Source organism: Cinclus cinclus, chromosome 2, assembly GCF_963662255.1.
Source record: "Cinclus cinclus chromosome 2, bCinCin1.1, whole genome shotgun sequence".
In the NCBI taxonomy this organism is placed as follows: Eukaryota; Metazoa; Chordata; class Aves; order Passeriformes; family Cinclidae; genus Cinclus; species Cinclus cinclus.
In genome coordinates this window covers 42,828,803-42,900,575 of record NC_085047.1, presented here as the reverse complement: position 1 = coordinate 42,900,575, position 71,773 = coordinate 42,828,803, and the positions used below count along the sequence as shown (strand labels likewise).

The window sequence follows — 71,773 nt, the reverse complement described above, 5'->3', positions numbered from 1 at the left end:
ACATCAACTAATATATGGCCAAAACATACTTGCACATTAAATAATAGAAGTGAGAAAGCAAAGAATAACCATGGCATGTGTCCAGCTGAGCACTGTGCAGTGTGTCTGTCAGCAGTTTCATGCTGTGATTCTATCACTGCGCTGCTATACCCAGGGGATCTCTCTGCTTGGGCTTCTCCCATTCCCCAACACATTTCCTTCTCCCTGAACTATTTTCTTGGGAATCAACCTGAGCATCACTTCCTGGTCCTGCATTGCAAAAGCACATGTTCCCATTAGCATTTATTATTAGAATTTATGTTTTGACTCTCAAAAGTGCTGGCCACAAGAGAGATGGTGACACTCTAACAACTTCTCTGTTTACTTTGTCATTCTGAAAGCATAAGATGATGACATTATCCCAACCATCCATAATGTGACATAGATATTTTTCCAGAATTGTCTGAACAATAAAACACCATTGCATGCAATTCAAAAGCAAGAACCTTTTTGCCCTGCTAGTTAAGGTAATGCCATTATTATTGTCCAAAATAAATATTTGAAATAACTATGACTAAGAATTTTGCTTAGACAGAAAGTATAGTAAAAGATGGAGATGTTAAGATTTTTAAGGAAAACAAGTCTCTGACTTTTTTTAAAAATCTACTTCCTGAAGCCATACTCAGTCAAAATTTATCCTGAGTGAACCTTCACTGCTCTGAGAAATTAGACCATTAGGTCTAATTACTGTTTTAGAATGCTCTTTTAGAACACTCCATTTTATGGCCACTACAGAACAGATGCAGGATTTCAAAGCATGTGGCCAAAAGCCTTTTTTTTTTTAACCCATAGCATTAACATAACACTTTGAACCTATTAGCATTAGCATAACATTACAACCTTGTAACCTTTCCTTTATGATACGTGTAGACTTTGAGCAGGGCTCTATATCTTTGTTACCTTGATTTTAGCTTGCAGTGCAGCATTATCTTCAGATTAATAAATGCATATTAAAAGAAATGTAGAGAGCACATTTTGTGTCATTCTCTTTAAACAATACCTAAAGGTAGATTACAGTAACTCTTCAGGATGTGCTGTGCACCTGTGGCTTCCTTACGTTGGTAGACAATTTTCCCCACACAAAGGGAAATTCCAGTGCCAACACCTTTGAATGCACTTAGTGCTATTTTTATGAGGCTATAAACAAAGCAGAACTTCCTAGACCGGATAATAAAATATTTGTACATAAATATGGATATTGGTTAACTTTCCTTATATGTGATGATACAGATGCATCAAGAAGATGTGACAAAGTGTCAAAAGGAACTCTGAGGAACTCAAGGGATGTGACACTTCTAAACTCCTTATAACTGCAAAGTGAGGACACCAATATCAAAAGAACAGTTTCTAAAGGTGTTTGATTTCTCTGTGTTGGTGGTTTGTTTTTGTTGTTTGGTTTTGTTTGGTTTTGTTTGGTTGGGATTTTTCTTTTGTATATCAGATGTGAAAGAGAAGATTTTCTTAGAGAAGGAATGAGATGGTTTTCTTAGAGAAGGAATGAGAATCTTCCTGCTATGTTGATGCGTTGAGTTTTAGCTTTCATATATTCCAGATTCTGTACTGCATTACTACATAACTCTGAACTTCATATCAAGTGTTAGCAAGTTCTCTTCACAGTTTAGTTAGGCAAAAATTTATTTTTCCAGCCCAATAACCAAAGACACCATTGCAGCTTCGGGCCCAAAAATGTATAAACAGCAGCAAACTGAGGAGAGCAATCTGGGACGATGGGACTTCATAACCTGAAGCTGTAATTGAGCAGTTAACCCCAATATGTAAATAGACCAAAACTTATAAAAGTGTGAAAACTCATGACCAGTCATTCATCTTGGGTGTAGCCATGGCCAGGCTATTGTACTGCCCAAGGTGTGTCCTTTGAATGCCTTTTAATAGATCCCTACTTTAACCCTTTAATTCTGTCCAGCCTCTGTTCCAAGTAGCCTCCCCAGGCATCAATGTCACTTTCCCATGCATGCACTGCTGAAGGACAACTTGTTTTGGTCTTAGCACATACAGGGGATTTGGAAGTAAGTAAAGTTAACAGGGAAGAAAAATACAAGGATTATTATCCTCTAGGTTCAAATTACACTTGTTTCTGGTTGAACTGAGTACAAGAACTGCCAGCTACAATTCAACATGCATTTTTCTTTCCATTTGATGGATGTCCTGTTGTGCTAGCACATGTATAAGGACGTGAAGGAGAGGAAACAGGAGACTATACTCACTGAGATGAAGAGGAACTTGGGACAAGAGACTATGTCCTACAAGCTCAGTCATCTACTTCCTACCAGTAAAACCTTCCAAATGATTCCCATGAGTTCTGGATCCTGTCCAGAACCATGAATTGGCAAACCAGGAAGTGTAAAAATCCAAAGCCACTTTCCACAGTTAACAAACCTGTCACTCAGCAGGTAGGCCACACTGACCTTCAGTCAAAACTGAGAGTTTTCCACCGTGGATCTTCTACTGTAATGCGTGCCAGAGGGTTTAAGAGCAATCAGTTCAAAGGAATCAGTGGTTTAAGATAATATGAATTTGACCATTTCCTTGGTCACGTCCACAATATAGAAATTTTTCAGCGCAGAGGAAATTCTACTCTCTTCCCTCAAAACACATAATAGTATAATAGCATTTATTCTAATATACATATGGCTGAATAATTTGCCAAGGCCTGGAGATAATAATCATAGGTAAATGGAATATGTGAATGTCCCTTAAGAATATTAGTCTTTATTTAAGAAAAAAGAAATAGAAAGCAACCACTTGCTTAGTGAGAGCTTACATGTCCTCTGGAAAATTAGCTAAAGAGGGCCTTTCATTGCATAACATTCTGAAACAAATCTAAGTATTTTGGTACATATGTATGAGATAGAACAAAAATCCAGTATGCAGAATAATGAATAATTTATATACAGTTATTTTTGCTCCAGCAAGAAAAAAAAATCCTGCTGTTATGACTACTTGCACAGTGACCTTACCGAAAACCTTTAGATTAGGTTCACATTCCTCCTCACAGTATATTGTTCTTCTGTTTCTTCTACCCCCCCTTTAGTAAGAATATTTACTATATATTGTTGGGAAGGAATAGTTCAACAAACTGTTTACAACCAGTGTGCCACCTCTACAAGTTAGATCCAAAACAGTAAATCCCTATTCTGCATTTGGTCAAATTGCCTTAGGCTTACAAAAAGTTGTGTGATCTCTGGCCTATTCTTTTTTTGTTTTTTCAAATCGGTAGTTTTCTGGGGGGGGGGGGGGTTCATCCTTGTTTCAAAGTTTTTCACACCTCCGGGATCTCACTCTTCAGGTCATCTGTGAACCAACACACTCAGTGAGCCCCCAGCACTTCTTGGCTCTCTCTAACACTGCAGGAATGCTCCCAGTAATATGTGAATGAAGGCTACAAATGATTTGAAGATTCCCTTGGATGATTTGCTAGTAAGTAATACCATGGAAATAGTTACAGACTGCTTATTTGAATCAGCTTTTTCCATGAGGTTTTGATGCAGTTCTCTCAAGCAAAACTAGATATAGACATTTTCATTGTTCTAATGAAATCCACAAGTAACTTCAAAGAAATGTAGTAAGTTTTCTCTGGGATTAGCAGAAAATTCCGGCTTTGAAAGAGGAGTTGGTTGGCAAATGCAATGTTGAGAGAAAATAAAATATGTAAGTGTAGTATTTTTTTTAACAAATACACTTTGCTTTACAGAATACACCAACTGGCTCCATCAGTCAGCTGCCAGTAGCTCTCATAAATTACTTCCATTGTGCTTGGAACAAAACCATGGTTGGTGTATGATGGCTGTAGAATCTTGTTGGTTTGTCTTCCAGAAAATCAATGCTGATCATGGTCCAGGTCATGGTCCAGCACAGATTATTTCCTTAACCTCAACAATGTTCATAGCCTTACATAATTTATTTGAACTATGAGCAAGTAAAAATCAACTAAGGTTTGGTCAGGGTTTTTTCTAGATTTAATTTACCTTTTTTCCTGACTCTCAGGAACATACATACAATTACAAATAGGAAAAAATCCTGCCTGGATGCTAGTGTCCAGAGGCATCAAACACAGCTGTTGATATGAATACAGAGCACTCCTTTACATGCATACAACATCAAGCACGAGTGTACTTTGCACAAGTTCTTTCAGGATACTACCACCTCTTGTACTGCAAGAAAATGAAGCGTGCAAAGTACATTTGGTCAAGCAAGAAAGTATCTGAAAAATAACTCATCTTCTTTTGCACCCCAGGTCTGAAATTCAGATGCTGTAGTTCTGGCTATCTTGCTTCTGTTAGCCTTAAATCCAACTGGCCCTTAGGAATGAAGCTCCAGTTCTCCAGATAGAAGGGTAGACAAATGAGTGGTGCCTTTTAACCCATTTTTCTTAAAAGTAGTCTCATCAAGCAATCTGCTACAACCTCACCTATCTTGGTGTTAAGAGCATTTGCCTTACCTGCTAAGCTGAATCTATTCACAGCAGACACTTCCTTCCCCTTTGCCAGTATGACCCGTGTAGCTGTGGGGTGGTTGTGACATCTTTCTTCAACCCTTTCTTCTCTAGATCTAACATGTCCATTGTCTCGAAAATTTCCACAGAAGTTATGTATAAAATAACATTCCTGTGACTCAGCTCTCTGCCCCCTACAGCTGGTTCCCACCTTTCTAGATATATGGTGCACAAAACTGTGAAACTCTCCTCAGAGATGTACCAGCACCTCCTGGGGTAGAACAATGATTTTATTTGTTTCACTTCCGGGATAATGTTTGCTTTTTTTCAAAAGACCAAAACACTCTTTTTATTCCCATTCAACTCGTGATCAACTATTAACCTGTTACTCATTATGCCTGGTGATGTGAAATATTTAATCACAATCACAGCACATTCCTTTAATTCTTTTTCAAACTGCACTGTTTGACTGTATCTTGGAGATCAAAGGATAGGTTTCCAACTTAAAATGTGCATCACTGTCTGATTTAAAGTGCAACAGCAGATTCTTCAAGTCTTCACTGTTTCTATCTAAAATATTTGTACTTCACATGAAATGATTCATTTAAAAATTCGTTATTCATTTAAAAATTCTCTACTTGATTCTGATTCAGAACTTGACAACTTATTATTGTCTTATTTACAGTGATTTCATACCAGCTATCTACTATTGTAGGATTCTCTTCTTTCAGTCCCACAGGGATAAATATAATCATTAAAAGCTAATGCAACTTCTGTTGGTTTTTCCATGCTATGTGGAAAAACCAGCTGTTGGGAAGATGCTGGGATCTGCGAAGCAGTTGATTAAAGTCCTAGTTCACACCAGACCACTTCTAAGTACATCAATGCAGCTCTCACCTATCGAGTCCAGCTGAGCTGTATGAATTGCTTGTCCATTCTCACCCACTCTGCAGCATAGTGAGCATGCTATAACCCTGCTCTGTTTATAAGGTAAACATAATTTGAGAAGAAATAGTTATAAATATTCAGACTATTGTATTAGAAAAAAACCCAAACAAACACCTAAGAATCCTAGAAAAAAGCACCTGTTTTGCCCCTGCCTTGCCACCAGGCCACAGCTGTGCTCCCTGTCAAACTAGAGCAGATGTGTGGTCTTGAGCTCTCTCAGATTCTGATTCTACAAATCCACAGACCTTTTCTAATTACCAAGTTATCACCTCATTCATACATTTGAGAGCACGTTTGATTGTCTGAAACATGCATCTGATATCTAGTTACTAACCTTAGCCTAGAAGTTCTCCCATGCATGACAGTGAAATGAAAGCTTTATTTTATTCCCTTTGATAACATTCAAATATGTCAATGGCAGAATTGTACACTTGCCCAGCACATATGAAATAAGTAAACCACTCCTCCCCTCACAAAGAAATTGCACTGCAAATGTCATTGTCTTATGGTGGCTAGAAAACTGCTGTAAAGATACACTGTCATGTTCAAGCGGGTTCCCTTCCCAGTTCAGTGAGGAAGTGTGGATAGCTTCCTGATCTCTGCAATGATGCTTTACATCCCATGATAGCTCAACAAGTGAAGCCTTCACACATTTCAATTGGTAAGTCAGTAAAGTTGCATGAGGTTGCATCCCTAAAGTGGAAGCTGGCAGAACCTGGTTTCAAGAAGATTCATCACTACATAAATTTTCCTTTTAACAATTAACAAAATTTTTCTCATTAGGTATAAGCATGTACAGGTATTTTCTCTCCACAATTTCTGCTATGTATCTCCAACCATAAAATCTCACTGTTCAAGTAGCATAATATCCCCTTAGCTGCTCAGTGCATTCATTTGCTGCTTCTCACCACATGAAAAGTGTTTTGCCATCCTGAGGTATATTCATGTCACACTTTCTTCCATTCATAGCATTAAAATCCACCCATTTCATTTGCCCTTATGTATAGAGTCCTTAATGGCAGAACATTATTCTGTATTTTTTTATTATTCTTGGTTTGCAAGTTAGGGTTTTGTGAGTATAAAATTATGTGGTGTGAACAGCCTGCTAGCATATATGCACTCTATAAAAAATAAGTAAACAACCGTATCTTCTAATTCCACATGTTTTTCCTCAGTTCAAGCTCCTATTACAGGACAAATTTGCAAAGAAATAGGGCACATAAAAATTTATAAAAATATTATGTAGAAACAAAAGAATCATGGGGAATGTCTGATTGCAATAGAGCTAAATTCTGTAGAGGAAAGAAAGACATTATAAGCTATACATCAGGTGCAACAGCAACTGCATAACAGCAGTTGATCAAACATTAAACCAAATTTGAACCCTAAAGACTTCTGGTACAAACATGTGAAGTTTGTTTTCAAGCAACATGCAACAATGCCCACAGCTTTGGCTTGGTGGGCATCTCTAGAGTTGTTTTATGATCTGCTGCAGTTTTTGACTGGGCACATATGACTTAGAGGTTTTTGAAGCCTGGGGGCAGGTGTGGCCAAACATGCCAGAACTCTCCAGAAGCCCACTCCTGCTCTTGAAATCAATGTAACAGCCCTCATTGTTTTAGGTCCAATGTTCTGAGTGAAATTAGAAGAGTAAGAATTTTTTAATTCTTCACAAGGAACAATGATAATAAGGCAAGGAATTAAGTCCATTAATTCTACAAATACTGATGTCAACAAGCACAGGATGCAATAGATCTTTAAAGATCTGTCACTTTTGTCTATATCAAATGGGAGAAAAGTCACCCTTGCTCACCAAAAACATTCACATTTTTGAAGTTATTACATATTTCTTCTCAGGATTTGGGAAGCTGTCGTAATCCACAGCACAACAGGTACAACAGTCTGTAGAGTCTGGTGTCCTGCTCTGACTTGGACAGGGAGCACATCCATAGGGCAACACTGCTGGTTTCACAGTACACAAGAGATGAACTTCAACTAACTGTAAACTATAGGAAAACATCTGTATTTCAACTGTGTGCAATACGCTGGGTTTGCTTTTTTCCTCCTCCTTGTCATGGTACTGCCATGGATCTGTTATTAGTGTGATGGAGTCAAACTCTTTCCACCCTCTGCAGAGCAGTGACTAACAACCTCCAGAGCAAGGCAGACTTACAGCAGGCTGGGACAAATTAATTCTGCCTGCAAAGGTGCTGCTCATTTGTAGGAAAAAAAAAAAAGAAAATAACATAAAAAACAAATAAACAAACACACTGCCCAAAAACATGGGCAAGTAGGCAAATTTCCTCCTTTCATCAAAATTTAAACTTGCATTGTGTAAAAATGCAAACTTGATTACAGTAAACTTCTGGGACATAGAATGAGGAGTGGACTGAATCTTCTTTAAATCTCCTCGTGCAATCTTGTGCAATCTCCTGTTGTTACACATTAATGTAATGGATAATTATGGATTAACATATACAAAAGCCTATTGTTCCTGACCTATGATCAGCCATAGTCATCTGGCAGTGAAAATTGCGTCTGGAGAAAATGTAAGGATGTCAGTTAGATTTTAAAGGGCCAGGATGCTGGGTGTGACTCCAGAAGTGCTCCACACCAGACCAGGTGCATGTTTCCAGCCTTGTTGCACTTGAGTTCACACCAGGATCAGCTGGGCATGAGTCAACCATGTCCCTTTCAGATGGTGCTGAGCATTCCACTGAGGATGCTCAACCTCCTGGACCAGACCTGAACTGGTCTGGGACATTCCCCTCCCACACGGGCACCCAGGCCTCAGCATTCACTGTTTCACCTTCTGCAGCCCCTTAACTCCTTAGTACAGACAGAGACTTTGGTCTACTCAGATGGGGTTTGGTTAAGCAACTACTCAGGCTAGTGAGCAGCTGCATGAAAAAGTTTTCTTAAGTCAGCAAAGCTTCTTTGTGACTCACTCCTCACCATCAGTGCTAACAGCCCTTATTTGGCTGTGCACTTTTCAACGGTTGGATTGCTTTTCAATGGTACCAAAGTCAAAACCCACCATGTTGGAAAACTCAGCGTAACTTTTTCTGTGGGACAAAGAGGCTGCAACTCTGCTCAAGGAAGGAATTTTTTGGTGAAAGAGACCCTCAGTGGTATAACCAGATTTACCAACAAAGTGATGTTGTGTTTTTAATCAGTTACTGGAAACCAGACAGGAAAATAGAAAAGAACCCATCTCACACCTGGAGTACCTGCCTGAGCATCAAGCAGCTTCCAGACATGAATCAGTGCTGGGAATCAGAAACCATTTGAAGAGCGACAAAAACATGATGAAACCTGACAACTTCCAGGGAAATGGTGCAAACATTTTTTTAACCTGTATTCACATACATCTGGTTGCGGTCTTTTGCAATCCTCATGGCTGAATCTCAGCTGTAATAAATTAGATAAATCAAGCTTCTGCACTGATCTTATATCCACTACATTCAAATTCAATCTCACACCTTCTATACTAGAGCATAACACCATGGAGGTAAACCCGTAATTCCTCTGGAACTGCTTTGCTGCATGTCAATTAAAAATGAAATCTTGTATCCTCTCTTTGGTATTTCAGGGTCATTGAATTTTTGTATAGAAGATTTTTCAAATCAGGCTAAATGCAAAATTTTGGTTGATGTAATTTATAATCCCAGCAATCTTTTTCCAAAGATTTATACAAATCCAGGAGGCTCAGAACAGGCCAAGTCCTGCAGTGTCTATCATGTCTTTCAAACCCTGTTCCTCATAATCACTGAAGCCCAAACTCACCATGCCATCCCAGCATGTACAGACCCTTGCAGATCATCAGGATGAGTCAGGAGGAGCTTCAGACATTGACTGCTCCTCAGTTTGGATTACAGTCAGTGTGGACAGACCGAGTCCAGCATGCCTCCCATGCTGTCACAGCTTCTCTGCCTGTCCTTGCAGCACCACTGCATGCTCAGTCTGTTTTAGGTAGGACTCTGCAGCTCATTCACAGAGTTAGGGTTCTGCTGCAGGATTATAGGCAGTCTGAGGTTGCCTTAGTGCAAATGCTAAGTTAAGGGGCTCCTAGATGAAGTAATACGGTTTTGCCAAGACAAGATGCATGCAGTGTTCTAGTTTACATTTGTTCCAGTCATTTAAAGACAGTGTTGAGACAGACATACAAATGGATGTGGACAGCCAACTACAAAAAGTGAATTCACAAATGAAAACTGACTATGGGAGGTTATGTAACTTTTACCCAGCAAGATTATTAATCCCACTGCAGTGAAATGCTGCTGACTGTCCTCTGGCCCTCTTCCCTTCCCCCTGTCCTGTGCATTGCTTCTGGAAGACAGAAAGACTGCATACAACTAAAAGTTGTGACTTCTATTCAAATGGAGTAAATTCAATTTCTACGTAGACATTTTTAAGAGATCCACATGTCTCTTAGCTGGAGGAAAAAGACTCCTTATCATTGACCAAAGGGCAAGACAATCAAAGAATTGAGGAAGCCTGAAGGTCACACAGATAGGTGACATTTACAGGAAACCCTTGTTGTTTGTTGCTCAAGATTATTATTGTAAAAACTTACCTCTATATCTGCAACTTTTCCCACCAGATGTCCCAATTAAAATGTTGTAAATACAAAGTAATTAGAGAAACAAAGCAAAGCAATTCTAGACACTGTGAGAAGATTGTAAATCCACAAGTCGAGATGTGTTATGTTTGATTGCTTAATTATTTGTGACATAGACGTGCTAGTTGTCATCACACTGTTTGTGCTGAATCTGAACATCTAATCCCGTCCTCGGGCCTTTCCTTCCCTAAAGCAGTGGGATCTCGCTGAGAAATAGCTCAATGCAGCTTGATCCAGCCAAACAGGAGAGAAGAACTGGCTTGTCTTTCTCCTGACATGAGCTGATGCAACGCCAAGGGGCCCTGGCATGACCCTGGTGCCCAGGCAGGAATAACTGGAGGGTTTTATCATCATACAGCCTGCAAAAATGACACATAGCTATGTATCACAGGTGCCATGGTGCTCCTTTGAAGAGAGCCCCCCCATGAGTAAAATCTATGGAAATGGACTGCAGAAGCCAGAAAGGTTCTGAATCAGATTGCGCCTTGTGGGACTTAACTTCAGAAATTGCAATGCAAAAAATATTTTACTCTGCAAAGATATTTGCCGTGTTTTAATTTATTTTCAGTTAGTCAAATTAAATAACCAGATAACAGAACAGAACCGATCATGTGTCCTGTAGATCCTAAGAAAACAGGTCTGTCCAGTTTGGTTGGACTTTAAATACAATATTGCATAATTCACAAGCGACCCAAACAAAACATTTCTCTGGATTTTTTGACAATATTTTTTTGCTTGGTATTCGCCATAGTGGATAGAAAGCAGTCAACATCTAATCACCCATACAGCCACTTACTCACTCCCCATGCACAGTAGGGGATGTTAGGAAGTGCAGACAGTTTAATAAATGAAAGGATGGGGGAAACAAAAGGGTGGAGGTAGAGGGAAGTGTTGCACAGGCTCACCACCTGATGCAAGCAGATCGATGTCCAACCAGTCTCCAGGCAGTAACCACCTTGGAAGACAACCCTCACTCCACCTCCTTCTGCTAGCCCAGTTTTATTGCTAAATATGAATTTATATCATATGGAATATTCCTTTGGAGAATTCAGGTGAATTGTCCTGGATGTGTCCCTTCCCAGACATTTTTCCACCCAGCTTCTTCCATACAGAGCTAAGTGTGAGCAGAGGAAGTCTTCACATTGTGGAAACACTCTTCACCAATACCCAGAGCAAGGGGATAGAGCACCATACATACTGGTACGAATAAATTTAGTCTTTCCCAGATAGATCCATAACACTCACAAAGATATTTGAGCTTGTAGGAACTCTGTTGTCTGCATTCAGATTGGGCAGAATTCAGCTGAGCTTTCTGCCCTAGTCAAATGACCAAGACAGTGATCATTCACTACTGAATCATTCATTTCTACTTCACTTTTTCATCCTAGTCATGCTCAAGGGAGTCTCTGCTATTACTTTTTACTGAAGTATTTTTCTCTAGAACTCAAAAGGTCTGGAGTCTATCAATGAGTTCCACATAGGACATAGATTCCTAAAGCGTTTTTACTAACAGTGGAGTTACTCTCCTCAAAAATGTCACAGCATAAACTTTTCCATGGCAATGTTGTAAGTCTTCTTAATGGAATTTACATCATGGAATGAATACTTTTATCTTCACCATGTGGTTACAGCAACTTCAATTATTAAATGTCTCTAAAGTATCGCCTCTGATCTCCTTGATCTTTGTCTACACAGGTCAAACTCTCCAACACAGATACAGATTCTCTGCTGAATACAAGTCACATGACTACAATTTCTGTGCAGGAAATTATTTTTCCTAACCCATAATGATTTTTATTATTCAAGATCAAGATAAAGCAATAAAGTCTGAAAAATTCACACAGTTAAATCTAAATAAACAGAATCTGCTCATTTTTTATATTGATCTTGGTAGAATTTTATTAATTCATGCTGATTTTAAGCCCAAAGAAAAGAAAATTCTGTTGTTTTTTTTTAATTTCCCTTCAAGTCTAAAATTCTTCAAAATATTCTCACTTTTTGAGGGGGAAAGTAAAATGTCAGAGTTGGCACGCTTACAGCAGAAAAAATACAATAAATAAAATTAAATACAGCATAGAGCTTGTCCTTTTTCATCAGGATTTTGATTTTAAATTCTGCTTTTTAGTTTTGCTCACGTCTCAGTTAAAGATATATGTAAGTTGCTCAACAGTCCATCAGCTCTGAAGCCCTAAAGAGTCCTCTTGTGTCTATGAGGAAATAACCAGTCCCACACACTGGAGTCATGGAGTTCAAAGTGTTTTAAACATATCCTAATTTTCTGCAACCCAGACCTTGGTCCAGATCCAACTTTACTACCACAGTCAGACATAAAGGCAGGCATAAAGGTGTTTTTCCCATTTTTCCCAGTTGAGGGAAAAAAGGTGAACATACCCCTAGAAATAAAATGTTACGATTTTTTTTAAATCAAGCCTTAACCTTTGGACATGGATTGATTTTCTGCAAGGTACAAAAACATACAGAAATGATCACATGTTGGTAACTAGGCTGTTTTCAGTAGTAGGTGACAGCATCATTCCTTTAGCAACTGTTTCAGACTTTGCTACTCGTACTGTACTTTGTACTGTAGTCCTTTCCTGCATAATCCAGCTGTGTGAGGTATAGATCACCTTTCTCCAAAATGAAATTCTTTCTGATCACATCAGTCAGAATTACATTGGATACAAGCTAATAACCCACAAACACTTCCATACACGTTCAGCTATAGCCATAAGAGCTCTCCTAGCATGAGAAGTACCAACCTTCTTTTCCTATTTATGCACATTTCCTTTCAGATTAGAGGCAATATGGTCACAAAACTGCGCATCCTGAAAAAAACTTCATAAACCAGCCTGTGGACTTATGTTTCCAGGTCTCAAAAACTATCCAGTGGAATTTAATGGAGTGAAGCTGGGACCAGCATTGGTATCAGGGGGTCAGGGAGGCTACAGCTGCCCTGCTCTGTCAGTGCTTCATGCAACTCCCTCAGATTGCACTGGTACAGCAGAAGGTCTAAAATAGCTCCATATTTGATAGGGAAAGCTCTCTTTTCCCTGAGAGCTTTCACCTACTCTTGCAAGCTGTATTCTGTTTCTAGTTCTCAAATGTAAAGAGATTCTTCTGAAAGGCCATCCCATTTGGTAGAAAAGGGGTAAAGGCACCTGACATCCTCCTAGCTCAAGAGGGTGCTTTTAAAGAGCTGTCTCCTGGTCTCTGTAAAAACTGCAGAAACCTCTGAAAGTTTCCTGAACTGAGCAGTGTTGTTCATGCTCCCTATGCAATGGCAGTGGTTTCAGTGAGACAGTGCTCGCACCCATCTCCTCTCTGCCTCTACATCAACTGATACAGGCAGGCAGCCAAAGGGCTCTTGCAAAATGCCTTTGTGTATAAGGAACATGGGAAAAAAGCAGTGTGAAGTGATTACACAGTAAATGTACCGATAAAGTTACAGAAAGTGAACTTCCCGATGACCCTGTGGTTTCACTACTGGAATAATATGAAAAGAGCGAGACAAAGCTGGCTGCTACCTGTGATGTGGCATCAACAGGGAAGTTACAGGAATGATTTGTTTAACATGCTTTCATTTACTTCTTAGAGCAGTGATGACATTACACTAACACCACCAAAATGTGAGTCACGTGTAATTGCTGCTTGGAGCTATCAGGATCTATATAAGGGGTTTTAGCTCTGGTCTTGGGAGGCAGAAAGTCAAATCCTCTCTGCTGCAGCAAGGCTCCCCATCAAGATGGGTACCATGCACTACCTCCTGCTCTGTGCTGTCATCTTCCTACCTGAGACTCCTGCTTTTCCAGTACAACAGAGACCTGAGCCATGGACCAGCACAGAACTTGAGAAAGTAAAGGTATGTTACACGGAGGGAAACAGAGCTGCATTATGAATAATATGATTTTTGATTCAGTTTCTACATTCCTTTCCTACCTGTTTATATTATCCTTGTTTTACATTACAACAACAGTTTTTGCAGACATGATATACAACAGTTAAAACTTGCTATCTAGCATAAACCTCATAAGACTAACTTAAAACAGAGACCGATTTCCAACCGTTAAATAAAGAGGAGCATGTAATTTTAAAAATAAGTCAAAAAAATTATGTGCACTGTGTTAGAATGCTGTAGATTTGAATGCTGGTAAATTGTGGTAACTTTAAAGGATTTTTTACTTACAATGTTTCATTTGTGTTACAATTATTTTTATATACACTGACCTATATTACTGAGAGAGCAGAATTTGGTAAATTGAAATGGAAAGATACAACTAAAACTAGATATGGATGATGCAGGATGATGAAACAATTCAACTAAATGTAAAATGCAATTTCCAAAACATCACAGATATATGTATTAATTTTATTTTCTCTCTCTTCTTCCAGGGCTATCTTGATAAATTCTTCCCAGTTTTTACAAAATCACAAAACCTAACCATAGAAGAAAGGATTAAAGAAATGCAGAAGTTTTTCAACCTGACTGTAACTGGAAAATTAGATGCAGAAACAGAAAAAATAATGAAACAGCCCAGATGTGGTTTGCCTGATGTAGCAAATTACGAAATATCTTCTGGAACTCCAAAATGGGAAAAGACACGTTTAACTTACAAGTAAGTGATGTTTCAGGTTTTATGGGGAAAGAGATTGCTTTGTATTTAACTAGGTGGTTTCCTTCACAGCCTAAATGATATTAACCTGCTTTTCTTTGCTGACAGGATTCTCAGTTATACAACTGATCTACCCAAAAGGAAAGTGGATGATGCAATTAAAAGGGCCTTGATGGTATGGAGCGATGTGACTCCACTGCAATTCCAAAGAGTCTACCTGAGGCAGGCAGACATTGAGATCAGATTTGCACGTCTTGGTGAGAATACCTGTCATTTTTAAAATACAGTGGTCCATATTTTACTCAAAGCATGCATTTTTATAGCTATAGCTTTAAGAAAGAAGAAAGTGTTTGGAATTAAATCAGAATCTTTATAAATTTTATCTTCTTTATATCATGCCACCAAATCTTTATGTTATGATTCAATTTTATTCCTATAAAACCGTTATAAAAATCCTTTCAGAGTCACAGCTGTGAAATGAAGGGAGAATTCAGATCCAGAATGAGAGACTTCAATTTTGGATGTTCAAGGCTCTTTTAGCCTTGATAAAAAGTGCAAATTACTGAGAAGAGCTCTGTAGAGCAAATCAGCAGATTCTGAAGATCCAGCCTCCACAGGCTGGCTTCAAGCAGGTTAAGGCATGTTTATTTAGACCTAAATCTAGTCTGGTTCCCAGAATAAACACCCTTTGGCAGCTGGGGAGCTTTATATTTGGCCACAGAAAGTGTCTTCCAATTGATTTTCTTCCAGAAGGAATAGTATGTTGTACCCCAAGATTGCACCAAGGTGCAGCCAAAGTGTGGGTAAGTGGGGATGAGCAGAAGTCACATCTGTGATCTGGAATAGTCTATGGATGTAGCCCTATCTTCAACTTGTGCCTGGCACGTAAACTGACTCAGCTTAGACAAACTAAATGTCTACTTTAAGGTTAGTTGACTTGTTATCCAGATCCATTGACAATATCTACCAGAGCTCCATTGACTGTAAGTGAAGATCTGACACCTGGCTTGCAAGCAGATGGCTGCATATGAACCCCAAAATGTCCAAAGCCTGTGTGTTACTGATGGGAAGAACATTATGGCGCCATAAAGAGGTGACCTAATGTCCCAGTCAAAGTGAGAAATTATCCTGCAAAATGGAATGGATTTTAAACTCATGTCACACACTAAGATTAGGTCTCTTCTGCCTGTGTTAGTCGTGTCCTAAGGGCCATCCACATGGTCTGGGGGAAAGAACACAGGATGGCATCTGATTTCCCAACTACTGCTCAATAAAGTGAGAGAGTCACTACAAGGGAGAGGGAAATTTTCAAAGTTGGTACAACTCTGATCCATCTCTTGCACTCGAGGTAGGAAACAATAATATTCCACCTGCACTATGATAGAAGTAGATAATAGACCATACCTGGGAATAAATGAACTTATCTCTTCAGAAACATAGTTATCTATCCCAAATCACCATCTCACACTAAGATCAGTACAAGTGAAAATATCTTCAACTAATATTGCCCAGCACTTTTCAATATCAAAAACATTCAGATGTTAACAACAATGTTGTCAAGCATTGAGTATTTATTCTGAAATAGTCCCCGAGTGTTGCCTCATAACTGCACTTCTGACAAAAGCTCAGGAAAGAAATATTCAGTTCTTTCTGAAACATTCAGCAGACTGAACTATCAAATACAATATTTGAACTTAAGTCATGAATTTAAGAGTGTTTCCCTAAGTCTCACTTCTCATTTCCACAACTTTGCTGCCATTGTAAGATAATTTTAAGGATTGGCAACCAGCAAAACTAGCATAAACCAACAGCATGCTTCAATTTGCTAAATTTAAACATGACAACTGATCTCATTTGATGACACTGATTTTATTTTAAATTTTATTTTTAGAGCATGGTGATGGATATCCTTTTGATGGAAAAGGTGGCACGCTAGCCCATGCGTTTTCACCAGGAGAAGGGCGTGGTGGAGATGCTCATTTTGATGAGGATGAAAAATGGTCAGAGATCAATCAAGGTACAGCTTACATGTGTATATGAAAGGGGAAGGCAAATATTGTGTATATTGGAAGAACACAGCCACAGGAAGTGCTTTCAATTACTCTTAATTCTTCAGTACTACTTCAGTACTAACATTTCTATTCTTTCCAACTACCTTTTTAAGTGCTTGTGCTTCATTACCCTGAACAGGTAAATAATACCTATTCTATCCGTATTTTAAAGCACTTTTTGAAGGATGACAAGGACTATGAGACCCTGTTTTCTATATAAATGGTGAAAAGGTAAATTGACTTTCTTCTAGGAATGAGGCTGACCAAAAGCGGAGTCTGAAAGAGGCCTGGGGTCTCTAGATGCATATGCAAGGAATTAGTAGTCTTTTCATAAAATATTCCAGTTATATTAAGAAAGTTTAACAATAATGGATCAAAAGCCTGAGGTTTCATTCCAAGATGAATTGAAATATACAAATTCTCCTGCTATTTCAATTAATTGTATTTCAAAAGAAATCCCATACCTTCAACATACATTTATGTGCTTCTGTGTTGCAGATATCAATTTGTTCCTTGTTGCTGCTCATGAATTTGGCCATTCTTTGGGACTTGCTCATTCAGATGTCCGTGGAGCTCTGATGTACCCTATCTACTCATATCAGAACCCAGAAACCTTCAGACTTCCAACAGACGACAGGCTAGCAATTCAGAAGTTATATGGTAAAGTCATATTGAAATTTAATTTTCTAGACAAAACCTACTAGGATACAGGTTTCTCTCTCCCTGATTGCCCTGATTGCAAGGGCCTCACGATATTACTAAAAAGAAAGAAAGTGAACAAACTTGGCAAAAACACAATCCTGTATACTCTGTCCACTCACTACATTTCCTCTGTAGCCTGTTCCCACTGCAACCAAGAGGTGACCAAGCAGCAGTGCATGGCCTGGTGCTCTGCCCTCCCACACTCCTGCATTCTGCCAAGCAAATCCTGTGGCTCTTGCTCTGCAGATGAGCTGTTTCAGTGAGTGGTGCTACTGGCAGGAAAGGAGAGGTACTGTGCCACTCACCAAGTTCAGTAAAGGCTGAAACTCCTCAGCAACAGGGGAACATAACTAGAATTGACCCCACTGGACAAAATTTGTCAGGTTTGCTTTTCTTAAGGCACTGCCTCACTCAGGCCATGCTAGAAGAACACTAGGAATAAAATACAATTGTCTGCATTGTCAGTTTTCAGTAGGGTGTCTATGTCTTGTTCTTCTTTTTCACAGGGAAGAAGTCATCAAACTCTTGAAGAAAGTGCTTAATGAAGATCAAAGAATTCACATCTCATTGTTTTGGTATTCCAAAAAAGTTTTATTCCTCTGGTTAATTAAGATTGTAAACTCCTAAGCTGCACTTTCTCTCCCTGAAGTTTTACGTTGATTTATTTGCACTTTACACAATTTCACCTAACAATAATAATAATAAGAGTAGTAATAGTAATAATAATAATAATAATAATAATAATAAAAAATAAAAGTACGCATTGTTTTCTAAGGTTTTCTTTTTTTTCTTCTGGTATTTCACTGAGGGATTGAGTTTCTCCTGCATGCATGAAAGACAGACAGACAAGTATCTTTGTGAATAGGTTTATAGGCACCTAAAGAGATCGTGTGCATTTACTGATGTAAGAACAAACCTGGTTCCTGGCTTGCTTTCAATTTCCCATGTGTGTCCTGACACTTCACAGCATGGACTCCTCAGAATTAGTGTGCTTCCCATATGGCTTACACATAGAGGAGGTCTTTACAGTGCTTCCTTCAGTATGGGTTGTGACATTTTCCCAAAGGGAAAAGCTTTTCATCATCATGTCCTCCATGGCTTTCCAGAGAAGCAGGTTTGAGAAGTTGTGGACTGGGATTCCCATTGTGCTCTGTGATATTCAAACTCTCTTGGGTATTCTTAAATTTTAAAAACAAAACAAACTAAGACAAAACAAACCCCACAGAGATTCTCTCAAATATATTCAAAATCTTCAAAATTAGCAAGGTAGAAGGTGTATTTATTAATAGTTTCCAACAGATGGCTCCCTGCGCACAGAGATGTGGAGCACAAACACCAGCTCAGAGTCATGGCCAGCATCTTTACAGTCTCCTAAACCAGTACAAGGAACGACCTTGACCCAGCCCCTAGAGGTGACATAGCAAAGCAGGGAACGTGTTGCTTACACAACGCAACTCGGAGAACACACAACTCTGAGACCAAATAAATCAATATTGTGACCAGTGACTATTAACCTAATACAGTGGATACTTACAACAAATTTGGTTTAACGTGGTCAGGTCTGTTGTTATCTCAACCCTTCCTGCCTCGTGGTGGGTGCCAAAAAGGACTGACGCTGTTTAACCTGACAGGTAACCAAACACGACACTCACTTTGCCCCCCTCAGTGGGATGGGAGAGAGAAATGCAGGAAAAAAGGTAAAATACATGGGTGAAGACAAAGACAGTTCAGTAAGACAGAAAAGGAAGGAGAAATAACAATAAATAACAAGCACACCAAGAAGAAAGTAGAACAAAGTAGAAGCAAAGGCGGAAGGGGAGGGGACAGGGAAGGGGAAGGGGAATATACAAAACAAATTATGCACAATGCAACTGCTCACCACCCACAGACCAATGCCCAGGCAGTGGCCAAGCAGAAAACTCTGGCCAGCTTTCCCTCTAGATTATATACTGAATCTGACATCCTGTGGTATGGAATATTCCTCTGGCCAGTTTGGGTCCCAGCTGTGTCCCCTTCCAACTTCTTATACCCCCCAGCCTTCTCACTGGTGGGGGAGTGTGAGAAGCTGGAAATTGCATTTACTTAATGTAAAGGCTGCTGAGCAACAACTAATGCATCAGTGCAATATCAACGTTTGAAATGCTTGAAATGTTTGAAAATGCTCCCATCAGTTACCAGGCTTTTCTTCAACACAAAGCTGAAAGATGACGTAGCTGCTGCTAAGTGGATTCTATTCTGACGGCACAGGTGTCTTGACGTATGAGAAAAAACTTGAAGCCCCAGAATGGAAGGTCAGACCTAATTTGTATTAAAGACTATGAAGAAAGGCTGTATGGTCTATGCGGATGCTCAATCTACTTGGGTTGACCTGGGGGGGGTCCTGGAAAGATGCAATGTTGACAGAAAGAATCCCCTGTTCCCTTAGCCAAAGTCCCCACAGGGAACAAAGCACAAAACAGAGACACTCCATGCTCTTTATCAATCTTGAGTCACTTGCTAATGCTTCATAAAGAGAAAACAGCCATAGAAGACAGGCGTTATCAGAGGAAGGACCATGTAGAAAAAAAACACTCCTAAGGCCACACAGAACAGTTCATGTACAGACCTGGAGGAGTCACTGTGACAAATGAAGCCGGGAGAACAAATACTTGACTTAAAGTAGCAGATTTGTTTTCTAGTGTACAATTAATATCCTTATGAACTAAGACAAATGGGATAAAATCCAGATACGTATTCCCAGGAATACCGTGCTGACAATGGGACACATCTGGGAGACAGGTTCCTGTGGCCACATGAGGTGACTGGCCTGCAGTAGGGCCAGCAGAGGAGGCAGTGAGACACCCTTGTGTCTTGAAGGATACATCTCGAGAGAGGCATCAGCGCCAAGCTAGCATCTCCACAGCAAGCGAAATAAAATAGAAGCCAGGAATTTTGTCCTCAGAGACGGCAAAAGTACCACTGATGAGGCTGCCAGCAGCATTTTACTTCTTGTTGAGCTCCTGTTGCTTCCATTGCCACACGGGACCTCCCGCCTGGGGAAGCCTGCTGCCATGGGCGCACCTAGCCCTGCTCAGCAGGTGTGAACCGTGCAGTATTTGCCTCCATCTAGCGGCACAGCTCGGCAAACTGCGCTGGCTTTGCACCCTGTTGTAAAGCGCGTCCAGTCTGCGAGCGCACAGCTGGGCGGGCACTGCCATACGTCCCGTCCTTGGGGGAAATCAGGGACAACAGCAAATTTAGCCAACAGACTGCTGCCTCTTCCTTCCACACTTTACCCCACTGAGTTCTGTGTCAGTTTTTACAGGCTCTCTCTAATACACATCTGAAGACATCCAGGTACCATATGTTACTCAAATAGCATCTTGTCCCTCTTTCTCCATACCAAAGAAGAAATGGGTAACCACAGCATATTTTGGGTTGTTGGGGACTTGAATTTTGACTTGCTTTTGCTGCTGTTCTTTTAAATAAAAGTGTATTTAAATGCATCTTTGCTGTTCCAGATAACACAAGCAGCAAATGAATTCTCAAACATGTTAACATCTCTGGTGGGTCCTTTGACCATTCACATGTAAAGGATAAGCTCTACTCCTGTACTGTCTAGAAAAGCTATTATGGGAACTCACCCAGTCATGTAGGTACGCTGAGCCCACTCCACCAACACAGGGTGATATTCTGGGAGGCCAAAATCAATACCTGCTATACCTGGTATTAATAAGGGAATTAAGATCTCAGAAAAAATAAAATTAATGATACCAGCAGCCTTAGCAGTCCATATTAAAGCTGTCACACATAAGACGTTCGCAGATATGTGATGGGAAGACCTGATGAGCTGCAAAAGTGTAAGTATGCCCTGTCCCAATAACGTCCTCTTAACTTTTTCTTCACAGTGTTAACTGCAAATGTAATCCCAAATCTTTAGTCTTCAAATTTAAGGCATTTGAAGATGCCTTTTTCTTTTTTGTTTCTGTAAAATTATATCTTCAACAAAACCTGCCTCAAACAGGATGTTCATAATGGCACGATTGTGGTGTTTTCGGTTTTAGCAGTGCCACTATGAAGCAGCTCTATTGACATCATTGGAATTATTTTTTGTTTATCTATTGGAGTAAAAATGTTGGCAAAGGACTAGAGAAAATCTTATCTGTTTTGGCTGTTTTTACAGCAGGAACCACCACAAGCCAGAGAGCTACGGATAATCACTCTTTGTTGGAGAAGGTTGAAGAAAATTATTAAGGGGAGAAAATCATTACTGTTTTCTGTCAGCCCTAAAAATAAAGTTTACGGACAAAAAAAGCAAGAATCATAGAGAGAATCAGCAGGCTGCTCAGATATATAGAAAAATATGGAAGTCTATCCACATAAAGAAGACAGAAAACATTAATGGTCTTCTGCTTGTCCACATGAAAAGGTCTGAGAGAGCTGCTGCACTGTGTGAAGTGAGAGAGTCAGTATTTCTTGCATCCCAAAAAGCAACACACTCCCAATTAAATGTTGTGGAAGATGTGAAAGGAAGAAGAATGTGCTTTTCTACACAGCAAGCAATTAAGTTGTGGAATTCATTAACACAGGGTGTTCAGTGACTGTGGTGACCCAAATTCATGAATGGAATTTGGAAGATTTGGATATATTTATATAGCCTAACAGCTACTAAGCATGAAGGCATGGTGGCAAATGGTGGCTCACTGTTCTGCTGAATACCAAAGGAATGATCCATCTAAATTTACCCAGTTGTGTTAACACTGCAAGACTTACTATAGGGAAAAGGAAGCACCTTGTCTACAAAGGCTGGTTAAGGATTGCATCTAACATTTTAGTGACTATTTCACATTAGAAGATCACGTGGATCTGCTTATCTACCAAGATTTCAAGTTCTTTCCAGAATTATTGTCCCACCACCAAGGCACACCATCCTGTTCTAAAGGCCATAATGAAGCTGAAAGGGATCTGTGGTACTACTGTGGACTTCCTCTAGATGAGTTCTTGCCTCAAAGCAGGCATATATAGGAGCAAAGTAAGGTGGAGCCAAAAAATCAGTTTGCATTCAACACAAATTGACACAGTTCAGGCATGAGTTACAGAATACAATATGAGTAAGCACACTCACAGGAATATGAAGAGCATGGGAATGCCATTCCATTAACTGCTGTTTGTACAAAAATCCTGAAGGCAAAATTGAATCTCTACTGTTAACTATCTTTTATATTCAATTACAGGACAGCGTCATGGTTGTGCTTCTGATTGCATAATACTTTTGACAATTATTTCACTCCAAGTTCAACCAGTACTCTGAAATGAATAGCTCCCCAATATAAAAACAATTTATCCATTGCAAAAATGAGATTTGTGAAAGATCAAAAAACAATGTTCTTGTTATTAGTGATTGGACACACGATCAGGAACAGCCTGAATCAGTATTTTCTCATCTTTCCTTGAAGGGAATCACTCTCGTTATAAACATAGCATTTATGCCTAGCAGAACCTTTATTTCTCATGATGGTTACAGCAACCCACAGCAGTTAAGGATGAAAGGGAAAAATGTTGCAAAATCACTAAGAGACTTCCTAGTGTTACTTTAATACTCCCAATGCTGCTCTATTATTGAATATTTGGGGGAATGTGAACTATGAACTAACATTGTTTTGAAGTAGAAAAGTAAATAATAATGGTGCTGTTGTTGGTAATTTGGCTTAGCAGAGACATTCTTGCCTCAAAATTCTTTTAATATTTTCTAGAGGTTCCAAATATGGATGGAAAGAGCAGTAGAAGAGGTGGGAAAGAATCATAATGAGCTAAAAAATTGTTTTAACTTTTTCTCTCTGGTTATTTTCTTTATTCCTACTTCATTGCCAGAAATAGGAATGAGGATTGATCCTTTGCATAAAAAGATTTAAGCTTTCACCTCCTGGGAGTGAAAAGTTAGGTAAAAATTTTAGCAGATGTCAAAATGCTGGCACTACTCTAATATTGGCACATTATTCTTTGAAGTGTGCCCTAACTTTGCAAATAAAACTAAACCACTAGGAGTTCTCCTTGAGGTAATTTTCCAAACCTCTAGGTGATCATCCAGTCCTGATGCAAAAAGAGACTATTTTAATTTATCAATGAGTAGAATACTTTATGATAATAAGAAATATGATCAAGGAAGAAATCACTTCTCTTACTCGTGCTTGCTATGGCTATGAAGCAGAATGTTTATATCATATCACTATCAGGCTACTTCCATAGTTCCAACAGCTCAGAGTTCCTACACATTGCAAATCATCATCAAGAGGATGGATAATTAATGGTCAGTACTGTCCACTGAGCTATTTGCTCCCATAATATGATGTCTACAGCACAGAAACGTGGATGTGGGATGCTCTGTTCACACTCCCTGTATGTAAAGTGAGGAATGAGACCCTCTATTTGGAATTGTCTGCCAGCTATACAGGTCTAAAATGCTTGCCAGGTCAGCTCAATCCTTTTCCCATGTTCTCTTTAGAAAAGCCGATCCAAATTCCACCCCCCAGAACACTACCAGTCTTCATATTCTGGTTTAACACTAGGTTTCAACAAAAAGGTGCTTAGGAATCCAGCATACCTATCACTTAAAGCACTAATCCTAACCTTTGCACAATGTCATCCTGAAATTTTTATTACCCTGCTATCTCTTAGCTCTAATTTCTGTTGTAAATCTTGCAGTTGTTAGCTGTGCTTTCGCCATATTTATATGGTACCTAAAATGATTTGCCCTCACTTCTGTTTATTTGGCCTCCTTGTTAATACACAAGAGGAAGCAGTAAAAAATAATATTCACCCCATTCCCACAAATTAATTACATGCTAAAATTAGTACCTTGGCACTAGTTTATTTGACTATCTAAAGAATCACCTAGGAAGAACTTCAGTGTAAGTACCCTGGAAGTGTCTGATCAGACAAAACACATTGTTTTTAAATGATCCTGTATCTAGAGCATTTTTGGCAACCTGACATTCTTCCAGGCACCTGTAGCTTCTGCACTTCACATTAAAAATATTGCCACTATATCTATTTGAATAAAATATATTGCAGTGCAATCTACTCACCCATTCTGAGAATACTACAGTTTTTTCACATCTTCAATCCCATTTATCACTCGTGAGGTCAAAGTTTTCTTTTACCAGCAAATGGTGCAAAGAACCTGCATAAAAGTAAACAGAAGTTTTATAAATCAAGCCTTAAGTGCCTAAATGCATTTTTTATTTCAAGCAGTGATTTAAAGAGTTAAAGAAGAAACATCTGGCAATTCGTGCTATCAGAGAGGTACAAACTGTGAAAGTTACATTATTCCCTGTTGGCACTTCATTTCTAGGCTATGTCTATAAATCCCAGGGAAAAGTATCATTTTGTAATTACTTCAATTTTAATTTCAGGTATCGGACGTTATAAACTGTGCCTTCACAAGCTGATGTGCACCATTCACAGCCGCAGATGCTTCAAAGTCTACCTTCTTCAGCATGGGCCACAATCCCTTCCATAATCACTGCCACAGACACTTCAGGATATGCTCTGCTGGGAACTTGGCTATGGCCACTGGTATTCCAGTGCATCCTGCTATTGTATGGATTCATCCACAGGTCACAGTCCCTTCAATTTGAGTTCCCACTGGAGTTCCAACCTGTCCAGCACAGGAATCCAGACAGCAGTGATGCCCAGGCCATCTGCTATCCCAGACACGTTTCCCTTGCTGCTATCAAACTGTTCTCAGGCACAGCAATCAGATGATAAGCAGCACAACACCACAGTAAGCAGCAAAAGTAAAAAGCAGCCATCAATGAGCACTGGGCTCTAATATACAGTTAGACAAGCAAGCACAGTGGCCTATCAATCAATAGTTAAATAGCAAGAACACTTATGAATTCAGTCTCACACATTCCAACTAAATGTGTTGTTATCTCAAACCCTGAGCCCCCCATTAGGTGCCAAAAAGGACAGTTGTCATTTAACCTCGGAGGATTCCCAGGAATTTGTGTCAGCAAACGACTTAAATGAAAAAAAAAAGTGAGATTAAGAGATGATGGATATATAGGCAATCACAGTGAGAAGTTCAGATGTTTGGAAAAGCTGTCTCAAAGTACTAAGAGTTACTGATGGAAAGCAGTTTCTTGTCATACTGGTTTTTGCCTTCTTGAGTCCTGCAGCACTTTTTTTCAGTTCAGGACCAAAGTCAGACATTTCATCCTCACTGGCTCAAGAGAATGTGCTTTCCAGCTATTTTGTGTCATGGTTACAGGGTTGGCCCACGTGTGACAATATCATGGTGCTCACAATGAGCAGTGTATCGAAACCCCAAATGAGTTTGCAGCTCACAAACTGTTAATTCCCTTAAAGGTGACCCAATTGGTCAAACAAAATGATGGCCCGACCAAACTAATTCCAGTATAAATATTTCATTTCAGTATTAAGGTAGATTTGAGCAAACCCAGAAGTAAATACTCTGGAATCTAAAACATTTACAAAATGAAGACTCACATTCCAGCATATTGCAGCAGTGACCTAGTTCACATGCACTTTCAGAGCAACAACAGACAGATTTGCAGTCTTTGCTTAAAAGACATCAGCCATAATTACTATCTGGAAAAAGGATCAGTTAAAGTGGATGAAAGCATTATAAGACCATCAGTAGTGAGACCATAGAATTCTATGACAAACATAATTTACAGATTTTTCAGCTGCTAAATCACAAACAGTATTTCTTGCTTTCAGAAAGAGTTTTGTCTATGTTTTATACATCAGGGCTGATTCTTTTTCTTGACTGTTTTTCCTCAACAGAAATAAGAACAAACAAGAACATATATGAAACCCACAAGGAATTCCATCTAATTTCAGGATACTCAATATTAAAATTAAAAAATTAGGGAAAAAAAAGGAATAAAACTTAGCAGCTCTGTAGTTGAAGTAGACTGCTCAATGCTGCCTTCCTTTCAATGCACTGCCACAGAGTGCCAGGTTCTTAATTAATACAGTCTAAAGTTTAGAATTCTTTGCAGCTGGTCTAGAAAGTTTGGATATTTAAAAATAAAAAACAATTACATCTTTTACTAATCACCAAACACTTTTAAAGGAAGCAAATGGACTGCAAAACAAGCTTATTAGATAAGACTGTGAACAATGTATTGGTCATACAAAAAAATTATATAAGGATTATTTTCAAATAGAAAAAGGGAAATCTGAACATTAGAGACAGGGATGGTAGTCAAGATCAGATAGAACAAGCCAGGCTTGGCAGAGAAAAACCTTATCTTGGGATTTTTTGAGTGCTTTAATTGCGGAGTTTTAATGTAGCTGTTTTTTTAAAAAGAAATGTTGTCATTTTCTGGGCCTTCCACCAGCCCTGGCTCCCCCAGTGCTGAGGTGGCTGTGTTGCAGTGGGCAGAATGTTGTTGGTGGTTGTGGCAAGGGCCACTAGCCATGTCTTTAGGTCACTGGGGGGAGGCAGGAGGCAGAGCTCAGCCTGTGGCAGATGAGCTCCATGCAGACCTCAGTACAGGGAATTTAATTTCAAGTCCACAGCTGGGATGTTTTCTTCTCTGTCTCTGTAAATTTTCACCTAAGGCTGTTAAAGGAAAACATTTCACTGACTTACATTCTTTCTCCTAGAAAGCACCACTGGGCATGGAATTCCCTATAGATTCATTAATATGAAGATGCATATGGCTGCTATTCTGGATTTATTAATTGCAATATAACCATATAGTACATGAAATCCAGGACAGACTATTACACAGTTAAATAGTTTCCTCCCAATATTTCATTATATAGATTTTAACCCTCTTCCAATCATCAGAAACTCATAAATATAAGTCATTGACAACAAGACAATACTGGTATCTTATAAAAATATATTAGTAACTTCCCAAAGTCACGGCATGTAAGACAATTTTTTATGATTCAGGTATTTCTGCAGTAGATTATGTCATGAGAGCTAGCACAGCACTCTTTTAATTCCTGCTTAACTTAATCTTATTTGTTATCTTTCTATGATTATTTTAATTTTTATTTGATTAAAAAGAATAACAGAAATATTTGAATAAAAGAGATTGCTAATTAGATAATACAATACAACTAATGCACAGGAAGAGAATACTGTCTAGAGAAGACTCACAGACTTACATTGGGAATGTAACCATCTGTTGTTTTCTTTCCTTGCCCTTTGCTATGATTTTTGAGGCACACCTCTCCCAGAAATGTTATTGCATAGAAAAGAGGTGCATAAAAGTCATGCTCCTTAAAGCCAAGTGTGACAGCCTCATGTCACTCAAAGTGTTGAGAAAGAGATAAAACATAGAAGGACTGTTGCAAAAAGATCTGTCCGATAAATATCAGCCATGTTTCCAATCCACACTCTGAAAGAGCTTTTTACCTTTTTAGTTACAAGGGCATGCCAACCTGTGAGATGACACAGCTCCTAGTAAGCTTAACAATTGCACCAGACCTATCAGACCGGGTTCAAGATTTTTGTCATTAGGGTCAGTGCAAATAGAAGCCAGAAGCAATAGCAGGAAGACTTCATCATATTCAACTAAGCGCATCCATACCAAAGCAGAGAGTTTACCTGGCCACCCTGTCCATGCAATTCACCTATTTGCATTATTCAGCTCCTCTGGACTCTGACAAGGTCCACAAAAGCTGCTTGTCCCACTTATTTTTAAATAACATCATTATTTAATAATTTAATATTACTTTGCTATTAGTTATTATAAAAATAATAATTGATAAGTTTTCTTATTATATCTACTGTTTTCTCAGCCTGTGTGTTTGCTCAAGAAATGCAAAGTAGAAATCCTTCCCAATATCAGCACAATATTCAGCTGGGGAAAAAAGGACAAGTATTATTTTCCAGAATATAATAGAAACAGAAATATAAAAGAAAGTAAAAAAAATAAAAGAAGTACCATTTTTATTGTCTTCTGCAGACTCTTTTAGTCCCCATTTGAAACCATTTTCTGTCTAATTTTTTATTTTCCTTTTTTCTCAGTAAATGGCCTTGATGTCATTTATTTTCTAATAGGTTTGCAATGAGGTCAGATTAGTCTCTCTGGAACATTTTTTTTTCACAAAAATTAACACAGCAATATGTTCGCAACAGGCATGGATGAATGAGTAATGGAAACAAGGAGAGCACTAGGATCTTCCTCCTTCCCAAACACAAGAGAAGAAGAAACCAGAAATTTTAAAAGTCAGTGAGCACAAACCAGCTCCAGTACAAATACTCCTTTCAACAGCAGTAGTCGTGCAAGACCTGCAAAGGCCAGAATTAGGGCTAAGGCTCTCCTGAGCTGATGAAATTGTAATAATGCAAAGGCAAACCAACATATAGGTAAGAAAGTCAGGATAGTTTTAGCAATGGATATTGTAAGGTGCTGATGTGAAATGTGGGCACTGATTCTTAAAAAAAGATATATATGCTTAATCCTGGTTATGTCAATATAATTTAGAACTTAATTTCTTACTTTAAAAAAGAAAAACTCCATGAAGAAACCCAGACTTGCTAATGGTCCGGATTAAAGAGATTGACATTTTTGTCAAGTTGTGTTTTTATCTCTCCTTCTACAAAGCTCTTTTGTGTTGCCGAGAAGCAAGGATTAAGGCTGCCCTTGCTAGTATTTCAGCAAAACATATTGCATGTTCTTGTCTTTTCCTGATTGAAATAGTTCGCTGTAAACTAGCAGTGTTGCTTTAACTCTGAAGTCTAAGAACATTGAAATTACATGGGATGTGAAGCAAGGTGTCATCTATTATGTTTGGAATAAGGCATTTTGGGGTGGAGAATAAAAACTAATTTAAGAGTGGGTACTGTACAGAGCAGACATCAAGCTAAGTACAGGCTGGGAGTGACTGCTCTGGTTGTAACCTGAATTAATATTCCTTGAGAGAGTAAAACAGCTCATCAAGTATGTCAGCTAGGAGAGATGACAGATTATAGAAGTGAACTTCCATGGCACAACAGTGGGCTACTAGCTGATGAGATGCACAGAAAACTACAGTGCTCTTAAAACTTGTACTGATCAAATACTGACACCACAGTTTTGAACACTGACTGGAATTGGTACTTTGGGTTCCAATGTTTGCCTTTGTAGGTTTTTCCTGAGTACCAGATTTCACATGTGAATAAAAATAGTTCTCCTTCTTCAAACTGGGTGTTTCTGGTTTTTCATTGATCATCCTTGTGAGTCAACCCTATGCTGGACCTGTTTTGTTTCACCTTTACCATCTCTCCAAAGCCATTTTAACATCTCATGGATAAAATGGACCTGAGATATTTATGTTTAGGATGTTTAGGATTTTGATAATTCTGTTGTGAGGCTTTAATTTGTAATCCTTGTATGAATGTCCTAACAGTTACACATCTACCTCAACAACATAAGAACAACTCTTACCAATCAAGAACATTCCTCTAAGAGGTCAGATGTACCTCTGAAAGAACTGCCTACAGGCAGTTCCTGCCAGGGCATTGAGTGCTCTGGCAAGCCTCAGCTGGTAATAATGCACATGTCTATGCTCAGTCACCCAGTCTATGCTCAGTCACCCAGCAGCTCTATTTCAGCTCTTGCCTGAGCCTTCAGTCCCTGCCTGAGCTGCAGCACAGCTGTGCCTGTCCCCAGCTGCCCTGATTTAGACTTGTTTTGCTAAAGGGACTCCAGACTGACAAGTTTGGTAGCCTTATATCATGTCCCCTGGAATGACATTAGACTTATGACATAGCCTTGTTCCTAACCCCTCTCCTCCTGTTCCTTCCCAATTGGACTCCCAGGATCAGGCTTATCACCTTGACTGGGGCTGCTGGTGCACGTCACTATCACCATCCTGCCCTGCTCAGGTCCTGTGGAACTGTACCAGGTGAGCTCCTGTGGTTATCCTCAGCACCCATTCTCATGCTCCCTGCCATTGGATATCATACAAAATTGGGGGAGGAAAGAGCCCTCTCACCAATCTTATCTTTATGTGGGAATCTATATGGGAAATCAGTATTTATACCATGTACCAAAAGTGCATGATTACTACTACTAAGTTTTCCCAGAACGTTTCCTTCTCAGTGTAGGAATAACTTGCAACTACCCCAACACTTTGCCAGAAATTCACCTCCCACAGAACAACAACAAAATGAAACAAGACCACACCAAAGCAATCAGTGCAAGAACTTCCAACACCTCTGCCTTTACACAGCAAAGAGCCTGTGCAATTGTGCAACGTGCCTCAGTGCCTGCTAACTTCTAGGTTAGCTACATGCCTATCTCCCACAACCCCCCGACTGCTCCTGGCACCATCTATCTAAACTACTCTTTTCCTGCAGGTAACACAAGTTAAGCAAAGTTAATTAGGATGTTCCCAAATTAATAGTTTCCAGTCTGATTAAACCTGCTGTTCACTGGAGTTGTGCAAGAGCTGCAAGACCTAGATACGTAAAAGATAGAGATATATGTCATATAGAGAGATATATCCTCTAAATGTATGTTAGTTTAATAAAATATCTTTTTTTTAATCTCAACTATAAATTTTGTCTCTGTAACCAGAGGCCCTTATACTTAGTAACATATGGATTACTAGTATTTCTAAGCTTTCCTGGAATTACGCTAGCTGAAGATACTAGTCCTACAGCCATTGTAAAGAAAAGCTTTGGAGGATAATCTCAGAAAATTCACAGAAAAAGGTTCATACTGATCCTTGGGTACCTTACTCATGAAAATCACACAGGAAGCTCTGCAGAACAAAAGCATAAGAGAATGCTAGAAGTATAATGCATGCAGCTATTTTCAATGAATGCAGGCTGAGGCACCTAGGTAGGCTAAAATTAAAAAAGAATAAAATACTTATTCACCATTTTAATTCAACACTCGTTTGCTGAGACTTAGAGAGTAAATGCATGTCTGCCTGTAGGGAAGTGAGCCTGGATCACGCAGTACCCGAGTAGAGCATCACACCCTGCCTGTGAGCTCTCAGGTGAGGCAGTTCACCCTCTCTGGCTCAGGTATGCGGCTTAATATGGGAACACCGTTGTGCTGCTGAATATAAATGTAGTAGTACTTGCAAAATATTCTACCCTTGCTTTGCTGCTGGTCCTCAATTACCCACATTAAAAAATTGTTCTTTCCTCTGATGAGTATTTTTCAAGTTGTTTTCACTTTTAAGAACATGTTAACAAATTCCCTTTGGAAAATAAATTCCCAACACCACTTTTATGTTAGAATGACTCAGGAAAATTTTGAAAGAACTGAACAAGGCTATTCCCTTTCACTTTTCCCTATCGCCTTTATAGTCGGTTTCACGATTTCCCAAGTATCTCGGGAAATTTCAGGATGGCTCCACGGCATTATCGCTGGTGTCTGAAGATCCTCCAGCAGCCAGCGGCTGTGTGACAGTCAGCAGCACACGGACTGAGCAGCGGCACCTCGGCAAGGCGTGCGCGGTGAAGCCATGTGTCGCTTAGGTGGATATGATTCGCAAGAAGGATGAATCCACGCAGTTGAGGCTCTGCGGGCAGATGTTGAATGGTATTTGGAAAACAGCCTGACATCGCTAGCCGTGAGCCTGCTCGCAGGAGGCGCTCCAGGAGCTCAGCCCTGCTTCCACAGGTGCTCACAGACCGCCAATGCGACACTGGGATGTCAGCTGTGTAGCACCCGGTGAAGCACACATCTCTCCGCTTTGCTAGTCTCCCCTTACGGGCTTTGCCGCTCAGCCTGCCGGAAAATGCTGGGAGAACGGAGAGAGGAGCCCACCTCGCCGCGCCCATCCCGGGCCGGCCCTCGCCCCGCCCCGCCCCGCCCCGGCCCGGCCCGCCCCTGGCCCGGCAGCGCGCAGACCGCACCCGGCGAGGTCCGGCGGCCTCTCCGCGGCCATGCGATTCCTCGGCGGTACCTCCTGCGCTCTGTGGGTGCTGCTGCTGTTCGCCCGCGGCTCCCGTGAGTAGCACCCGCGGGGGGACGGGCCGGGCCGGGCCGAGCCAGGCTGGGCGGGCGGGCGGGCGGAGGCGCTGGCCCTGCTCCCCTCACAGCCGCTCTGCCTGGCGGCTGCCGCCACCGCTCCGCTGGGCCGGCCCGGGCCTCGTCTCGCCGCTGCTGGCCGGAGCGGGACCGGGGCTGCGCCCCGGCTGCCCCCGAGCGCCCCGGGACGGGAAGGCGGTGGCTGGCGCTCTGCTGCCGAGGGGGAGCCGAGGTAGCACTGCCGGCGTGTGCGGGAGCGGTGTCAGAAACGGGTTAAAACGCGTCAACATTCGGGATGTTTGTTCACTAGAAGCAACAACTGGAGAAGAGCCCCGCGAGGAGCGTTTGGGTTGGGGGTGCGCACGCCCGCAGGGATGCGCGGGCGCGGCTCGGCCTCCGCTCCTCCTCCCGGAGCGGGGACACGGCCTGGGCCCCCCCGGGAGCGGGAACACACCCGGAGCGGGGACACGGCCTGGGCCCCCCCCGGGAGCGGGAACACACCCGGAGCGTCCCGGGACCGCGGCCAGGGTCCGCCCGCAGGTTCCCGGCACGGGGAGCCCGGTGCGCCGCGCTGCCCCCGGCAGGGCCGGGCCGGGAGGGACCGCTCCCTGTCTCTTCTGAGATGCCCCTTCCCTGCCGTGCTTGGGGCCAGGGGCTGGTGGAGGCGGTGCGGACGGGACAGCCGCTGTGCTTTGTGGTGTTTCTGTCAGGCGCTCGCAGCAGTGCCCCTTTGTAGTGGCTGGTTCTAGCAAATGCGCACAGCCTTGTGCCCGGGGCTCAGAACACTAAAGTCAGGAGATCAGCATTGACAGGGGCTGAAATAAACCCAGAAACATGCAGGTCCGAGCCGCCGGAGTTGCTTCTTTCAGGAGACTGGATTGCCCCATACGGTGTAGATGATGGGTGCTGGAATTAACTTGCTGTAAATTCTGATGAGGAACCTGAGTCCAGCAGTGTTAATCTGCTGTTGTTTAATCTGGTGAAGTTGTAATAGAAATTGATTAAAAATAAATAGAATGAGGAATGTAAACAGCTTTATAATTGCCCTTCCAAAAAGAAGGGCAAGTTCTTTTTAAAAAGAGTTTGCATGTAACCTTTTTATTGCTTTGCTAAGATCTTACGGCATTCATTTAACAATAGCGTGTCATTTCACGTGATAAAAGATCTGTCTTCTATCGTGATGCTTCCTCAATGCGTATGGTTTAACTCAGAGTACAGTCACTGCTGTCTCCTGGGGCAGGAGTGATCTCGTGTAACTTCTGAAACTCCAGTGTAGTCCTTCCTCAGTATGTGAATTGGTTGTCTGGAGCTCAATTATGATATGTTGAAAGAAGTTGTGCCCTTTTAAGGCTCAGTTTAATGTATTTGTTGAAATAGCTGCCCCCCCGCACTTAGAAACTTCCAGAAAGTTCTGCTGAGATTTGTGTTGATTTCAGCAGAAGTTTGTGATTATCTAATCAACACTACAGGAGGAAGTGTGAACCCCATCAAATATTCTGATATGCAGAAAGTGAAAGTGGTAGTAGATATGTCCTTACTCTGGTTAATACTTTTGTGCAGACCGGTTATTTGAATATAATGCTGCTTTTTTATTCTGCTGGACAGTTTGTTTCTATGTGTCAGTCAAGTCAGTGGGAGAAACATCACCAAAATTACAGTTTAGAAAAAATCCTTCCTAGTATTATGTAAAATCCATCTGGCTTCCTGGTACCTGAATCCCCTCTCCCTGTCAGGAAGAGGCCCCCACCCCCTTCCTGCTGTGTTGAGAAAAGATAGCTAGCAACATCTTCCAAGAGCTTACTTATATACCAAACTATTCACAGTAAAAAAATCAGCAGCAGCGGCTTCCAGGCCTGAAAAATAGGCATGATATTTTGATTTTGTGTATCATCTACTCGTAGAAGAGGTTACATTCGTTTTGCTCTAACATCTCTGCTTCAGTCATTCAAGCACCTCAACTTTTCCTTGTCTGGATTTCTTAGAGATTACTGAGCAAGTGGATGATCTTTCTGATGGACTGCACATTGTCAGTGCTTCTGTACTTCTGGGGTTTTAAACCAAAAAGAGCAGAATGACTTGGACATAAAACTCCCCTCTGTGCCTGCTATGCATGAAGCTTGAAAAGAAAAAACGCCCAGAGAGAATTTTATATATGACTTTTGACATGTCTCCAAGATGAATATATAAAGCTGTGCTTAGCAAAAATGAGAGTTTATATTCCAACGTTTTCTGCCACATAAAGTTTACCTGCGCTAGACATAAAATGTGTGAGTCCTTAGAAATGAGTTTATCTTTTATGTGAAAATTGGAGTGAGCAAATTGATCTTTGTTGCATGCAGGTAGTTGAATGACTATGACCATTCATTTGTGTGGGTTTCTTCTATCATGTTTCAGCTGTGGAGAATGGTAATTTGGTATGTGTCTAAGCTGGAGACTACAGACGCCAAACATGAATGTTATCCACTGTCTTGATTTTTTCAGGACCTGGCAAAATCAAGTCCATTTAACATCCTCTCCTTTTCATTTTTAGCAAGAATCAGTGCTATCACTATTGCTCACTCTGTATGTGTTTGTTTAACACACAAGCGCAAATCTTCAGTCTCTTCCACTTCAGAAAGCCCAAGTCCAAGTGGAGTAACTGGACTGATTTTGCCCTTTTGAAAGTTGGCTTATCCAAATTGTCTCCAAATCATGACTTTTGATGCACTAGAGCAACAAAACCACAAGAGGCCCCGAAAGCATTCGAAATGCCAGACTCCTGACAGGGGCTTTCACAGGAAGCACACTTGCTTTCAGATACAGCCCAGCCAGCCACAGTTCGGTGGTTTTTTGCTGCATCTGCGCTTGACGTTAAACAGAGCAAAACAGTTGTCAGACAAAAATCATGTTGATCCTGCATCTCTGTCCTTTTCCAATATGTAGTGCTCTGGTCCAGTTTTAAGTTGGGTATATCCTTGTGTTGGTTCTGTTTAACCACGAAAAATGAAAATGAGATCCTTCCTTTCTGTCCCCTCTCTTCTGGGTCACAGGGAGAGTAAACCTCAGTGCAGAGATTCTCTGCTTAAGATTCATAGGCTCGGTGTTGCAGCTGATGCTGTGGCCACAAGAGCTGTGCTTCTGCTCGTGCACAGGATGCTGCAGCTGGCTGCCAGCTCTCTCCCCCCTTCCTTCCTGTACTAATCCATGTGTGTCTACACCTGGGTCAGTGTGGATTTCTAACCCTTGCACTTCTGCTTCCTGGAAAAGGCCAGAACCCCTCCCTGTTTTGCTTTGGGATGGTTGAGCTGTGAAGCCTGTGGTCTGGGATGAGAGGTTCTACTTGTCAGAGCCATCACTGCATAAAAGCTGTGGTGCTTTTTGCTTTGCTTGACCCAGGAGTCCTTTCTGCCTCCATCTGAAGTCTCTTGCTTGCCCCTGCAGTGATACATGCAAATTCAAAGGCACAGTCTCAGGATAGAGAACACTTTGGGAATGGTATAATTTTAAGATGTTCTTTTATCTCCCTTGCCCCATTCACTGCCATGTGTTCCAGTGTGGCATATGCTTATGCAAAACCCTATTTGAGGAGTATTTGTATTCTGGAGCCAATGCATGTTATTCAAACTAAGAAACTTACCTGTGTTTGGGTTTGTTTAAGAAATAAAAAAAAAAAGGCATTTTTTAAGCTGGATAAGGTCCTTGACATCTTTCAAGGTGCGCAGTCCAAGCTGATCTGAGCTAAACTAATAAAGTCCTGCCTTTACTTCCACCTCTATTTCCTGCCCCTGTCTTTCAGCTAATTATATCTGGAGTTCTTTCAGCTGCTTAAAAGAGTTCTGTGCAGGAAAAAGCATTGTGTGCTGTTGAAGAGGCACCTAATGTCAGTTTTGTGGTGGCTTAGCAATTGTTTAATGTGGGGGAACTTGCTGTGGTGTAAAGCAGTTTCTGCAGGATTGGGTCCTCTCTGGGGAAGCTTAGTTTAGCAATGTCCCATCCTTTTGTTTCCCCTAAGCTCCCTAATTAAACAGCGTAACATACCTTGCAGTGCTGCCCTCTGTCTTGATCTTGCAGGGATGAGGTACAATGACTTATTTTGCCATTTGTATATGCAGACTTCACCATTCTGAGATCTTGACTAAGGTTTTGTAAGCACAAAGAAAATGCCCTATTTCTGTGATACTCAGTTCAGGTTATTTGCTTGTCTTTTACATGATACTGGGTGGTCAGAACTAAACTGCTTGGCAGAATCCACCACTGATCCTCTTGTACGTGTGTAGATGTCAGTCTATTAATTTTCTGTGGTTTATCTGTAAATTTTACCACTTCTTTGAAGGTGTGATCCTTCTCAGTCCCGTTCCTCACCTGCCAAATGCTCAGTGGAGGCATTAATGTGCCCTTGGTCCCAAATTGAACAATGTAACTTCGTAGTGGAACTAATTGTGTTATCATGTTGTCCATGTAGGGGCAGAGCAAGCACCTATCTGCCTGAAAAGACCTGGCAAACTTCACAAGAAAAGGTTTATGTGAGATGTTCTTTCTCTTTTGCTGTAGGTGATGCAGGTCAGATGTTACTCCTGAAGGAAAGTGCCTAATTTTTGCCTGTTTTGGTCTCATTTCATCTCAAGGAAGATGAAAACTTGGAGTGGGGATGATGGAAAAGATACAACAGAGGATAGGAGGAGTTCATTTAGTGGTTGGGTAGCATAAATGGTGTCACTTTTAATACACTCAGAGCAGGCTGTTGTGCTAACATGCTTTTATATCATCATTGTGACTGACTCCTGTCCATGGAAAATGAATCATTCATATGCCCAAAGCAAGTGGCAGATGTTATATCTTATTTTCTTCTTCCACCTAAAACAATTTTGTTATTCCTGCCTTTTCTAATGTAGGTAATGAAGATATGAACAACGCTAAAGACATGAACAGCACTACTCCGATTCCAGGTGATGGGTTGCTGGGTAATACTTTTGGCATTTCTGTTGCTGTTCCTCAGTAGCATTGAGAAAAGCAACATGTACTATTGTGTGCCTTAAACGGTCTCATAATAATTTGCCCTTGATTTTATTTTATTGAGTTTTAAGCAGCTGTAGGGCAGAAGGGAGGTACTCTGATTGTCACATCTGTTCTGGGACATCTGAAGATACTTAAGGGGGATGGTAAAACACAGTTCGATTCTCATATCCTTGGGTACCTCAGAGCAACAGAGAGAGTAGAATAAAATGGGAAAATATTGTGTACAGAACTAGAAACACCTGGAAACATCACTTTACAATTAAAAGGAGAACCAAGAAATCTGCTAGATTAGAATTCAGTGATCTTCAGATAAAGGCAAGGCATTTTTTCATGTGAGTCATTTTTGCCCTGTAGTACTTCAGTCATGTAATTTGCTGTTGGCCAACAGCAAATCTGCTCATTAACTCACTGCCTTGTGTTGATTGCAATACTGACTCACACCCAAATTCCAGGCAGTAGATGTGGCTTCTTTTTACCTGTATGAACATGCAGTCCACACCCAGAGCTGTCCTAGGGTTGCAGAAGTAAGCACTTACAACCTGGGGAAAAACTCAGAGATGTGTTCTGGTTACCGTATTGGGCCTATGTGGAAAAGATTTAACCCCAAGCATGTCCATGGTTTCTGGTGGGATAAAAGTCAACATATGCAAGAGAGAATGTGTTTGTGAGTGTGCAGTCACAGAGCCTTTCTCAAAGGCAATTAAATCTGGCACTTAATGTCCGAGTTATGTCAGTATAAGGGTTGAGTGTGCAGTACAGTATGAGGGCCTATTTGGCTGTGGTTATACCAAAGAAAAAGCAAAGTAATTCCCTCTGTAATTTCCACCCCTTCTACAATTTTTTGGTATGAAGTCGTAAATTTGGTGCATTTGTTCCTACCCTGACCTTGCTCATAACATACATGCAATTGTAAAGAGTTTTGGGCTAGACTTTTCGAATGGTAAGAACAGCAGATCCATTCCAAGGAAATAGGTATAGGTCTGCTTCTGGGCTGCAGTAGCTCTGTTGCTCTCTTCTTAGTCTCTGAGGTTATATGCTTTGTTTTTCAGCCATGCTGAAAAGCAGCAGAGCTGCCAGTGTGGGAGGGTGCTGTAAAAGATGAGTTACTTCAGAGAAAAGAGTGGTCATAGAGTGGTCATTCACAACAGTGCAGAATGAAGGGAGGAAGGTATGGGCTCAGTGGCACTCCCAGGAACAGCCCAGCAGATCTTTGCCAGGAGGAAGCAACACTTAATCTGTCAAGAAATACAGAAGAGGGATGCAGTAATGAGGACAGGAGTGGGAGAGTGCCTGAGAAACCTAGAAGTAGGAAGGAAGACCATGAGGAAGAAGGAGGGACAAGAAAAAGGGAACTAGAAAAGGACATGTGAAACAAAGGAGAGAAGAGCAAAACCACTAAGACTGGGTTGTATTTAATGTCTGGAAATAGGTACATTTTTAGGACCATTTTTGTGTAGAGGACCTAAGTATGCAGTAAGATGTTTCTCAGAGTATCTGTCTGCCCATACTTGACTACAGTATAGTCTCTGTATTATCCCAGTTTGCAACAGAGATCAGCAAAATGAAAGAAGAGATCAAGGGACAGAAAATGGGACTGAAAGAGAGAAATAAAAATACAAAACTGCTGCCCTCCCCCTCCCCCCACAGTACATAAGTAGGTTAAGAAAGTGACAGTATGGCTATTTTACAGCAAATGGAATAAAACATGACGTGGAGGTGGAAGATGCCAAAGAGAGGATGTCTAAAGAATCAGATGCAGGCCATTTGGGCTCTGCTGTGCATACAGTGTTAAATATGTTCCAGTATTTTACAGAGGGGTAAAAACCATCTGCTTTGGGATGGGCTGCTCTCTGCTGTATTCCTAACTGTAGTCTCCAGGCACAGATACCCTGAGGACAGTATTGTGTTGTGGGTACCTTAATTAGAGTATGTTAAAATTAAAATTAATAATATTGATTTTCTTCTTTGTATTTTTTTTCCTTGAAGACAATAGCAGTTTGCCCATTGTCACTGCACCATCCACGCAATCTACAGCAACATCTACAGGAGGTATGTATCTGTTCACTACTATGAACCTACAAGTTAGTTCCATACCTAACCCTATTCTAAGGAATAGGCCATCAAAAGTGGGTATTAGAGACAGGTGTTACCGTTTTAAGGCTGGAAAGCAACATGCAAAACAGCTCTGAAAAGAAGCTATATTGTTTTTCAAGTTTAGGTACTGTACTTTGTCAATAATTACATTTGTGATGCCATTGAAACGCAGGAATCAAAATTTAACTTCAAGGAAGAATTGCAAGAAGTTTTTTTTTTTTTAGTGTTTATTCTTTAAGCAAACTTCTTTCATTTTCATGACGTAAAGATGAATTCTTATGCAAACTGCATATCTGTTTAATGTTATATCACAATAAACAGATTCACAGTATAATGAAATGCTGGGACCTTGGGTTTCAAGAGCAGGACTCCATTTCCTTTTACATAAGACTCATAGAATCACAGGATCATCAAGGTTGGAGGAGAGCTTCAAGATCATCTGTCCAGCCACCATAATCACCTCTAAACCATATCCTCATGTGCCACATCCAGGCTTCTCTTGCACACTTCCAGAGATGGTGACTCCACCACCTCCATAGACAATTTATTCCAATGCCTAACCACTCTTTCTAGAGAATTTTTTTTCTAATATCCCCTGGCACAACTTGAGGCCATTTCCTCTTGTCCTTTCATTTTAACACATGGCAGAAGAGACCAACCCTCACCTCACTGCAGCCTCATGGCACCTAATATCATAGAAAATAATCCTTAGAGAGCTCCTAGCACAAAATAGTATTTTTTAAGCCAGTATCAATCAAGTGGGAAAATGTGTCATGAGTGTATTTTCATTGTTCTATCACTACCATAATTTCCTTCACAACCTGGCACAACAACTGTAATGTAAGTAAGTTAAAAAGGGAATTAAAACATTCATCTTCTGGAAGAACTTTCACAGGCAGATTTCACTGCATTAGTAAGGACCAGATAAGCGTTAATGTCATGCAGTTGTTCAGGCTGTGATAGAATATTGAATCTGAGAGAAGCTAGTTCTGGAAACTGGGCCCCCTTTGTGCTAAGAGCCCCGTGAAAGCAGTGCAGAAATGTTGTGTTTACTTAAGATGCTTTATGTATTTGTGGAGTTTTAGGCTGATCATAAAGTCCCAGCTATGTAATTTAATTTCTTGGACAACTCTTACATTCTGTCTCCGTAATTTCCAGATAAACTCTGAGCTACCACACTCAAAAGTTGCTTTTTTCCATTTAAGTATAAAATGCTCACTGGAAGAAAAAAAAACCCCACCTTTGCAAAGACCTTTTTTTTATAGCAAGCAAGTGATGCAGTGTCTCATTCCGTTGCCTGCAGTGTAGCAGTTCAAGCATGTCTAATTTGGAAAGTCCAGAAATTTCTGTAATCTCCTTGTGGCCTTATGGCCATTCCCCAAGTGTGTGAAGCCACAGTGTTTCACCCACCCTGTGCTCCTTCTGACTACTGCTCCAGCCCTTGCAGGTTTCCTGGAGAGGTCTGAATTGTACTAGTTTTGGATAATAACAGTAAAAAGAGGTCTGAGCCCTTTACTTTTAGGCATAAGATAGACCTAACAGATAGCTGTGCCTTGCTTTACAAGGTTTGGTGATTCCCATTCCTTTTGTCTTTTTTTTCCCATTAGAAATGTCATAGATTTTAATACAGTGTTCATGTATTTTGATTACCTGTTTCAGCCTCTTCAGAATAAAGACTAGTGGGTATATGTATTTACTTAATTAAAGTCTCTGCCATTATTTTTTTCTTGGGGTGGGGAGGAGGGGGAGGAAGGAAGCTCTTTGTGAAGGAAACAAAGGTCTGTTTCATTCAATCATTTTTTTATGCAAGAGAAAGTATTTATTTTAAGAAGAGCATTCCATAATAATCTTGCATGTTAGCACAGTACTTACACAGTTTGAGTTTTGTGCTCATTCTTGATGAGTTAGAACATGGAAGGAGTAGTAGCATGTGCTGCTAAGGATTCTTATCTATATGCTATGTATATTATTTTTTAAATTGATGGTTGTAGCATAGCTTTTTAATGCTTAAACATAGGTAGCAAACTATGTAAAATACTTGTCTCTTTTTAAAACAAAGCATCATAAACCTGAACTATGTTACTGGCATGCATTCTTTTTAAATAAATAATAAAAATTAACTCAGGCAGTCAGGTTTTATGTAGTGTTTGATGACACCCAGCTGGTCTTTTGGGGTGCAAGTAATTAGGGAAATAAAAAATTAAAGGACAGATGTTGCCAGCAAATATTCTTTCATCTTCACTTTTTGTGTAAAATAGTACAGGTAAGATTTTTCAAAGATGGGGAAGAATAGATTCGTGCCTGATTCACGTCAGCTTCCCAAATTGTCCAGCTGCCTCAGCCTCCCAGTGATGTTTTAAAATGACTGATGCTAAATACATTGTGAAAGATAGGTCTAGAGATTAGACTGATTTTACTGTTAAAAAGTTACATCACCAAGGGATGTAATCTTGATTAAGTTAAAAAAAAAGATTGCTACTAGAAAAGGGGGGGGGGGGGGGAAGTAACATGCAAATGTGCTGAAATTTCGCATAGATGTTTAGATTTTTTTTGTCATGACTCAGATTTTCTGTATGGTAATTTAATACCCATGGAATAAGTACCAACTTTGTGTAACATCATTTTATAATGTTACACTTCCAACAGTTAGCCATTGTATTGCTCAGAAACAGAAGGCTCTTTGACACTCAGAAATCTCCATGCAAAAGCAACCCACAGAAAACTGACACATCCAGATTTGTCCTTCTTTGGTATCACTTATGTTAGGAATGTACTTACCAGGTGTGGTTTCATGTCATGTAACTGTGGATGGTTTCCATGTAGACATTTCCTTGCTTACTTCCTACAATGAGGAACCATTTGATATTTGTGGATCATTGTGCCTTTAGGGAGTTTTGCCTGTCAGAATTAAAATGTGCCCTGAATTTTATTTGATGTATTTTACGCATGCTTCATAGAGGAACTGAATTTTCATAATTGTAACAAGGTAAGCAAACAAATACAGAATATAAGAATATAGTCTTTCCGTTGTTCCACTTCAATGAATGCACATTTCAAAGGATTTTCTGGCTATATGGCACAATACAGTTATAACATTAAAGAACAGGAAAACAATATTTACAAAAGGAGTCTGTATTTTGGTATTTCAGCAGTTCTAATGCTAAATGTCTCAGAAGTGTTGTGTAGGCTAGTTCCTTTCTTCATATTTACATTATTATACTGATGAGTGTTTTTGAAGTTTTTGATGCTTATATCAGCACTGGAAGCTGTGATATTTAAATCTTAATAAAGACACAGTTTCATATGTAGTTCCTCATGTTTTACACAACACCAGTTTTATTCTACAGAAGTATTTTGAATGCCATATTTAAAAAAAGGCAGAAATTGAACATCAAGGTTACTCTGGAATTGGGATGAAACTATGCTTCAATTATTTTAATTTTAGACAATTTCAAGAAAACATGGATAGCATTAGATATTTGAAATTCCATATTGTAAAGCTTTTGAGGTGTTGAAAATGAGCCCAGCTTGTGTGAGGCTGTAGAAATAATACAGAAGTAGACAGTTGCAAAGGAGTTGTTTCTCTCTAGAATTCTTTCATACATAAAAGCTATTTGAATCCTACTGTCTGCTTAGAGAAATGTTAGTTGCATAACAGACTCATGTTTCTTGTTAGTTCCTTCTTAGAAAAATAAGTAATTGTTTTATAGTTATTCTATCTGGCTGCCTTCCATGAAACTTCTAAGGATTTTGCTATAAGTAGAAATTTCTATTATTCTTGGGTTTTGTATCATGGTATTTTTATTCTGAGCAATTCATATGTGTTTTCTGAGGAGGGAAGGGGAAGTGTTAGGTAAAAGTAAAGTAAAAGAAATTATGCCAATGAAACTTGAGTAGAAGCATTCCAGCCTTTGTTTTAACCTTGGCAAAACTAAACAAATTACTTAAGCACTAAATTTACTGCAGCTGAAATTTTTTCATGTTTTATCCTTACCATATAAATTCAGAATTCTCTGGTAAGTTTTAATGTATATGGAACCCTAGTAATGCTGGTGTTTCATTCTAAAGCAAATGAAAAATCAAATCATTACTAAAATTGGAGGGTGATGTTTTCATGCAAACCCTGTTCTTATCAGAAAAGCTTTGTTGTCTGAAAACATAGGCACTTCAAATAGAAAGTAACTCTTGATCCAGAATTTTACTGCATTTTAACATGTTCTAAGTTAGGCATGATTCTATGGAATGGGGTTGTTACAAAAAAAAAAACCAAAACAAAACTGACTCACCTGAAGATTATCATATATTATCCAGGTTTTCTTTATAGCCTTTCCTTTAAATAATTCTTGACCTTGAGGCCCAGAAATCAGAAGCTAGGTCTTCCCAAAAGAAAGTGCAAGCCTGGATACCATGCACTGGCATTTTCATTGTTATTCTGTCATTCTGTTCGGGCACGATAAATGCGGTCTTAATGAATGTACAGCTGTTTATGAGTTTTTCTGCATGGTATCACAAAAACTTTCCAGGTGTGTCCACCAGTACTACTCATCTGACCAGTACCAGTCAGCCCAACACCACCACCCCACCTGTGATCCTGACAACTCAGCCCACCAAAACCAGCCAGACAGTAACACCCACCACAGCTTCACCAGTCACATCACCACAAGCCAGTATTACATTGGTGACTACTTCTAAGACTTCCTCCACTTCTGTCACAGGTGAGTTTGCAGTTCAGGAAGCTCAGAAAGGCTTGGATGCATGTTCACACGGGTTGTAGAACCCATAATAACTAACTGTAGTTAGTTTTACAGCAGTGTAAAAAAAAAAAAAAAAAAAAAGAAGAAAGAAGGTATGTGCAAGTGGTCTGATCCAGCAGCCACCAGCAAGGAGATCAGCAGTATAAAGGAGAAAGCCTCGATTTTGAATACAACTTCTGTTTGTTCAGCTCTCCTTTCTGCAGTTTAATTGAACTCATCTCTAATACTTCCTTTTTCACAGCTGACATGTATCTCAAAATACATCTACTGGCTTGGTAAAACGACTGAGTTCTGTTAGCAATGTAATGAATGTTAGCCTAACACAGAATAGAGCATGACTGTGCACGAGTCACCCCTTATGTTGAAGTTGTCATATACAGTTTAACTGTACCCAGTAATAGAAAAACAGTGAGTGCAGAATTCAGCATCTCCTTGCACTTGGCTGTGTTCCCATCGCTTCATGCTTGCACTTCTAAACACATCAGGAGTGCTCACATATCAGTGAAGCATCACTGGGAAGGTGAATGTGTCACCAGAAGAAGTTGATCATGTAACAAACACCCTGTATGTAGCAAGTACAAATAGAACTGGGCACTGACTGGGTCTTAGGTGGGAATTTGTAGCAGATGTAACCAGTTCTAGCAGCAAAACAGCTATGGCTTATCTGAGGTCATGTCAGTGTCAATGTTTGTGTAGGGCTGCAGAGCTGATCTCACTTGGGACTGTGAGGGTACAATTCCATGAGACAAGGTAAAGCAATTCCAACAGCTCACTGCCACGAAGTGTTCTGCTCCCACGGTATAACTACACTGACGGGCTTAGTGGCTGTTGGACCCCTCTTGTAGGATGACTCAATGTGCTCAACTGACTGAAAGCAACTTCCTTTTATGCTTGGGTTCGTTTCAGGCCAGCTTAGTGAGTTAAATTGGCTCATGGAGGGTATGAAAAACACTAGAACTGGCCTAAGAAGGGCAGGAGGTCCATGTGTAGAAGGAGGGGAAAGCAGGGGAGAGAAAAGGCAAGGAGAAAAGGGGATTGGAGAGGAGGAGCAGTTGGTCTTTCAGAGACAACAAGCAGTTGGATCAAGCTGTGACCACATCACCAGAATATGGCACTGAAAACCAGAGCCCTAGGTTTCTGTTTGCTTGGCTTCTGTTTTGTTAGCTGATCTTGGTTAAATTTGTCTAATTGGGTCTTTAGGTGATAAATCAATGACGAGGGCAGGATGTAGAGTAGTCCCTCAAAACACAAGTTCGCAAGCTCTGTAAAATGTGCCTTTTGTTTTCTTCTTTTCAGCCACATCAAAATCAGAGGCTGTCATAGTCAAAACATCCAGATTTGATGTGGGCAGTTTTGTAGGTGGCATTGTGCTGACTCTTGGAGTCCTAGTGATTCTCTACATTGGATGCAAAACTTACCACTCTAGAAGAGGCATTCGGTACAGAACCATGTAAGTTCCCAAGGGGTTGTCCCTTGGCCATTTATTACTTTCTTGAGTGGGAAAAGGAAAACCAAATGGGCAGAATGATCTCTGATACATTTGTTTAATGTACATTATGTTAGTATCATTAAGGGATTTAACTCTGATGTTTTGTCTCTCACCACTGCTGCTATTCCTCATTAGTATTGTGCCTCTCTTCCGAGTGTTTTTTTTTCTCTGATCTATTATATGAAATAATTTTATTATTTTTAAAAGGATCCTTGTCTTTTAGCTAGTCCATGAATAGTTAACATTTCATTGAAACTTACTGCAGTTTGCAAGATTTCTTCTTTCTCCTAGACTCTGTCTATTCATTCTTTGGTGTTTTCTTCCCCCTTGCCATTAATTTATAGTGAATTCTCTTACCCTTACCAATTTCTTATCTTACCATCTCACTTCCTACTTATGCTCAACTCTACTCCAGACTTCAGGACTTGCCCACATTTAGTTTAAGAACTAGGTTGGTTTTCTTTTCCTCTTAGTGTCATCCATCTCAGTCAAGAAGCTTGTTTTAAGTGAGGTGATGTCTTTAGACCTCTTGGGATACTGGTGTTCAGGCCTTTTTTTCTCTTCCTCTTGACTCCTCCTTACTGGTCATGGAATGAAGCCAGTCCCTGCTGCACCTTTACCCAAAGTGGTGTTTGTGAATGGGTATTGTAAAATTCACATCAACAGTATCTTCAAAAGAAAGGGAACTTGTTGCTGAGTTTGTACAGTGTCTTTGATTAACTGTTATTGGTTATAGGTAAGACAGATAGGATCAACAGGCCTGAGCAACAGCTGATGCAAGAATACATGAATGACATGTGAAAGACAAGGTGTTAATGAAGCCAGTGAAGCTGGAGGAGTGTTGACAAAACAAAACTGTTCAGTTAACTTCAGGCTTGGCTCAGAGAGAACTCAAACTCCCAGATCAGTGTGTCCTTACTCATTCCTAGCAAGGCGTTCTCTGCTCACAGAATAACCTTCTCAGCAGCAGCTGGGTGGCTCTTTCTCATGTTGACTGTTGCTTGTAGTGCAGAACATTAATTACTGTGTTTCTGTTACAGTGATGAGCACGATGCCATCATTTAAAGAAGACTTCAGAGAAAACAGTGTTGGAAATGTACCACCACAGCTGTTGAAACTTCCAAAAGAGTTTCTTTCATAAAGATGACCACAGTCTCTAAACCTGTCTTGGGTGCTATCCTGCAAAATGCTGAGAAGCTTTTTAAACATCCTGATTTTTTACACTGGCTCTTGTAAGAGGAACTCAGCACTTCACACAGACAGTATTTTCTTTCTCCAGTACTTGTAACCATATTTAGAGAAAATCATGTATTGAGACGTTTTAAGGTACACACACAGCTCTCTGAAATAACTAATAATTAGCACAGGCAATTGCATCAATGCAATTCTAAGTTCAGGGTGTTTTTTTCTAAAATTTTGTATTAAATTGTATTTATTTTGAAGTTTGATGTGAACTTTAGTTGAGAATTTTCAATTTTTAAACAACTCAGTTAATTTTAATAGGCTTCAAAGAAGGTGTGGTTAGATAACTGTATAGAAGGTGAGAATGAGTACTCTAAATGTCAGTCATTAGCTTACCAATGAGCTGCAGATGCTTTCCTTAATAGGCTGTATAAGGAGAGTAGCTGCAAGAAACATGGACAGAATGGAAGTATCCATCCATAACCCTTTTCTCTCAAAGCTTCTTTCTTTCTAGCATGTCCTAATGAAGCTTGTGCAATTGAAGATTTAATAAAAATGGAGAAAACTAATTTTGCCATTATAGATGTAAAAAAATTCTAAAATTGGTTTTTAAGTTGAAGGTAGCAATCTCTTCGCTCTTAAGTTTTTATTACTTTGAAGCTGTCTTCAGTGTTTTAGCAGCATTTTATAATCATTCAAAGTTATATAGAGAAGGGAAAATCTAAGACAGCATTTTAGTAGGCTATAAACTGCATTTTTACAGCTATTTTCAGAACTTGATCCTGCTGCACAGATGTGCAGGGGTCTGGTCAAAAGCCCAGCTGAAGGCACTGGGGCATCTCTGAGGACACCTTTAGCTGAAGGCTCAACTGCTCTGCGTTCCTGTACAGGATGGCTAGTGGTGTTCCCATGTCACTTCTGCAGGTTCACTCAAGTAAAGCTGCTGACTTCACTAGATGGGCTCCTGACTTACACTGCTGCAAAGAAAACTAGAACAAGGATCAGGAATCACAGGCCTGCACCTCTTTAAGTCACTGAATGATTGTTTGGTCTTGCTCAGGCTTCAGTTAAAGACCTGTCCCCATTGAAGAGGGTTGGTGTGCTGGGGTTTGATTGTCCTGGTTATGCTGGCACCAGTCCCTCCTGCTGAGAACAGGGGAGATGCTGACAGGTGAGGAAAGTCACAATGGAAACTGCACAGAGGTCTGTTGGGGAATGGGTAACAACTCATCAGGGAAAATGTAACTGTTCTGGAACAGGTTATTTTTTAAGCAATAGTTTATTCTGACAAGCAATGTTAAAGTGGCCTTATGGAGTTTTTCCCTTTTTCACATGGAATAGTAAAACTGTTTCCAAGGCACAACCAACTCCAGCAAACCATGGCTAATAAGTAATTTTATTAGCTACCCACCTGAAAAGGTGGTAACAGGGCTGTTTTGGTTTTTCACTGTGTTTGAGGGTCAGGGAGAATGATTTGAAGTAACTTTTGTATTTTTCTTAACTGTATTGTTTGGTGGAATATTGCTGGTTTTGACTTGAAGAGTTAGGGGAACAATTCTTTCATAGAACTGTAATTCCTGACTTTGTAGAAATTAAGATAGTTAAGTGCGCCTCAATTACTGGGATTGTCTCACCTCTGCTGTACAGACAAATAAAATTAAATCTCTGGAGTTACTGTATTAATTTCAGTTGAATTTTTAATTTATTAGCTGGTTTTGTAATTCCTTCAGTTCTTTCCATAGTCATAACCACTTGATAAGAAGCATTCACTATATATACTTTTAAATGCTAGAATACCTGACCTAGTTCATTTTTGCCTAGTTCAATAATTTCTAATTTATTCTGTAATGTCATTACTACAGTAAAGCAAAAGTATGTGCTTAAGTCTTCAGAAGTGTCAGTGCAAACATAAAACCAGACCCCCTTTCAGGTGTCTGGAATCTAGACAAAGGGCAGTACAACTGAAAAATTTTGCCTTATCTTTGCTTTCCCACAGGAACTGAAACCCCAGTTCTCTTACTAATTTGTAAAGAGAGCTAATGCTATGGTCATTCATCCCTTCCTTAACTGAGTTTACTGAGCTTGTAAAAATGATTGTTTTTTTATATCCCATGCTCTCTCAGGACTGTGTGTGTTTTTTCTTTCAGGGCTGGAGGCCAAGCAAGGCCTAATTCCTAATTCCGTCTGGTTTAGGAGCCCCTCTGGTGACACATCAAGGAACTGCATTTGCAGAGTCACATTTTAAGCCCAACACCAGCATTTAACTGATTATTGCAGCTCTTTCACACAACTCCTGTGGAAACATTTTACCCTTCATATTCATGGGTTTGTGCTTAAAGCATTTTTATTTAATACTACAGGCTGGGGGAGTCAGTCACTGACTACAGAACATGGCCATCTTAGGTCAGCTTTCATAAATGTTACTTTTGCCTTTCAAACACATCAAGATCAACCTTACAGTCACATCTCAGGGCTGTAGTATTCTGTCTTCATCCCACAGGTCTTTCCTTTTTATGCAGCTCTCCTTTAGCCTATATCCCAATACCAAATCATAGCACTTCCAGCTTAATTGGTTTGATGGGGCTCTGCATCAGAGGCTTCAAAGCAATCTGGAAATGCTGCAGTGCTATACTTGTGTTTTTATTAAAAAAAAAAAGCCTATACTTTTAAAGCAAGATTATGTTGCTGTGATAATATTCAGTAGCTTTAATATTATCCTTTTGTAAATATTTTATACCTTTCTTCTTTGTTCAAAGCTCTTACATACTCATGCCATTCTATTTTTGCCCTGAAAAGTTATGTAGCATTCTTCAAGTGCTCTGTTGAAAAAGATGTAAGCAACAATGTGACAGTATTACCAAAAGTGAAGTGGAAGAGCATCAGAGACTGGAAAGGAAATTGCCTAGAGAACTGGAGGTTGAGAATTTAGCTGTGATACAGAAGCAGAGGGAATGAGAATGGACCTGTGGAGAAAGTAAACACATTTTCTTGACAGCACTGAAGGAGTCCCAGTTGCTGGTCCTCACAGCTGCTGTGTAATTTTCAAAAAATGGTTGTGCTCCAGCTGGGAATACTGCTGTGCTCCAGACCCAGGACATACACAATTGCTTGAAGGGTCCCAGGGCACCAGTGAGGAAGCTGGGTGGAGCATCAGTAAACACTGTGATCACATGTTCCGTTAGAAATAGAAATGCAGGATTGGTGATACAGTGTTGTCTCAGGAACTTGACTCGGTGCAATAGTAACCTCTGGAGCAAGAGTGAGCACAGTTACACTTGAAGTAGTTCAACAGAACAGAGAGTACCTTCCCTGTCCAGAATACAGTTCCTGCCTGAATTCACAAACCTGAGGTAGGATATTCAGAAAACTGAATTTCAAGATTCAGTCCATTTGCAGCATTAAACATGACATTGCACATCTCACCCTCACTAGAGTACAATTGCAAGGCAGATAAGCACACTATTTACAACTTTCATGTGCCTCTCTTCTGGTGTCTTGTAAGGAATATAGCAAAGAATTAAGTTCTGAAAGCATGGTACTATGGAGATACTACACAACCACTCACTCTCTCAGGCACAGAAAGCAGTATAAAGATTTTTCTTTCATATCATCCTGAGGGCATTCCTAGGTATTCCCTACATAGAAATTCATTTTGGCATATAAGAGCAGTGCCCTGTTATGATTGGTGGCAGTCTGATCAATTGTGGGCACTAGAACAACATGATATCTTTGATTTGAAGAACACTGGGCTTCCTGGTCAATGATTAAAATCAAACTGAAGAGAGAGATGTGCATTCAGTCAAAAAAAAGTGCTCAAAAATTCAGGAAACTGCTAATTAGAATAAAGCTGTATGGCACTGGCATCACAGAACATGCAGCTGCTACTTGGGGAGCCTCTGTATCTTGCATTATCTCACACTACTATCAGAAACCACAACTGCTTCAGGCTAGAGCCACTGCAGACACAATAGACTTCACTGCAACAAAGAAATTGTGCATTTGCAACAGCTGGGAATACAAAGCAGCTGGGAGTATGGCGTTCTATCTGCATCCCATGCCAAGTCTGACCACTAAACGCCAAGGATACTGAAGTTCACCACCTCCACACCCTCGAAGCCCTGCAAACACACTGTCAGCTCCTGACAAGCCATGGAGCTGAGTCACTGATGTCCAAGACCTTGAGCTGCTCGGTCAGCAGAACTGCAAGGATGCTGAAGGTAAGGGCCTCTTTATTGTTTAACCCAGTCAAAGCTCTGGAAAATGCTTTCAAAGAAGGAAGTGGATGCAGAATTAAGTGTGAGCATGGTCAGCTGGTTCACAAGTGACAGAAGTCACTTCACCCTCTCCCAGGGAAACACTAGACTGGCTTAACCTTTTTTCAGGGTTGTTTGCAACGTGCTACAGAAAAGCCTGACTAGAGCTTTCTTGGAATAGTCCTAAGGAGCACGTAAGTGCTCACATGCACAACATATCAGTCAGGGCACCCAGTCATTACAGCAGGGCGTAGCAGACAGTCATAACATACATCAGCCTTCCTGCCAAAACTAGGTCACAGAGTTTTACCCGGTAGTTTCTAGATCAAATTTTTCCACTTCTCAAAGCAATTCAGGTGCCTAGTGCAGAGAGCCAGTGCTGTTTGAAGCTGCTGTTTGAATGGATAGTCAAAACATTCATTGATGGGCTGACTGGTATGTTGCAGGTCCTGAAGGAGATACACACAGGCATCACAAATGACACTGAATATTTTTTAAAGCCCTGTATATCCTCTCATCTGACTTACATCAGTTAATTGCAGTGTCTGAAAAATTCTCACCCCACACAGTTCTAAAGAAAAATGCATTGCTTAAGAAGTCTGCCTGCTAATACATTTTTTCCTAGCCTCTTGCCTGCTCAGAAACAAGATAGCAATTCCACACTCTTCAGGTGAGCCTGACTTCCCCAGATCCCCCTGCAGGTTCATCTTAATCTGTAGAAAGTAGACTTAATTCTAATATTACTAATTTCCCGCCTGGAACAAATTAATGAAATCTCAAGTCCTGAGCAGTCCTGCGCTTTCTTACTTAAGATTTCACAACCTTTGACAACATGTGAAGTTGTTACACGAGACAGAACAGGTTTTAGAGGCATTTCAAAATCAGATAAGTAAAAGCACATTAATCAAAGCTCTTTAAAACTACATGCTAGGTTCAAAACATTTACATTTTTAGTAACAAAGAGAAGATATGTACATGTAATAAAGCTGGACAGAAGTCTGCATTTGAAAGAATGCAGAAATCAAGCCAACCTACAGGTAAAGAATCCTGGTCTGGACTGAACAGTATCCATACTCGGGCTCTAAGTGTGGGCAACTGTGACTGAAGATGACTGACTTTAAATGAGAGCCACTGACTCCACCACTGCAGGACCTGATGCAATTAACCTGGCAGTATTCTTCCAGTGACTTACATGAAATCCTTGCAAACTGTCTATGAACATCTCTTTTTAAGTATCCACCATGCAAGTCTTGGGATACAAAGCTGAAGAGGGAAATGAGTCAAACCAGTAAGGGAATAGGAGCCCCCCAACTATCAGCTTACAAAACAAAATCCAAGACTTCAGAGGTGCCTGGGAGATCCTATTATTTAGCTGCACCATCCCTATAAAGTTCCAAACACAGAAAAGTAGCTTTTATGTTTAATCCCTAGCACAGATTGTACAGCTACCCTCCGTCTCATCTTTAAGCCTATGAGGACCAGGATTTCTGTCATTTGAAAAATAAATTCAGAAAGAAATATCAGATGCTCTTGGGGTTTTGGGGGGCTACTGTTCATTTTTTCAAAAAGAGGAAATCACCAAACAGCAGAGCAGTTCACTTCCCTGTCAAAAATGAAAGAAAGACAAATGGAATGGAGTTTTATTGTACTTTTGCAGGCAAACAACCCAAACTTTCTTCGGGATAAGACAGCATTCTAATCACTGCAGTCTACAGAGAAAAGTCAACAATGGCAACAGAGTAAACAAGCCCAAGTTGGAGAAGTAGAAATATTTTAATTCAGTCTTCATGAAAACTATTAGTAGTATATATTACACAAGTATCAAGACATGAAAAAACTTTGAAAGTCCTGTTCCTGCAACAGCTAGCCTCTTTTCTCCTTAAGTTGAGAAGAGAGCCAGAAGTAGCTGAAGTTAATTAATATTAACTATAAATAACAGCAATCTTAGTATATTTCCTCACATCTACATGGAGGAAAATAATGAGAAGAGTTATGCCAAGCTTCATTTTAGGAACTTAACAAAAAACTTCTTTGAATAAAAGTGACACTAGTGAAACCACTTTCCCTACGCAGAAAGGAATGCCACCAAAACCTCACCCTAATATTGAGTTAATTTTATGAACAGAGAATCTCTGGCACCGAAGGCCTTCTACACATAATCACACACAAATCATGAGGATAAACTTTACTATCACAGAACTTTGTTAAGTAGCTGATTAATCCTCTTCTGTACCACAATTTTCCATTCTTCAGATACTGCTGGTCTTAAGCTTCAGCAGCTGGAGGATGGCAGGAACAAAGACATTTTGCAAATTTCCCTCTTTACGAAAGAAACGTCCGGACTGTACCCTTTATTGTCCCCCTGCAAATAGGGCATTTCCTAAGGGATGGTGCACATTCTTTGCACACCACTAAGTGACCACATGGAATAAAAACAATAGAAACCTCTTTGTCCATGCAAACTTTACAAGTCCTTTCCTCTTGCAATCTTCTTAACTGTTCTTCCATAGGTAAACCTGGAAAAAATAGTTGACTTTTTGTCAGCCTGAATATATGAAAATGTATTTATTTAGAGTGTAGCTATGCCCCTTTTCACCTTTTATTTCCCTACCTTTATTGACTAAATATAGATGCAAGTGAACATTTTTTAGAGCTCAGAAAGTGGCAAGCAAGGAACTAGTTGGTACTTTCCAGTTCTGTGAGATGATGGGACAGCCCAGGGGTTGGAGGCCAAACAGTGTTTACATTTTAGCAAATGCTGTACTTTTCTTGGTTGCTTATCAGAAACACAAACACAGCCTGACTGGTGGAAGTGAGCTACATCCAGACTTGTATACTTTTCTGCAGTCTATTAACAGATTAAACTGCAGGACCAGAGCAAACTCAATCTCATGTCTGACAAGTTTTTATCTAGACAGCTGTTGGTCAAGCTAGATCTCAGGACACCTATAACCCATTCTGGTAAAGCAGAGATTATACCTGTTCTGAAATGCTGACCAACTATTCATTCTCCAGCCTTTACCAAATGCCTAAACGCTTGTATCAGGATCAAGTCCAGCATGTGCTGCTTGAATTGTTGAGCTCCAGATGTGCAAAGGCACAGGATACAGCTTAGAGCTGAAAGACTTACTTGCAAGTATGCGCATGCACTTAACTTTTGGTTAACTTTTTCAGTCCATATTACTAAAGCAAAATCAGAAAGAAGGTAAAGCACCAAACCTACTTCTTAACCAAAGTTGTTTTCTTTTTTATGTTAGCTGTTTGTTCTACAGTAGTCTTTAAGATAAGAAGGTAGGATCTAAGGTACCTGAAACATCTTCTGTGGGAACATACTTGATGGTCTTCTCCACTAGAATAAAAGAAAAAAAATCCTTATCATTTAACTAATCTATGTTCAAACAACATCTGTTTGTTTCTTTTTCTTTAGACTGCTGTGAGAACACTGGTTAGACTTCTATAAAAGGATATCCTTCAAAAATAAAAGGAAGCTAGACAGACATACCAAATAAATCTTTGTAGAGCACAGGGTCACAATCTCGTAGACAATTTCTGAAGATGCTGGCTGCTTCATTTCCTTTCACTAAAATTGTATCTATCAGTTCCCTTGCCTGCAATGGTATCTGAGTCTTCTGCTTAATAACATCATGCTCGAGTTCTGTTATCACTTTAGCTGACAGTAAACTCCCGAGGATTGGGAGTACACATGTTAAACGTTGGAATAAAGCCATTCGATTCTTCTGGATCAAGTACAAATCATCTGGAATGTAAGGGGGAATTAGGTAAGAGAATTAGGAATACACTACTCCAAATTGCATTTCTCTGTTTAACAATAATTGATACATTCTTTAAGCTCTATTTGCAATGTTTGCTTATTACACAACATTAATAAAACCCTCACGTTACGTGAATACCACCCTGTTTAAGCGGTATTCACATAATGAACAGACTTCAGGAAACCACACACAAGCTGCTTCTGAGCAAAAGCCTGTTCACAAGGACACTTCCTGTTCCCATCTCTAGGTTCAATGATCAGAGAGGATCTTGTGTAACTCTGTATTAGTGAGACTTAGGGTCTCTGTACAACTGCAAAGAACAAACTAACACCAATGCTAACTCATCAACATGCCAAAGGTTAACTTTTGTCAGTACTATGCTGTAGATAAAAGAAAGTTCTTCTAAGAAGTGCTCAACACAATTATGTACAAGAAAATCAGAAGTACAGCACAACCAGACTGGAGACTATTTTAATACTCCACCACAATACAAGAGCAAAAAAATTTCCAGCAAGATTAAATGTGGAATCCATGTATGTTTTTCTGACAGAAATGTAACTACGAAAGGAGCACCCTTAATTCCATTTATAATTAAGAAGTTTCAAAATCGGAAGGATTTCTTCAAAACTTATATGGCACTGAAGCAACAGGCAATGTTAAAGACACATCAAATAAGAAAACTGCTGACATTCATGGGCTGAGTCACGCAGAATAGGAGATCTTTGCCTATCTTACAGAATCTGAATTTGTAGAAGTTTATGGCCCTCTCTAGGAGGTGGCTTATTTATTTTCAAGCAGCTTAAAGAGCAGGAAAACTTGAATAAAAATTAGTGGAATGTAACAAGTGTTTCAATAACATCAATATAAAGGCACACAAATGAAAAAAAACAGCCTTCGGAAAGAAGAGGTGATTCTGAACCCTTGGCCTCTGCTATGAACCGTTCTCCTAAAAGGAATGAAACAATTCTCAGAATGCTGGTTCCATACAGATATCCTGATATCAGCTTTCAGAGTAGCTGACCCTAGCAGCAATTAAACTAAATCACGTAGTGCATAGAAACAAATATAAAAACCATACATACTCCTAACTGTTTCAGACTTCACTTTTATTTATGCCTGATGCCTACCTGATGCTGCTTCTTCCAACTGCTTTTCCTTCTCTTCTTCAATCTTCTCATCTTCAGCCGTGAGCAAATCAGACACAAGATCATTAACAGTCTTGTAGTTTTCTCCAGTGGCCAAGATTTTACTTTGCACTGTTTGCTTTATTAGCCTTCTACTGAATCCCATCTCCAAGGCAGCTTTAACCACAGGCGTATTCATCATGATTGCATCTTCTGAATGGCTCTCTCCAGGATCAAAACGAATGACTAATCAAAAAGGGAAATCCTCGTGTATAATATAAAGAATAAAATACCCATATAACCCCCAAGTCAGACATATCAACATTACCTACACATACGAACACAAACATGAAGCAGTAATAAGTTTCAACTGTTTAAAGATAATTTTTTTAAAGCAGTTTTAAAAATGGAATCCAGTCAGTCATGGATTGAACCAAGATAACCATCAGTCCATGTCAGGCCTTTGTTAAAACCTAGGTTAATCCAGAGAAACCACCGAGAATGCCATTGTGTCCTAGCAGCTTTTTTTATACTTAGTTATTTCCAACTTCAGCCTTGAAAAATGGCCTGGGGGTGTGCCAGGGGTGGGGGAGAGAAGTCAGAGTTTATAGTACAAACAATTGCGCTATTCTAGCTCTTGATCAGTAAACTGCATTCAATTTGGTAAACAACAGACACATGGGATTCTGACTCACTGTCCTCAGCCAGCAGGGAGAGGACAGCAGAAACTCCCAGAGGATCAGTGGGTTTTTCCACCGTAAAGTTCAGCCTAGAAAAGACTTCACTGTATCAGCTTGTCCTACCTTAACTGCTGCTGCTCAGCTCAGAGCATTTACCTATTTACATGCCTAGAGATAAAAAATAAACTCACAGTCATGACAACCTCTAACAACTGTCCCACCAAAGCTCAACACTGATTTAACTAAACCCTGAAACAAATTAAAAACCAGCAACCAAGTGTGCAAATCAAAAAATTCAGTACGAGCTGCTGGCATGAAAATAAGGAAGATGAAAAACAAGATCTCTTAGAGGTGTTTCCTTGGAGTTTGTCAACACCACATCAAAATGGTTAAACTTTTAGGAAACAAATCTAAGAATTGGCTATACAGAGCTAACTTGCTTAGCAATCATTAAGTCTGAAAAATGCTGAGGAAGTTTAAAAACATGATTTACTATACGTACTTGGAGGATCAAGGTTTTCATCTACAGGTGGATCAGAGGTTGACAAGAGCTGTAGAACACAAAAGAACTATGTCAGAATTGAAGTATTGCTCTTCCCTCTGTGTACCTTTCTAACAGATTGTTCATCACCAATCCTGCTAAGCTTTCTACCCATTAAATATTTCACCTGCAGTTACACAAGTCTGCAAATTTGTGCCACTGTATATAATCAACGAAAAGCTGGCGCTGACCATTTCCATGAAGAGGAGTCTGGTTACTCTTGTCATAAGAATTACAAATAGAAATAATTCACATTGGCCATGACTGATTTCTGAAATAATAATTACTGATCTGCACTATTCAGTGTACAATCAAAATTTCTCTCTGCTAACATAAAGGAGCTCACTGCCTCATAGGACTCTCTATAAATAATCTGTACAGGTTAAACCCTAGTAGTCCAAGACCAGCCATGGTTCAGCACTAGTTTCTTTTATGTGCTCATGAAGAGCATTTATGTTAGAAACCCAGGAGAAACATATACAGAAATGAGGCAGAAGAATGGACTGAACTGAAATAAAAAAAAAAAACAAAAAAAAACATAGCACTGTTCAACAAGGCAAAATCAAAGTTACAGTACAGTAAAAGTTTACCTGTTCAAGGAGATGGGGGAATCTGGCCTGAATTTGATTTACAAACTCTCTTCCTTTCACACGAAGCAGATATTCACACCTGAAACATTGACAAAAGTATATCAAATCCTACTTTCTACTTGCCAAAGGGAAAAAAATAGAAGAATGAACAAGTTTAAACCCAGTGTAAGCTAAATGTATTTCTCTTCCTTCAGAAGAGAAAGAATACCCTTAATTGGAAGCTTGGTGCAGCCTACTGTCTGGGGACACTTAGATAAAGTTTTTCCATGACATTCAGCTGTCAGTAGGCTTACATATATAAATGCAGCAGCTTTACATTCTGCTACCACTTGTAATCAAAATGGTATGTCATGAGAAACAATACTGTATCAGTATCACTACAAAGTGCAGGGACAAACTGTTTCTATCTTGCATCTCACCATTCTTATCTCCTACTCAAATCATTCAAAAGAAAATTTAACAAAATATAACACCATTATCAAAGCCAGATCTGCTTCACTTCACAGGTTTATCTCTTATGTACATTTACTGACAGGCTTAACAGAGTAATAAACAACAGTGACATTTAACCCTACATATATCATATAGTCCAGCAGTAGCTGATAAATTGCCCATGAAAGCCAAGCTGGAGATCTTCAATGAGAAGAACTTTTATTAGCTTTCCTGAAATTAAGTGCAGCTGTTTCTATAATGGAGGTGGTGATTTCCACAGGCATAGATAGTAATTATGTATGAAATTGCCATTTAATTATAGGTGACATTGAAAAGCTATTTCTGTCCTTTTTCTGGTAGGGACATACTACAGAGCCACTGACACCTTCTTCACAAGCCCTTCCACATGTAGGAACCTAAACTTCACAAGCAGAAAAACGGGTCCAAGAGTATTCAGCATGGGCACAAATTTAGAACCAATGAGTTAAACATTCCTTCTAGTTCACTTCTCAGCAGCCTTTGCTCCCCTTGATCAGCTTACTGACTGCTTCTATTACAGAGCAAAGTACACTCATTAACAATGCAGTCTCACTTGCTGTTGGTGATCTGGGGATGAACCCAGCTTTTAATAATGAAGGGAAAAGCATTATACGCCATGGTTAATGAAGAAATGTTTTAATTATGCCCACCTACACACTTCAGTGCTTTTAGACATACATGCAATACATCCAAATGAAAGAGTGAAATACATCCAAAGATCTGAACATCAAATAAAGTTAAAAAAACCTATTAAGTGCAGTACATATCTGTGAAAATTAGAACATTTATGAATATGAATAAATTATGATAAAGATATTGCAAGTTACCTTGGAAACCACTTTGCATGCTCAATCCATGGATCATCTCCAGATTCCCAGCACCTTAACCCACCATCACAGCAAAAACACTTCACATCATCATTGCGACCTTAAAAAAAAACAAAAAGGGAAAACATCTAGCAAATATTGATCCAACTAACTTTAAAGTAAATGATGGCATAGCAGTACAAATAAAACTGGAGAAGCCTGGGTTTCTTACCTACATAGTAAAAGCCAGCATCTGCAAGCTGTTCAGGCTGAACTGGAATTCTGGTGGGCCAATTTATGAATGTTTTAACACGTGCTTCATGGGTTTGCATGCTCACATTTGAAACATTGAAACTCTGCTGGTCACGGATAAGGTTTTCCACAAAAGGGCAGTTGGGGTAGTGTCTCCGATGCTCTGACACAGCATTATCTTTTGGTTCCCAATTACACAGCTGACCACCACAGGTAAAACAAGCAACTTTGTCTGCTGTCCCCAGGTAATAAAGTCCAGCCTTTGCCAGATCAGTGGGTGAAAGAAACGTCAGTGGCCATGAGTGAAAGGTGCGTAGCCTAGCATCTTCTGTCCTCATGAGAGGATTATGAAGCTTAGGGCTCAAGAATGGAAGGTCTTCAGCTGCCCTAGTAGTTATTGGGTCTTGAGGAAAACTGGAAAATGAGCCACTGAAATATCCAACCTGTTCTAGACTTGGAGAAAGTGCTATGGAACGTAGAGACGGTGAGAGACTGTTCACAACTGAGGGTGAAAAGGCAGAATGAGACGACAGTCCAAGGCTGTTAACTGAAAGCATTCTTTGAACAAAACTGCAGCTAGGATACAGCTGCTTATGTTTTTCCATAGCATTATCTCCTGGCTGCCAGTTATCCAACGTTAAGCCACAACTGAAGCACTTAACTTTATCTTGCACACCCGTGTAATAAAACCCAGCCCGGGCAAGGCTCCGCTCTGACACCGGCGTGTTCATGGGGAAAGTAGAGAATGTTGACATTCTGTAGAGTTCACAGGACAGGTCATACTTCAGTTCATCACTCAGAGCACTCTGCCTCATGACGCTAGCCAAGTAAGGGCTATCTTCCACTATGTTCATAATGGACTGTTTTGGGAAAAATGGGACAAGTCTTCCTCTGGGAGGTAGTTGTGTGCATTAAAGGCAATTTGGAATAACCCCGCCTGTACAAAAGCAATAAATACTTTAAAGTGTAACTTTAAATGTGCATACGAATAGAACTGACCTCATGATTTAACAGCCTTTAAACGTTTGGGAAGTTCTTGTACCTTAGTTTAGCAACTGCTTTCACCAAAAAAGCTTCCCCATCCCATTCTAACAACTGAATAAAGCATGCTGAAAAGCAATTTCCATTGCATGTCTTATTCTGTATATCTGGGAGAGCAGTAACAATTTGTCAGGCTCGTGGAGGTGGGATCAAAAGAGGAAAAATCTCAGATGGGTTTATTAAAATCCTTTGTCAATAAAGAAACTAAATTGGGGGGCAACTAAAACAACATTGCTCTTATCCAGAACATGTTAAGTGATTTAAGGACAAGATTTCACCCTACACAGATGATAAATATGTAGCTTATACACATACAAAGATTTTAATTTGCAAAACTTTACTAGGAGGCTGAAAAGAAAGGTTTATCAAGTTCAAAGGGCACACAATAGAGACCCCAAACTGATGTTAGTAAACTGATCATGTACATTTGCTACTACTGGACTCCAAAAACAAAACCTCTCAAGTTCTGCCTTTTGCTGTAACAAGTTGTTAAGACTAAAGAAGTTAGTTTATACTCAACTTCACATGTATAGAATATTCAGCTATTAGAGAAACAAATCCTATACACTGTCTCAGACAAGGATGAACTCTCTTTATTAAGAAACATGGGATAGCCCCAGGCTTGCCTACAAGTCTGCACTGAATTAACAGAGCACTTCAGTTTTAACCTGGTGCCTTAGTTACAAGTACAGAGCTATCAAATTTAACATAAATTAATTGCCTCATGTTGAGACATTCTGATGCTTCATACTGTTGAATTAAGTTCTTTCTGTATGCCATGTTTATGGCATACAGAAGGAAACAGAACTCTCAGATTAAAAAAATTTATTTGATGCCTTAGTTTCTTTATTTCTGCACAGAACTACCTCCCAGAGGTAAGACTGAAGTCCCTTCTAAGGTGCCTACGCCTCCATATTGGTACTGACTGTCCTCAAGAAGAAACTGGAAGTATCTGTAATTTCAATCATACAATTTTTTTGTGGCAGAACAAAACCTGTAAGGAAGAGAAAAAGAGTGTTTTAAAATACACAAGATGAGATGCATGCAGTATTTGTAAAAACGGCAATTGCACAGATTGGAACAGCATAATTTTTTTGCCATTATAGAATGCTAAGGGTTGGAAGAGACCTTGTATATCATCTAGTCCCAACTCCCTTGCCATGGGCAGGAACACCTCGTAGTAGATCAGGTTGCTTAGAGCCCCATCCAACCAGGCTGCAAAACATTGCCACGAGTGGGGTGTCCACAACCTCTCTGGGCAACCTGTTCCAGTGTCTCTCACCACCCTCACAGTAAAGAATTCCTTCCTAATATCTAACATTAATTTCCTCTTTCAGTTTGTACCCATTACTGCTTGTCCTATCACTACAGTTCCTGACGAGGAGTCCCTCCTTGGCTTCCCGGCAGACCCCCTTCAGATACTTTTTCATGTCTCCATGAAAGCCTCTTCTCCAGGTTGAACAGCCCCAAGTTCCTCTGCCTGTCTAATGTCAGCTAGAACGTTTCAGGGAGTCAACTTCACACACACTGATACGGAGTGGATTTCACACACCACTTCCCTGTTACTGACGCATATGCAAAACTGCTTGACGGACAAGCAGAATTTTTTTGGCAGATGGATTATCAGGCTACTTAATCACAAGCTGCATAACTAAAGATAAGATCCTGTACTAAAGAAGCTACATCCATTTAAATTGGTTTAAGCTTGCAGATTCCAAACAATGAAGACACAGTTTCATAACACTGACTTAAAGAGTACTGGATTTTCTTATTTAGGTAAATGCAATTATATTTCAAGCAAGGACATCGGCAACACTGAACTTCCTCAAAAATTCACGCAACGGCAAACACAAAGTTCAAAGGGTTTTTATATATGTAGCTATGAATAAATATAAAATTATGTATTTAGTAGCCTGGTCTGGAGGATCGGTTTTCAAAAAGTTTTTCCAGGAAAGACTCGGTCATGATGACACAGCACCACAGAAACAGACCCCTGCACTGTAAGGCACCAAACCCCGAGCACCAGACCCCGCACGGCGGGGCCTGAGAGCGGCCCCAACCCCGGCGGTGACAGCCCCACGTCCCACGTCCTCCCGGGCCTCGATCTCCGCTCCCCCTCCTCCCGGCGGCGCCGCCGGACCGCGCACAGAGCACAGGGACAGGGCACAGGGACAGGGCACAGGGCACACAGCATCGGCGCCCCCCGCCCACTGGAGGCCACCCCCTCCCGGTAGGGCCCGGCCCGGCCCGGTCCGGTCCGGTCCGGTCCCACCCGCAGACACCTCTCCTCTCTCCTCTCTCCTCTCCCCCCTCCCCCCTCCCCGTACTCACAGCCTCCGAGCGGGCCCCCGCAGCGGCCCCCAGCAAGGCCCAGCCTATATGCGGTGCCTGGTAGGGCCCGAGGGAGATCAGCCCCCGCTCGCACCGCCCCGCCTCGGGAACTCCGGCTACGCTGGCCCGGAGTTCCCGGCCGGCGCCGGCGCAGGCGACGCCCGAAGGGGCGGGCACAGCACCGCTCCTCCTCGGGCCGGCCAGCGCCCTCCTGCGGCCGCCGGGGACGGGAGGGGCTCCGCGGGCCGGGCCTGGGCACCGGGGCTCGCCCGGGGGACGCTCCGCCCTGCGGGGGAGGGCGGCCGTGCACTCTGCGGGAACCTCGGTACTTTCCTCTGCCCTCTTCCTCGGGAGGGGGAACCCCGAGCGTGCTTCCCGGGCGGGGATTTCCAGCCCGCCATCAGCCGGGAAGGGGAGCAGCTGGAGGGGCGGCGGCCCGAGCCCCTGGGCCCCGTTCTGGCTGTGCCGGGACAGCGGGCCCGGCGGTGCCGGCACCGCGCTCCACGGCCGCACGGCGCGGTGCTGCTCCCTCCCCTGGGCTCGCCGCAAGCCCCGCGTTTTCACCCTTGCTCCCTGACACCAGCGCCAAACACAGTTGCTCGGCCGCATTTCCTAATATAGGCAGCTCTGCTGCCTGCAAGAGGGGTGACGACGTGACCCGTGAAAGGCTTTGGTCACTTGAAGGCACCGGGGAAGAACAAAAGACCGTAAATTTCCACTGGAGGGACTTAAGACGGTATCTCTGCATATGGAAATCTGAAAAACTTCCACAGCACCTACCGGAACGCTGACCAAAAGCTCAAAATGTCCCGGCACAGTCATGGTCTGGCATTTCCTATGAACAAACAGCAGATAAGAGGTTTTAAAAAGCCCCTTTTTGTGATGACAAATTGGTTGTAGGGTGTTTACACAACTGAGAACTGGAGAGTAAAAATTAGGAAGTGTAACAACATTATGATACTAGTGGGTAATTTTCTGTATCAGAATTCCAGTAAGATGAGTTTGCAAGAGACTCATTTATATATTTTCTAAAACTCTTTCAAATTTCCTGCCATTATATGATGACATTTATCATATATAACAATACTGTCAAATTTGAACTGTGACAGCAACATCTAGTACAGCACGGCTTCTACTGTAACACTACTTAACATCATATCATGATAGAGAAAAATTTGCTTTGCAGCAGTTACAGAAAAAAAAGAAAGTTAAAATCTTCCTTTTAAAGTTTAAAATGGTTGTCAGATCCCTGATACTGTTTTAAGGAAGCTGCTGACCTGGGGAAGAGAAGGTTCAAAAACAGAGTCAGCTCTTCAATACCTTATGTGCTGAGGTGTGGTTTTGTTTGACATAGGTAGTAGCTGTTCAGTGTCACACAAGGAACTGAGCTCTGTATTTATGTGTGGCTTTAATTGCAAGTGCTTAAAGATTTACTTTGACTGGCTATCTCCAGTTTGGCAACTTCAAGCAGGACTCCCCAGATGAAGTTATACTGATCTATTATAACAGATAATTGACGTTGTACTATGCATTCTCCCAGAACTAGTTAACCCAGTGTTCCTCCTTAGCTTTCCTCTCTCCCTCCCTCCCTCCCTTGTTCCACTCCACACCCAGCCACTCTCTGTCCTTGCCCCTCTGTACCCTTGGCCTCCTGCTAATCTGGCAATAGAAACTGCTATTTCCTTCCCTCCCAGGCCTCAAGGCGAGCAGTTTCAGGTTCTCCCTTTGTGCTTGGTAGTCTCACATCGCAATGGAGGAAGGGCGGGGGGAGAAAATAAAAAGCTATCACAAGCTAAAATGCTTGTGATAGGAGAAAAAGAGGTGTAGCTGCCCTGAGCTGTCAGGCACTTTCTGCTTGCTTTGCCTCATTCAGTACAGAATCAGCCCCCATTCCCAGTAATTTCTTTGCTTTTCAGAGAAAGAGGTGAGAGGGAACTTTCCCCACCTAACTGCAATGATGGACTTTCCTTTAAGCAAAGGACCTGAAGTAAGAATGTGACTAAAAGGTTCTTCTTAAGACTGAAATTCCTGAGGAGCTGTGCCTTATCATTAACGTTCTATGTCTGGCTTCAGCCTGGGGCCAGGGTAACTCTCCAGAGGCAGAGTAAGAGGACAGCAGTGGTGCTTAAGCCCTACCCAAGCTAAATGTATGCTTTTGCTTTGGTTTTCAGGCTGTGGCATATCACTAGGACTGTTCCTTACTCCTGCCCTTTCACCAACTACAGCAGCCTTCCAAGATCACAGTCTTGACTTAAAAAACATTGAGTGGGTGGGTGAAACCAGCCCCTCTGCTTTGCAGACTCTTAGCTCTGGAGACGGGGGAAAGCATTCAGCATTTAGATAAAGCTGAACCAAACCAAGGGAAACCGCAGAGGTCAAAGCACTAATAAAAGTGCTGCTGCCACATTACCAGGGTTTATGAAAATAAGCGTCATGGGACTGTTGACTGAAATAGCGAAGGTGAGAGAGCAAATTTCTGGAGGTGGAAGGCAGTCACCCAGCAGCATGAGTGTATTATTACACCAAGTAGCACAGCCAGCCCTTGAAGTACCTGATGCAACTGTGAGTCCAGATGTCTTCTCTCAAAGTCATGCTGAATGTCAATCTCCCTGTGCTGTCATCCTTCTCTGATGCATTGTCCAGTTTACCATCTTCCACAACATTAAAGTATCTGGCTTTAGTGGTGCTTCTGTAACACACCTCTAAACATCTGTGGAAAAGAAAGATGGAAAAAACACACATTGTTATTTGCCTTTCCATTGCTACTGACTCCTGTATCCACTCTCCCACAAATCTAAACCGCCCTGTAAAACCTGTATTAAAAATTAAAAACAGTTATCACTGGTGGGTATGTGGGTAGTGCCCACATTTTTCAGCTTTCCAAAGGTATCAAATGCCTCCATGGAACACGACCTGCTTAGTCTGAGCTCCTCTGTAGTGTTGGTTTGTTTCACTGCAAGCATCAACCCCTATTCCAGCAGTAAGGAGTAGGTTTTGTCTCATAAACTGACTTAACGTGGTGACTAGGTTTCCACAAAAAACTTCAGGAGTTCCTCGACTCCTTCAGGACACGAGGGGAAGATAATAATGAGGGAAATAAGAAAAAAAAAATATTAAGGAAAACTTTGGAAAAGCCAACTTGAGGCAAAAATTACCATCTGTAGAAAAAGTTGCATTATCTATTCAATTTACAAATGAAGCCAAGTCTCAAGAGCAGAATAGTTCTGGCTTCCTGTAAACATGAGACGAGATAAACTCTGTTATGATAATCTATGTGGGTGAAACTGACCACTTTGTTTTGACTAAACAAACAGAGCAAATTTTATTTTTTATTTTATCTTTTAAACTTTAGTCAGGGGTTTGCCTTTGCCCGGGGGAAGGGAATTGAAATTTCTCCTCAAAACATCTCTTCACCAGGAGAGGCCTGATGAGTATAGCACCCACAGATTGGGAGTAGCCAGAAGATGCACAGGAGATAAGAGAACATTAAGGAACATTACCCTTGGTGTAGCTGGAGATACCTGGTCTGGGAAGAGATCGATAAGAGAGCCAAAGAACAAGGACCAGATTAGCATCAAAGGCAATCAATAACCAGTAGGAGATAAAATACTAAGAGTTGTGTAATTTAAGACCAATGAATGTGATTTTCTTTGGGGTTTTTATATATAAATATGTGAAAAGTCTGGTAAAGGACCATATGAATGATTCTCAGTGCACAACCTGGGCATGTGTTGATGAAATAATTTATGTTGCACATCCTGGTCAGAATAAAGTAATGCCTTGATTCTCTAACACTGAAAAGATGTTGTTGTAGAATTTCTGTTTTTCCCATAGTTTCGGTGTCAAGGGCACCTACATCTACACCAGCAATAATGATTATTTTTCTCCTTTTTTAAAATGAAACTTTTCAAATTTGGCATTTGGGCATATAGAAAAAAAAAAAAGGCATCCATGACTCATTGTGATAAGGCTAATACTCAAGAAAAAAAAATAACATCTTTCTGCTCCCTTTCTGAAAAGTTTCCATTCCCTTTGCACACAGACAAGAATTTTATTTTTCATATCCTTCTACAAAAAAAGGATCATGATTACAAAAGTTTAAGTTTACCTAAATCAATTGTGGGCTTTCTCATCTTTAGTGCTCAGATAATTTCTCCCATAAACCATAAGTAGTCTCAAGAACACATCAAAGCCGCACTGAATAAGTTGAGGCCTTTAAATCAGTCAGAAACTCTCATTAATATTTGGAAGATAAAAAATCATCTGAATGAGTTGCAAGATGATCTTGGTAAATGTTGAGCTCAATTCTCTTTTTAGATTGGAGAATCTATTCATTTTTCTTAAGTTTTATTGTCTGCTTCTAGGAAGACCATTCTTTTCTCCTGGTAGTATTACAAACATACATTCAGCAGGAGATAGGAATGTGAAAAATGCCAAAGCAGAGATGATTTTTCCACCAAAATCAAGTGGCAAGAGGACCACTTATATATCAGGGAAATAAAAAGGCTTCTATTCAACTGCTTCAAATTGTGTCAATTCAGAGCCCCACTTTCCTGGCTTTTTCCAAAGGAGGTGTCTTTCTAAACAGCAGGTTGTCTGCTTTGACTCCAAGTTACTTCCTGCTGTCAGAGTAAGAAAGTTTCTCTAGATCTGATTTCCCTCATTTATTCCCAATTATCTCTGCAGATTTTAAAACCTTCCCAAGGTGTTTAATTTTCTTTAGTTGAACCAGCTGCTGCTATTCATGTTATTTTTCTGTCAATACTCCTTCAACTGAAAGATAATCAAATGTGGCAATGTTTAATTACCGAAGGTTTTCTACCAGGACTGCTGCTAAGTTCAGGAAGATACAAGTGATTTGTAAATCATGCTAGATGTGATTCCATCACACTTTACCTAGAAAATGGGTGATTGCCTTGTTCTGTTTAAAAGGCCAAATACCTCAGAAATTAAATCATCCATTCAGAGGCTACAGGTACAAGATAAAGTCTCCCAAACTATCTGCATCACCATTTCAAATGGCACATAAGCATATGGGAACACACTAACTTCCACAAACCCATATACCAACAAGAACTTAAGCCTTCTGTTGCAACATGCAAAATAAGGCCCTAATTCTGTAAGCAAAACCAGAAATCTGATCTCTGTGCCTGCCTGAGTTTCCAATACAGCTCATGGGGAACTGATTTGTGATTTACAGCAAAACCAAAAAACCCCAAGGCCCCGTGTGCAAACTGAACAAGCCATAAATCAGCTCTCTGTGAACAACGATGGCTCAAGCAGTTGTAGCATTCACAGGGTTAAATGACAGGAGTGGAGGCTGCTTAGGTTAATCCTGGTGCCAAGTGGTCCTAAAACTGCAGCCTGAGAGAAGCTGAGCTTTCAATTTCTGTATTCTGCTGCACAGTACTACGTTTCTTAAGGACAGAAGAGAAATAAGAGGAAACGTAGCTGTACTGAAAATGCTTTCACTTTCACTTCTTAGGACTTAGAGGAATAAATAAATTAGAAGTAATGTAGCATGCAACCAGTGGGGGAAAAAAAACACGTTTGTTTTAGACATTAAACTGTAATATTTTCATGAGAATGTATTAGAGGAAAAGCATAGTGAAAACAGAGAAAGTGTGATATGTCTTTGATAAGGGGTTAAGCTAGTATTTTTTTGGCTAGTAGCTACAAATTGGTTATTAATTTACATACCAGTACCCCACTGGATACATGTAACAGGGAGGGGATTGGGGTGAGGAGCAAGTGCCTACTGAGTATAAATGACTATTTATGACAAGGTTAGAAGACTGGGATTCTGGAAGCTGGAATGTTCTGTCAGATTTTGACAGATTTGCTGTTAAATTGTTCGAAGAATTGAAAAGTTACTGGGGTGGAGTGAACAGACAGATAAATTCTTATACAGAAAAAATGATTGCATAAACGAGATGCCAAAATCAGGCTAAAATTACATGAGATGTCATGCTGAATACTCACTTGGTTTTCTTTAGTGGAGTAGGTAGAAAATTGCTCTGTTCCTGGTGTACTTATTCAGAAGGACCACCTCAGACTCAGAAAACAAAGAATATACTGACAGGGTTTAATTTAGCATCAGCCAGTGGCTGCACTGACCTAAAAACCATCTATCCCAGTACCAGCCAGTACCAGACATCCCTGGTATCAGCTAATCTCTTTATGCAATGAAAAGCATCTCAGCCTCTAGTACAATAATCCGGGCCTGTTATCTGAAGTTCAATGCTACTGATTGTGATAATCCAAAAGGTCACTCCAGTCCTTATGAGCGAAGGTTTTTTTGGGGAAAAAGAAGTTTGCATGCGAATTGCAACATTTTTGGGTCAGGAATTCAGAGCTGGCTTGGGGAGCAGGAGTTAGATGTTGTGTTCATTACCCCACAGTGCTGCTGAGACAGAGGGTACAGGAGCCTTGGAGAAGCAAAGGGTCCTTTGTTTCTCTGCTGAGTTATTTCAGCAGAAAGACATTTTTCAGCTGAAAAAGCACTGTCCTAACAATCACTGAGATCAAAGAATGTGAAAGGGGCTGAGTTAAGATTCAAGAGACAAAGAACCCAACTCCTAACACACAAGACAATAAGAACATGTTTTGAACAAAAAAGAAAAGCTTGATAACATGTTCTTGTACAGCATCTGGAAAATTAAGCCCCAGCCTCTGAGGCTTTAAGTCTCTACTTTAAAAAACATTAATGTTATAAGTTGACATTAGATGGATTTTATCCTGCCCTGAGAACAAAGTACATATTTAAAACAGACTAGACCACCAGTTCTGACACTCAAGGTGCTGTGCTCCCTTCAAAGTCTGGAATAGTGGAGACTAAATTACCATCTAAGGGCTGGCACAGAAGAAATCTCAATATCGAATGTGTTGAAGCCTTAGGCACACAACATGACTTCTAGCACCACCTGCACACTGAAAAGTACAAATGCAAGGGTCTGAATAAAGTACCAGTGTCTTGAGGTTTGATACTGGCCTCCTGCCACTTCCCTGCGACTTCCTTAGTTTTATTTTAAGGAAAACTACCTTTTATCCTGTCTCCAAGCTCTTCCTAATAGAGTTTTGAATGTATATGTAACTAGGAACATGGTTTGTGTCTGAACTTTGTCGAACACATACTGTAGGTCTCCAGAACACTCTTTCACTTGGCCACACAGTTATAAGCACAAAATAAGCTACTGTGAAAACATTTCCAAAATTAAACAGGTTATCTTCCTTTGAAAGTATATACAAGAGTCTGGCATTCGCCCATGACTGTAGGAGTTTCTGGTTTTTGTGATTCTGTTTTTCTTACTTGCAAACAATGGTGGTATTCATGCCTAGGCAGTTCATGGGGTTACAGCTTCTGAGGCTGCATTTCTCAATAAGCAGCAATCGCTATAAAAGATGCAGCATACTTCAGTGTTACCACAGTGATTTCCCTTCTGCTGGCTCCTGTGGAGTAATTAAAAAATGTGGGGGTTTTAAAGTGAAACATTGCTTGTACATATGAAGCTACTCAATCCTGCATCCAGACATGTAGACCTGTGGGCAAAGACTTGGTAGACTGGAATACATGTACTTTGTGACTGTGAGTGCTATTCTTTTGTTTCTGTCCTTTCAAATCTCTTTTTCCCCTCCAGTCACCTCCTCTCTACCCAGTGCTAATCTCCTGCACACAGAAAATGAGTGCGTTTATACAATATCCTGTTTGTCAAATGTTGTTTTGTCCCCTTAGTTATTACACACAAGTACTCTTCAGCTGACAAGTTGTCAGCTGCATTGTTTGCAGGTTGTCAGGCCTCCCACATTACAGTGTACTTGCCCAGCCTCAGAGACAAAGACTATGGCTTTTTCATAGACAAAAATAAGCAAAAAAAAAATAATTGTAAAACAATTTCTTCTGTTCAATAAATAGTTGAACAAAAGAAAAGTCTCTGCAAAGCGATGTGTGTTTGTCTTCTGTAACATAACACTATGGCAGGCAATGCAGTGAGCTAGAAAAGGCAGGCATGCCATGGCAGCTCTGAAAACAAAAAGCTGCTGACCAACAAAACTCTTGGGAAACACCAAAAAAGGGTGCAGAATCTGAGTGTCAGGAAAGAGAGGGACAAAGGTTACAATGATGCAATTGCCAAGAGAGAATCATCTAGTAAAATGTCTAAGGGCTATAGAATAGGTATTTATATCTGAGCTGGTCCGTCTTTACAGTTGAATGAAAAGAAGAACATGCCTTTAGGATGTGTTTTTGTATTAAATCCTAAAATAGACATTTCAAATGGATTACATGCATCACCTAAAAGTATGTTTTTCTTTCTGTTGATTGCTAAGGAGGTGACAGTGTTAAGGCACTAGGGAGGTTGTTCCAAGGTCTTGCATTTCTGTAACTTCATTAGGAGGCAAACATAACTAAAATCAGAGGACAAGGGAAAATTATAAACTAGACAATGGTTGTTAGAGATACACATGTTTTCTAGTGCATGCAGCAAAGGCAGGAACCCAATAGCTGTTCTCACAAACCAAACCTGTGGTCTGCTGTGATTTCTAAGAACCACAGAAAATACAAGAAATCCTATAGCAGGAAATTATGAGTAAACACAGTAACTCTTCAGGTACTTTTTTCATTTCTGTTCATTTTTCACTTTTGTTTCATCAGGGACAGAATTTGATTAAAAATTGCAGAAAAACAAAACTAAAATTCTTCCTTTGGGGGCAGGAGATCAGAAGGAGAGTTAGCTTTTTTGGGTTTCTTTTTTAAAGCACTGTTTTGGAGTGGGTTTTTTTAAGAAGCTAATCAGGAAAAGGTCATTGTTTTACTGGTGCAATTACATCTAAGGAGCTATGGCAGTAATATATTCCTAGGAGGACACAATCTGTAGGTGTCCTTTAGCAGGCCTCAGCTCATAAAACACCAGCCCAGGAGGCCTAGGCTGGATAGCCACATGCACTGATCCCAAGCAGCCTTTTCTGAGCAGCAAGCACCTTCTCTTGGGTTGGGCTAATCCTCCCTGCAGTAAGGGCACTGTCCCTACTCTCC

The 71,773-nt window shown here is 40.5% G+C and overlaps 3 protein-coding genes across 6 annotated transcripts; 2 read left to right on the top strand and 1 right to left on the bottom strand.

Annotated features, from left to right (window-relative positions):
• The first annotated feature begins 13,812 nt into the window (after positions 1-13,812).
• Positions 13,813-31,870, top strand: LOC134057864 (matrilysin-like). Its single transcript, XM_062514907.1, has 9 exons — positions 13,813-13,920; positions 14,451-14,674; positions 14,780-14,928; positions 16,563-16,688; positions 17,221-17,382; positions 25,020-25,186; positions 29,785-29,922; positions 31,321-31,383; positions 31,700-31,870. Exons 1-9 carry the CDS (start codon positions 13,813-13,815, stop codon positions 31,868-31,870), a joined length of 1,308 nt encoding a protein of 435 aa, XP_062370891.1.
• Positions 31,871-43,510: 11,640 nt separating this feature from the next.
• Positions 43,511-46,763, top strand: TMEM123 (transmembrane protein 123). Its single transcript, XM_062514517.1, has 3 exons — positions 43,511-44,170; positions 45,506-45,659; positions 46,739-46,763. Exons 1-3 carry the CDS (start codon positions 43,924-43,926, stop codon positions 46,761-46,763), a joined length of 426 nt encoding a protein of 141 aa, XP_062370501.1. The 5' UTR covers positions 43,511-43,923.
• A 5,994-nt stretch (positions 46,764-52,757) lies between these two features.
• On the bottom strand, positions 52,758-62,879 carry LOC134041185 (inhibitor of apoptosis protein-like). Of its 4 annotated transcripts, none has more exons than XM_062487568.1 (9): positions 62,743-62,879; positions 59,351-61,405; positions 59,140-59,239; positions 57,842-57,920; positions 57,213-57,261; positions 56,034-56,276; positions 54,636-54,890; positions 54,441-54,482; positions 52,758-53,649 (listed from the first exon to the last, which is right to left on the bottom strand). In XM_062487568.1, exons 2-9 carry the CDS (start codon positions 60,222-60,224, stop codon positions 53,456-53,458), a joined length of 1,836 nt encoding a protein of 611 aa, XP_062343552.1. In that variant the 5' UTR covers positions 60,225-61,405; positions 62,743-62,879; the 3' UTR covers positions 52,758-53,455. The 4 variants fall into 4 exon arrangements, with proteins under 4 accessions (XP_062343552.1, XP_062343556.1, XP_062343554.1 ...); XM_062487572.1 differs by having other exon boundaries at positions 56,034-56,255; XM_062487570.1 differs by lacking the exon at positions 62,743-62,879 and adding an exon at positions 61,834-61,954.
• Positions 62,880-71,773: the final 8,894 nt, after the last annotated feature.

Bases quoted from the DNA above. Each gene is read 5' to 3' on its own strand.
- LOC134057864 (XM_062514907.1), top strand. From the start codon at position 13,813: ATGCACTACCTCCTGCTCTGTGCTGTCATCTTCCTACCTGAGACTCCT. The intron at 14,675-14,779 runs GTAAGTGATGTT...CTTTGCTGACAG, and splicing joins AAGACACGTTTAACTTACAA to GATTCTCAGTTATACAACTG. The intron at 29,923-31,320 runs GTAATAATGCAC...GTCTGCCTGTAG, and splicing joins GCTCTGGCAAGCCTCAGCTG to GGAAGTGAGCCTGGATCACG.
- TMEM123 (XM_062514517.1), top strand. From the start codon at position 43,924: ATGAATGTACAGCTGTTTATGAGTTTTTCTGCATGGTATCACAAAAAC. The intron at 44,171-45,505 runs GTGAGTTTGCAG...TCTTCTTTTCAG, and splicing joins TTCCTCCACTTCTGTCACAG to CCACATCAAAATCAGAGGCT. The intron at 45,660-46,738 runs GTAAGTTCCCAA...TTTCTGTTACAG, and splicing joins GGCATTCGGTACAGAACCAT to TGATGAGCACGATGCCATCA.
- LOC134041185 (XM_062487568.1), bottom strand. From the start codon at position 60,224: ATGAACATAGTGGAAGATAGCCCTTACTTGGCTAGCGTCATGAGGCAG. The intron at 59,240-59,350 runs GTAAGAAACCCA...TTTTTTTTTAAG, and splicing joins TGCTGGCTTTTACTATGTAG to GTCGCAATGATGATGTGAAG. The intron at 53,650-54,440 runs GTACCTTAGATC...TATTTTTTCCAG, and splicing joins TCCCACAGAAGATGTTTCAG to GTTTACCTATGGAAGAACAG.